Source organism: Diadema setosum, chromosome 3 (genome assembly GCF_964275005.1).
Source record: "Diadema setosum chromosome 3, eeDiaSeto1, whole genome shotgun sequence".
Lineage (NCBI taxonomy): Eukaryota > Metazoa > Echinodermata > Echinoidea > Diadematoida > Diadematidae > Diadema > Diadema setosum.
In genome coordinates this window covers 11,119,061-11,191,149 of record NC_092687.1, presented here as the reverse complement: position 1 = coordinate 11,191,149, position 72,089 = coordinate 11,119,061, and the positions used below count along the sequence as shown (strand labels likewise).

Genomic DNA, 72,089 nt, shown 5'->3' with positions numbered 1-72,089 from the left:
TCTGTGCGATCTTACAATTCCTTTACAACTTCGACGTAATGTCGGGAAGATAATGATTTAATCATTCACTATGTATCAAGTGAAATGAGATTTCTCACAGTGATACAAGACATATATTTAATTATTATAAAAAGTAATCACCAACCTAAATGAGTATCGTTATTTCTTACATAGAAAAAAAAAAACTAAGAATAAAACACCGGTCCTGTTTAAGCCAGTTGACAGAACATGTATGAGCTCTTCAGATGAAACAGGGCAGTCCATACGATGAGAAGAGAAAAAGGAGAGAAAAATAGGCTGGTCATCTAAATTTTGTTTGATTGACGGTAGATAATCTGAAAAGATTTTTCAAACGTAATGTAAAATTATACAAGATGAGGTTTGCCTACAACCTGTGTTTTGGTAATATCTTTCTACGTTTTATATAATACATATGTATGTATATATATCTGTATATATATATATATATATATCTGTATATATATATCTGTATATATATATCTGTATATATACATATGTATATATATATATATATATATATGTATATATATATATATATATATATATACATACATACATATATAAATTTTATGGGCAGAGTATCTTGGAGAAGCGATCATCACCATCAATGATAATATTCAATCTACACGTTTGTACATGGGAATGAAGAAGGGGATAGCTGGAAAGGAAAGTGATGAGATGTAATGAGACAAAATGAAGGAACACTAATTGAGACAAATGTATTACAAAGGAAGAGCAAAACGGCAAAAAAGGGCAAAAGGGTACAACATTATGCAAAGATTTTGCAGTCATTTTTTGTGTACGTTTGCCTTCCAATTTCGTAGTTACGTAATTCAAAATAGCCAACAAAAAAAAAAGAAAAAAAGACCGCGCCATGAAGATGTTCATTCAACCTCGTTTGCCTTTCACTATGTCCTATCACTTCAAAAAATGTAGCATTAGCACAATTCAAATTAGAATTCCCATCGAGAATTCAGATTCGCATCAATGTGAGAGAGTATCTTTTCAGACGGGGTCGCAGGTGAGCATTTCCGAGTTCGTCGGAGAAGTTCATTCATATTAGAAACAAAAAGGTTGACCACCCGCCAGCTGATAGAAGAAGACGACATGACCATGGGAGAACGGCGAGCACATGTCACACAAGCTTGAAGGTCTAAAATCATTACATCACTTCAGAAAATAACGAAAAGATGATATGTTTGTTGAAATAAACGACCTCCCGACATTCTTCGATCTCTCATAACAGACGGTTAATTTTGCTGAAATGATCTTCTCTTATGTCATGAGTGTAAATCAATATTGTTTTGTTTTATTGTGTATACGAGTCATCGCCCGGTAAAAGACAGAAAATGAAGTACTTTTCTCATTCAATAAGCATAATGTATAAAGGAAACGAGCATTTGCTGCAATCATTTATGAATATGAAAATGCTTCAATGCGATTTCACGAAGTCTAAAGGAATGAATGCAAGTAGGTCTACGTAAATACAGAGATGTATAATGCAATTATTATAAAAAAATACGCAGCCACGATAAGTGCATAAACCACTTCAATAGCAGCATGAAAACATTTGATCACATCAATATATGAGATGGACAAGAACATTCCATGCTTTTATTGCTCGAAATTCCTTGCTCCTAAACAAAGTAGAGTGTTCAATTGAAGCGACGGGTTATCACATCTCCGTCTCTCGCAAAACTGAATCATCACTTCGCAAATTTGGAGTGCTTTCTACAAATTTACATAAAAAAGTTTATTTTTCTTTTAGGCATGAGTTACCATATTCTACTGATTATAAATCGATTGAGCTACAAAACGGTAGTGTGTTGCTAAAACCATTATAACTCAATGATCGCGAAATCATTTGACTTGTGAACTTCCGAAAGAGATGGACTGAAAAACCCAGACTTCTAAACGTATAAGTAATTGACAAAGCGACTATAGCCGAAAATTAGCATATTATGAAGAATTCATACAAAACTAGAACCAAAAAAGACTAAACAGTCAACATCACCATTGTCGGTATCGTCGTAATATGGGATGTAATTTTATTTTGACTGCCTCTTTGAAATACTGCAAACATCAAATACTGAACATCATAATTTTTATTTGTGAATTCTAAGCGTATGAGAGAGAGAGAGAAAAAAAAAGACAACTTCTGCCGTATGTCTTGTTTCTCGCTTTATTGCAGCGTATGTCATTGTCGAGGTTTAAATTCTGTAATACATGTTCGTAACAATTAGTACATGAGAACTTGCACATTGGATTTTCAACAACCATAAAATCATTGGGGTCCGTAAAAGCGGTTACGTAATACATACGAAGCACATCATTATAATGCATTCTATGGACCGGTGCAGAAAAAAGAGACTGTCTGTAATCGGCCTTTGAACTTCTTTATTATGCTCATAATCCCCGACTTTTCGGATGGCGTCTACGAGTGCGTCTTAGGAATGTTTTTGTATCAACATCCTGTCTATTCAAGGAGGTACAATGTAACCTGATACTCTGGCCACCTGGTCTATTCAAAGTGTTCTTGCCTATAACACGCGCACATGTTACGCTGTGTTTCACCATGATGAATATAATTGTAAGACCCCATAGTGGCAATATCGGCTCTTGCATTGTATGAAAATGATGACTATTATACAGAATATCCTCTATTTGGTTCGTTGGCCGAGTAGATTTTTTGAACGATCTTATAACATAATCACGCTGTCATTCATAAGTATGAGAGAGAGAAAAAAAAAAGCTTCAAGCAACATCGAAGTTGAGTTTCTCAAACCAATCTTCCATTTGAGTTTGTTTCTTGGTTTTGTTTCAACAATTTTCATAATGTTGACAAGAGCCTGATGGGATGTTCAATATTCAGATAAATCGTTGCATCTGTCTTGCAATCTTTGACAGCTAATGGTGACTAAACCTGCGAACTCCATGCATTTTTGTATAAAGACGTTTGCTTTGTGAAATTATCCATTATGACTGCCTCCAGATTTCGACCATGATTATATGACTTAGGTTTCCATGAGATGAATAAAGGAGATCAACGAGCGCATTTGTAAGTTTACTGTCGGGTTGTATGTTGCAAATTTTATGTGCAATCATGATTCCCTTACAACTCTACCGTAATGGCGGGAAGGTATATTGTTCACTGCACATCACTTGAAATTAAATGTCACACAGTGATATGATAATCATCAGCAAACGGGATAAATTATTGTTATATATAATATATATATATATATATATATATATATATATATATATATATATATATATATATATATAAAACACCTATTCAAGTCAGTTGATGGAGCATTTATGAGCTCTTCCGGTCTGCAAACGAAACATCGGAGTCTATGCGATAAGAAGAAAGATTGAGAGATAAAGAGATAAAAAAATAGGCTGGTCTTCTAAATTTAGTTCCATGGACGGTAATCTGAACACACTTTTGCAAACGAAATGAAATATTACACACGGCTAGGTTTGCCTATAATCTGTGTTATGGTGATATCTTATGAGATTATATATAATAACACGGGCAAAGTATCTTGGAAAGGTGATCGCCACCATCAATGGGGATATTCAATCTAAACGATTAATTGTAGATGATGGGAATGAAGAAGTGGATAGCTGGAAAGGAAAGTAATGAGATGCAATGAGATAAATCGAAGCAGCACTAATCGAGGCAAATGTATTACAAAGGAAGAGCAAAACGACATATTCGAGTGTTCAAAATGGTTCAACATTATGCAAAGATTTTGCAGTCATTTGTGTGTGTGTGTGTGTGTGTGTACGTTTGTCTTCTAATTTCACAGTGAGGTAATTCAAAAGCGCCTAAAAAAAAAAAAAGATCGCGCAATGAAGATGTTCATTCAATCTCAGTTTCCTTTCACTATATCCTATCACTTCAAATTACGTAGCCTTAACACAATTCAAATTAGAATGTCCATTGAGAATTCAAATTCGTCTCAATATGAGAGAGCGTCTTTTCAAACAGGGTCGCAGGTGAGCATTCCCGAGTTCGACGGAGAAATTCATTCAATTTAGCAACAAAAAAAGGTTGGCCATCCGGCAGCTGTAGAAGAAGCCGACATGATCATGGGAGTATGGCAAGCACAAGCCACACAGGCTTGAAGACCTACAATTATTACATCACTTCAGAAAATAAGGAAAAGACGATATTTTTGTTGAAATAAACGACATTTCTCCCGGCATTCTTTGATATCTCATAACAGACGGCTAATTTTGCTGAAATGATCTTCTCTTATGTCATGAGTGTAAATCAATATTTTTTTATTGTGTATACCAGTCATCCCCCGATAAAAGACAAAAAACGAAAATGAAGTACTAACAATCTCATTCAATAAGCATAATGTAGGCCTATAAAGGAAACGAGCATTTGCTGCAATCATTTATGAATATGAAAATGCTTCAATGCGATTTCACGAAGTCTAATGGAATGAATGAATGTAGGCATACCTAAATGCAGAGATATACGTAGACATAAAAAAATACACAGGCACGATAAGTGCATAAATTACTTCAATAGCAACATGAAAAAAATTTGATTACATCGATAAACATGAGATAAGACAAGAACATTAATTTCATGTTTTTATTGCCCGAAATACCTTGCTCCTAAACAAAGTGTTCAATTGAAGCGATGTGGTTATCACATCTCCGTCTCTCGCAAAATTGAATCCACTTCGCAAATTTGGAGCGCTTTCTACAAAGAAAAAAAAAGAAAAATCGTTTTTTTTTTCGGTATAAGTTGTCATATTTGACTGATTATAAATGGATTGAACTCAGTGATCGAAAAAAAAATTGACTCGTGAACTTACGAAAGAAGTGGACTGAAAACACCTCAGACTTCTAAATGTATAAGTAATTGGCAGAGCGACTATAGCCGAATATTAGCATATTATGAGGAATTCATACAGAACTAGAACAAAAAAGACTAAACAGTCGACATCACCATCGTCGGTATCATCGAAATATGGGATATTATTTAATTTTGACTGCTTCTTTGAAATGCTGCAAACATCATACCGAACATCATAATTATATCTACATTTTTTTGGCGAATGCTAAGCGTATGAGAGGAAAAAAAAAGCCATATGTCTTGTTTACTTTATTGCAGCGTATTTCGTTGTCGAAGTTTAAATTCTATACATATATGTTGGTCACAACCACATGAGAACTTGCACATTCGCTTCCCAACAACCATAATATCATTGGGGTCCGTAAAAGTGGTTACGTAATACATACGAAGCACATCACTATAATGCATTCTATGGACCGATGCAGAAAAAAGAGACTGTCTGTAATCGGCCTTTGAACTTCTCTATTATGCTCATAATCCCCGACTTTTCAGATGGCGTCTACGCGTGCGTGTAAGGAATGTTTTTGTATCAACATCCTGTCTATTCAAGGAGGTACAATGTAACCTGATACTCTGGCCACCTGGTCTATTCAATTTATATGAATTTACGACTTCGATGAAGTAGCACAATCGACTGCGTTGTTTGTATGCAGTACATCCCCTACTCGGTTTGTTCTTGGCCAAGTGGTTTCTTTTTTTTTTTTTACAATTTTATAACATAATCAGAATATTATTCATGACGGTAAAACTCTTCAAACAACTACAAGTAACATCGCTGTCATGATAACAAACATACACAAAAACATTCACACATCACATGCATGCAGGGACACGCAAAAGATTTACTTTTGAGTTTATTCAATTCGCCGAGTTTTAGCAAATCCCAGGACTCGGCAGCGGAAGAAGAAGGCCAACATTTCATGCCAATATAAGCAGGTTGTCATGCCGAGATGGCTTTCATAGAAGATCCATAAGTACGACATTGCATTCCTGATATAACACGAAGTAGTATGCTACAATACTTTATCATGTAAATGTGTGCTAATAAGGTAGGTGCGTGCACGCAACGGTCTTGACCGCCGCACGCACGCTTTTCACTTGAGTGTGACAATTTGCATACCGATGCAAATGAGATCGCCAGAGCGTGCGGCTGGTCGCTCGTCATTGGTCAGTTTCCCGACCGTTGCGAAGGTCTGAATGTCGTGAAAATTGCAGTCATGTTTGTCAATATTTTGCTTGTTTATAGACATAAGATATGACCAATCATCACAAAATGTTCACAGATGGCAACTTTGATGTATGTAGTCCCACAAAATATAAATCATTTTCAACATAGGTATCGTATTGTTGGTGAAATTCTAAGTTTAAAAATGCGTGTTCATTTCACTCTCTCAGCCCGAGTATACTCGGGACCAGTCCACAGCCTGGAAAACGTCAGCCCGAGTATACTCGGGACACGTCCTAAACGGGTTAACAAAACTGCATATCTTTTAGACGTTGTAACTTTAACCCCAAACTGTTTTTGAAATTGAAAAAACACCCAATTTCTATGACCACGTAGCTCCATTCGCTACAAGAAACATCGGATTTGAGCGACGTCACTAAATGCGTGTGAGCTGATTTGCCGTACGGCTATATGAGACCCGCTATGGCAAAACCCGAAACTTCTCGGCAAATATGATTTCGCGCTCTGTATACAGCCCGAAAAAAAAAGGTCAAAAAAATGACCTACCTCAGGGACCAAATTGACATTTTGGTATCTCGTTGTAGGAAAACTTTTCTAGTTTCTGATTGATATCAACAACATTTCAAAATACAACCTACAAATTGAAGAGAAAAGTGGGATGACAATCTCAAAAGTTGGCCAAAATCTTACGTCTAAAGACCAAATCGCCTTCGCTTACGACGAAAATGACTGTTCTTTTGGCGATCGTGTCTTTGATATTCTGCGTTGATCCCTGACACATTTGGTACCAACGGAAAGCTCTACCTCTGCTTATTCCACATATGGTCATGGCGCGATGTCATGCTACTCACTTTCATTCATAAATTCGTCTGAAACATGCGTAAGTGTATGCAAATCGTCTCCCAGACGCGTAAACAGCCTTGTTGCTTACCAAGACACGTGATCGAAATACGTGTTCACGATTGGTCAACTGCCCCGAGGACCCCCTTGTTTACAAGCATCCTACGTGTTATACTATGGGGATCGCTGCAGTAGCGGCGCGTGCTTGCATGCAACGCGTGCATCGTGACTGCTGCTCAGCACGGAAATGTTGCCGTTTCCCGCTTTGTTAGACTGTTTTTTTTTAGCAAGTTGAGGTAGAAATTAGAATTTAAACCAACACACAAGAGAAAAAGGAGGTCACATTTATCTAACAAACCTTCATCATGCCATTTCGAAGAAGAATCAAGCTGAATCACGGCATGAAGGAATACTTCTTCACTGCCAATTCTGCCGGTACTGTTGTGCGTACACTTGATCAAGGCAATCGCGAATCTTGATCTGATTACGGTAGGTTTTGTGCTTTTCAAACGTCGTATTTCCGTAAATTTATGGGTGTAAAAATGATTTCCAATCAATTACAGCCTTTTGACTTAGTTATCATCCTTCATGAGTATGTAAGATTACCTCACCTGTACGCAATTCCCCCACAATGATCGATTTGTTGTGTCAATAATAACAGCAAATTGTGGATGTGCGAAGGAACAGCTGATCACGGCAATCGTGAATCTTGAGCTGACGATAGGTTTTGTGCTTTTAAAACTCGTCGTGCGCATGGCAGATTGTCGTTAGCGCGCTTCCGTGCGCATGGCAGATTGTTGTTAGAGCACTTCCGTGCGCATGGCAGAATGTTGTTAACCCTACGCGCACTCCCATACCCTAACGACAATCTGCCATGCGCACTCCCACGCTGTAACGACAATCTGCCAGGCGCAGGGAAGCGCGCTAACGACAATCTGCCATGCGCACGACGAACTTTGCTTTCCGTAAATTTATGGGTGTAAAAAATGATTCAAATGAACACAAACAAACAAACAAACAATTTCACGACGTTAATATATAGTTTTGGCGGACGATTTATTCTAGATTGACAACAAATTACACACCAATTTCCGGAAAAGTGCACACAGTTTGCCTATAGATACGTAAATCCCACTAGGTTGCATACACATGTAGTGACGTCGCAGATTTGGCACATTTCGTAGCCGCATCGAAATTTTTTCAGTGCCCAAATTTGGTAAAAATAAAGATTGTTATATTCAAATCAGAGACAACTTTATTGCATGATTCATGTCAGAAATTAATCAAAATAACATCAAATGATGGAAAACAGTCTATTTATATGATATTATTTCCTATAAATTTCTTCTTTAACTCTTTTTGTGCCATGTTGGAAACCCCTTGTGTGCCACGTTAATCTGAGACACCAAGGTAGTCTTGCTTTGAGACAGTATTCTGGTTTTCCAATTTGTATAACTTCTATAAATTTCTGTTAAGATGGGCATAATAGTAGGCAAAGTTAAAGAGGAATGCCAAGCTTTGTTTCGATATAAGTTGTATGACGAATCTACAGTACTTTCAATTTTTCTTTTGAATGACCACTTGCTACATTGCTGTAAAGGTATGACTTCTGCATATAAAACCGTAACAGGAACTCAGAATGTACGACCAACTCTAGTTGGGAGCATCGTTTGAGAGTCGATCACCACATAGAATGCAAGCCGTATATCAGAGGAACAAAAGCACGAGAAACGCTGTCATTGTGCCGCGGGATTAGTAGTAATCAACGGTTTATCGATCGGTCTTGGCGGCTTTGTTGAGCAGAATATGCGAAGTTGGCACGCCGTCGACTGAGTCGGACGTGCGAACGTGGCACATAAAGAGTTAATTAAAAATGTGACGGGTAGATGGCGACATAGATTTTGCTGATAACGGCACGAGGAGATCAAGATATGGTTCTTTTAAGCAGTGTTTAAAGACCTTTTTGACATTGTAATTGTAGGCCCTGTATTCGAAAGAAGTACACTAAACGGTGAGTAAACCGTATGCCGTACCTTAAGTACAGTCAATGTCACTATGATTATGGTGATGAAAATGAGTGAAGAGTCCTTTGAACACGTTTTTTTTTTTTTTTTTTTTTTTTCTGCACGCGTGCACTGTTAGTGGCGTTCTCCTTGACAGCCTTCTTCAGTGCCTGCCATTTGTCTTTTATACTTCGTAGTGTATGTTCGGTTACTCCTGCAGCATTAATATCGTGTATTATACTTTCATACATTTTGTCTTAACCCTCTGTGTAGCATCATTGCATTGTTTTGCTGGCAAAGTAGCAATGTGCTTTATGAAACTACTCGGTATAATATGTATTTCTTCGTCAGGGTAGTGTGGCGACGTCGTTGTCCACCACGGTACCGGGATCGAACCTCACAAATATCACAAGATACAGCATGCATCCATCTTGGCTTAACTCGCCATCTTGCCGCTCTCCTTGAACAGAGGAGGCGCCCTTTATTTAAGCTCTCTTAACATCTCCCCCGGGTCCCCAAAACGAGGTCCCCCGAGTAAAACAAATTCACAGACAAAAACATAACGAGAAACCACGTTATCAGAACTATCATAAGAACCATCATAACCAATGGACATATACATACAATACATTACAACATCAGACCTTGCAAGGGAATACGCTGTGAGGACACCAATTTGGATTATTAAAAACACCATGAAAATGAGTTTGAAAAGAAACGCGAGTGGTGGGTAGCCAGCGCTAGCAACCGGAACCCAGGACACCTACATGTAGGGAAGACCGGGTCTAGTTGTTACACGGGCAAGTTGTTACACTGTCATTTTCTCTATTACGATCAAAAGAGGGCGTCCACAAGTAATATCAAATCAAAACGTATAGCCAACGATCTCTGCATGCGAAATCTGGCGTTGCCTGGACGTCACATGTAGAAAGTAGGTCCAAAAAACACTTTTTTACCTCTCCGAGTAAAATTTTGAAAAATTCGATTTTTCTTTATTACACCAAATCCATTCTTCTCCAGTAAGTGATGAGTATGTGGTTGAAAGAAGCGTGTTTTGGCTGTCTTTTGGTGAAAGTAGCAACACGTGATGTTTGATTGTTTATTGGCCACACGTGTGAAAAGTTTTTGAAAACGCACTGGGTCAAGTTGTTACAACAACTTGACCCGTCTGGAGAATCGAGTGGTGTAACAACTTACCCCAATGCACTTTCAATTGAATTTATTGTTATACACACACACATACACACATACACACACACCCACAAACACACACACACACACACACACACACACACCCAACACACTCATACACCCCAGCAAAGGCTAACATGCACACCCAGACAGGTTAATATTAAGAATTACCTAACACGTCAGATCTGCATTACCCGATTTGAGTTGACTTTCTACGGTGTAACAAAGTACCCCATGTGCTGTAACAACTTACCCCAACATCGGGGAAAGTTGTTACAAAATTTTGTGTTTATTGATTACGTAATATCTTGTTTATACTATCTGGACTTCCGAAGTTTGTACTGTTTTTAATTAAAGGAGGAAATAAGGTATCCTCAAAGCAAAAATGAAGCCGATTCCTCTATTCGTTTTTTGTACAGACCTAAAAATGTGAAAATTGTAACAACTAGACCCGGTCTCCCCTACATCAGGTTCAACTCAGCAAGGGAAAAGTACATGGGGTGATCAGACCCACGTAGAATGCCCCACACGAGTGACACTGTACTGAACAAATATAGCGGTCTAAAATATGAACTAATCAGATAACCGAAGAATTAACTTCCATGATATAATGAAACATAAACTCTTGTAGCCCCCAATGTCTCCCAGCAAAACCCAATATGCACAGTAGAGAATCACATGTCCACTGGTAGAACACAACTAAGTACCATTGTATATATTTTTTTTTGTTTTCCACGAATACCCCAATGATACGCACAATATTACAATTATACATATGTCAGATAATACTGGGACAATCTTGAACCAACCATGGAAACCACATTAAACAATTCAGCATCTGCGTCCTACCTATTTAGAAAACGTAGAGTACAATTGTATGCCTACATGAGGTTACATTAGCCCAGGTGGTGAATTTTGAAACCAACATGTAGTAACTGCCACATTAAAACATTATTACCTCCGCCAAGGGAGGAGGTTATGTTTTCGTTACCGTTGGTTTTTTAGTTTGTCTGTGTGCAAGATAACTCAAAAAGTAGTGAACGGATTGTAATGAAACTTGCAGGAAAGGTTGAGAATGACACAAGTACCAAACGATTAACTTTTGGCAGTGATCCGAGAATTTTTTGGGAATTTATGAAGGATTTGTGATATTTTGGCAGGTAGGGTCAATGAACTTGGGAGTTCAGGCTGCGCGTATTTGAGGTTTGCCTGCGCGCACTAAAGTGCGTGCTCTAGTTTCTGCTGGGATGAGGCGCGCCGTGCAGCTGAGGGTTTATGACGTAACAAAGGCTTCTATATTGGGAAATCTGGCAACTTTCAGCACCCAATGCAGTACGTATGGGTGGAAATTTACTGATATCTCTATAATATGGAAGAACAAGATCAGTGGTGAAAATGATTTGCATGCTTGGCGGAGGTCTGCGCTCTCAGAGTGCTTCTCTAGTTATCATAGACTTCTTACCAAAAAAAAAAAAAAAAATATTAAAAAACCATGACATGTACACTGTACGTGTAGAAGTAGTACAGACATTGTGTACTGAATTATCTGAATACTTTATGACAAATGCCAGCACATACTGACATGCAAGAGGAAAATAAAAATACTGTAAGTAAAACTCAATACTTAAACCTGACTCAAAAGATTAAAAAACCCAGTTACACATTTCAAGAATACGACAGTATATGTACATGTATGTCCTACATGTGATTACTGTACACATGCATCAATGCAATTTTGTTTTCACTTTGTGTGTGCAATATCCCAAACATAGGAAATATCCTGAAAACTAACACACTGGTAACATATAAGAGAGGAAATCATAGTGTCCAGGAATTATACATGTATTTACTATGTATGATAAATGTGAGCCCACAAGTTACAACTCTGGTACAAAATAAACAATAGTCTCTTTCCCCCAAGATAAAAAACAAATAGATCCTGGCACCCGTTACCACAATAAGTGATCATTAATTGTCCACACCTGAACCCATGTAATTTGCTAGGGAGCTTGGAACATACTCCAAAAGGTTTGAAATGTGAAAGTACATAATAAAACGGAATAGAGTAACACATGAAATATCACCTGACTGGAGAATAACGGGCAAATGGTACATACAACCTATACCGTACACCAAATATGTACTGTAAGTACACCATATAACCCTACATAACAAAATACCCTTTATACATGTACACGTATAATCTGATAAACTCTTCTCAGTATAGATGTACCAATATACCACATGAGGCCCAGCAAATCATACACTATCTAAACATATAAACAACAATAATTACAATCTGTACGGTTGTGTACCACCATACATCGAAAACCCTACTTAATCTCAATAGTCTACCATTACCTACCAATCAGACAGGGCACCAACACACAAAACGTACCAAAATGTACACTGTGCCGACACTGTGTAATTCCTGTATAAATTGTACTTCACATGATAATGTGGACAAGTGCTTCACTTGGATCCTATACACACACTGTTACTTAGTAGGAGCAAGAAAGCACTGCGTTACATGAATTTGGTGGATAATAATATTACCTCATACCATCATGCAGAGTAGTACACTTCATCCTAAAACAGTGATCCACCCTTCACTGGTAATGTACATACAAACTCCATCAACAACCATGTGCTAGCAAGTACCGAACTAACGAAAGAGCAAGCAACAATGGTTACTTGTACCAGTCTTAGTCTTGTAGAGACCACAAAACAAGACCCATACCTACAAATATGACACATGTTACATAGTAACAATCAAAACATGAAATTACATACTGCCTACAGTACACATAGCAAAAGTGAACCATACACTTGTATCATTTGCAAAAACATTGGAGGACTTTATCAGTAGAAGCAAGGGTTTGCAAGCAATACAAAATATACCAAACCAGATAATCAGGTGTACACGTACATGTATTAAAAAAGTGTGCTGATATTTTAGTACACACACGACATGACCATTGTAACAAATACCATTGTAGGCCATAGAGGTTATATACCAATGACAACTGGAAATGATCGAAACCCAAATACCGACAGCGTACATGGAATGTAATCTCTAGAAATGAACTAATTTCAATAAATTACACCTACCCCCTTGAATAAAATGCATTGCGAAATGTCCCTATCCCTGAACTCCTCGACATGTCAATATCCATGAACCGAAATACATGTCTGTATGCTGGCATAGACATTGATACAACCAAAAATAAATATGGGCATGTACAAACCAACAAATAACTACTCCAAGTACAATTAGTACTCTTCACACCATATGAACCCCAGAAAACACATAAAATAACATCCCTACTCACTTCTAGGGTACATGTACACAAACTAACACAAACAATATCACTAGTCCGTGTTTGCGCTTATACACAGGTATTTTCTTATGTGTATGAGTTGCCAATTTTTGACACGCTGGACTCAAGTCAGAAAAGGGGAACCCACGAATTTGCAGACAAGGGGCAGGAGAGCCATTTTGACTGTATAATACCATTGTCCCTGCCTATACCGTCTGCACCAAATCCTTTCAACTTCATAAAACTTTGTTTGTTCTGACACCGAGGAGGTAGCTTCCTGCAAAACAGATACATCCTGTCGAGCCAAGGGTGGAGAGGAATCAACTGGTACATTTTGCTTCTGACTCCAATCAGTCGCACTATTGGCAGCAGCAGAGTTGGATCCATCCACCGGAGAAGCAGAGGGCAGAGTAGTGAGGGATGGATGGGATTGGGGTAGTGACAAAGTTGAGGAAGGGGATGGGACTGGGGGCGGGGAGATGGGAGGGGTGGAGGTTGGGGCCGGTGTAGAAGGGGGCGGGTTGGGGGTGGGGCATCTCCCATCTGCTGTCCATTCTGGTAGTGCTTCAATCTATTCACAATCGTCCCCATCCTCCTCTGGTGAACCCAAATCTTTGAGCCATTGAGCAGCCCTGCCTTGCAGGATAGCTTTTAATGCTGACAACTTCTTTGCAGGACCCCACTCTGTGAAGGCCGCGTATCTTTCAAATGCACACATCCATGCATCCGGGTCACCTGACCCCTCAAATACTGGGGGCCACAATGAATTATTGGGGTGTTGATGTTTCCAGATGCCATGGCACATCGTTAGTTCCCTAATTGATTCATACAATACACAACACGCGACAAATCAGTGTCAATCATTCATAAACATTTTCATGATCCTTCAAATTAAGGTCCCATACATACGATCATGGTTATAGTCCAGGCTAGAAGGCACCCAACCTTGTTTTTTGATATATACAATGTTTTTTTGATGGTTTCTTGTCAACTCGAGGGTGCTGATTCCAAATCCGACTGATGCCACTCGCGTAACCTTGAGCATTTTCGGCAAAATTCAAAAATCCCAAATGGCCGCCAGATATGCTAATTCGGCCGTGATAAACATAATAATGTGCATTATATGACAAATTATTCCACCAAACTTTGTACATTTCTGTTTCTAGAGTTACTCCATCTGCATTTGCAAGATAATTTTCCTTTCATATAGGTTCATTTAGTATTTAAAGCTCATTTTTTATTCAAAATGGCCGCCATTCCTATGCTTATGTACTATATGAATGGCAAAACATAATGCATGGGAATATAGAACAAATTTACTGTATTTCCAGTCCCGTATACCTACGCTGTCATAAAGTGTTGCATGTGTAATACAAATATGTTGGGTGTCACTTACAATATAGAGGGCCTACATGTATATTTGAAACCTTACTATGCTTAACACAATTTCTTATATATTTCATTTGGTCTAAACAACGAATATAAGTTCACTAAAAGTCTCGCAAGAAATCAATATACCATCATATTCCACACCAATATAAAAATATATTGAATATAAAAATGTAATACTAACACAATAGATTCAGAAGCCTAGATGCATGGTATTTATCAAATAATGTTGAAATGGAGGGGAAGCTAGAAAGCAAAGCTTCTAATATACATTCCCCTAAAACCATGTTAACAAAGTACAGAAAATCCTATACAGGAAGTGCAGAGATACATAATTGCAGAAAAAAACATACCGGACATTAATGACACAACGAAAACCCTTTACATTGTAGATTTTTTTTTTTCCAGCAAGGAGTTGGGGGGGGGGGGGGGAGGCGAGTTTGAAATGGATCATAACCTCCATCACTTTGATATGATATAATTTAGAAGTACCGCCTTGATATTATAGAGCAAACTTGATTTTCTTCTTGAATTAAAACAACGACAAAAACTGGTGAAGGCACAGACGAAACTGTCTAAACGCAATACTGTACAAACTATTCATTAAACATCAACCAAGGAGCAATGTGAGATACCTCTTTCAGTTCTCTCACAGTTCCCAGGTGTTCATGATATACACTTTGACATCATGATCTCATTCAATCTTGTCTTAAAACTAAGACTGTCATTTTTATTGTCTTTAAAGAACTCTTTAATTGGATGTTTGGCAGCAGGTGACATCAGCCCCAAATTTGCAGAATTCTCAGGCTAAAGATGCATATTTGTCCTGCAATAAATTGCAACCACATCTGGTGATATTCAGCACTTCCTCAGGGATCAGAGGGCGATTATTTGCCATAGTAACATAATGAAGACATGAAAACTTGCTTGATCACCACCCATTGAAGCCCTATGGCTTTGTTGCCAGGCCAGAGACAGTGTTGTATATAACTTAGTTGGTGTCAGAAATGAAACCAGACCAGCATCTTTACCAACCGGTTTTGGGGTCAAAGCGTTCAAGTTAAGGGAGGGAAATCTAGGCTTGTGGGATTTCAGACACATTGATGGCAGATTGTTCAAGGGGGCATTTCATGAAGCGTTTTGTCAGATCTTTTCTTTTTGACTAACTGTTATAAGCTACTAAAATCCTTGCATCTGATTGGCTGAGAGCAAATTTGTCAGACAAATTTGTCAGAAAAAACGCTTCATGAAATGCCCCCATGCTATCGCGTTGGGAAGGTCAGGGTATGACAGCACTGGTGACACTTGCCATCCTTTCCTTCCAGCGTGAGGGAGAGTGATCGAGTGCCATAGTAAAGAAGGGTAGACTTCCTTAGCCTATGCTTGGAAGGCTTGCCACAGAGGGCTACCTTGAACATAGCATTGGCAAGATGGTTACTAAGATGGAAGGCATGGGTCGGATGATAATCTTATAGAGGTTGGGGCAAAGTCTCCAGAACGTGAAGAACTCCTCTATTGTCTTGAGGTGGGTCAGAACTCGGCTCATGTCATCCAAGGATTTTCTGTGAGACGCAAAGGCAAGATCATCTGCAAACTTCCTAACTTCCTATACGTGAAGGGAATGTTATGTCACCATGTATATGGTAAAAAGAGCTCTAGTAGAGTTAGTTTACAGCCACCATTAAGGAGGCCATCATTCAGAGTCCTAACACTGCTGGTCTGGTTACCTAGAGCAATCCTGAATCTGCAAGTGCTCAGAGACTCCAACCCCAAGTAACTTCTGATCTAGAGATTCCCCCGCCTGAAACCCCTAGCAAACGGGAGACTCCAACTTGATGTGCGCGAAGTTCCCTGCGGCCGGGGTCCAGGGCCCGCTTGAGCTCTGGACGCTCCAATAGGGTTCTTAATGTTCTCTTGTGCTATCTAGGGCTTATTTTTCAACATACGAACACACAAAGTAAGAAATCATTTCAAGTGGGAGACACAGAGCCAGGGCAGGAGAAATTAAATCTCAAGCGGGAGAACGGGAGATTTTGCAAAACGGGCTTTGGGCGGGAGATCTCCCGTCGAAAGCTGGAAAGTTGGAGTCTCCTGAGTGCTGAAGATTAAAGACAAGCATGCAGTGTGAAGTTGTTTTAACACTGCTTTCAGAATGAGGCAGCACTGTACAGATCTCAGAGTCTCTCTTGACATCATATGTGACCGTTCACCTCAAAACGAACATAAAGTCGCACACACTGTTTTTGCGTAAGGACTGAAAATAAGTGAAATGGGTCAACCTAGCCGAACTTGACTTTTTCATATTTTCTGAAAGAGCAGGTCTACTTTTACATTATGCTAAAATTTGGTATCATAACACGGGCAGGAAAGTGTGTTTTTTAAGCAGTTTATCTCGAACATTTTTGGTAGAATAGTGTGATTAGGTGTGTATTTAGAATCCCTTTATCATTTCTGAAAAACCTTGTCCACACTCTTCACTTTCAACTCTAATAGCTTTTGACAGGATAGTGCTACTGCTTTGAAAGTTGGCATTAATTATGGACAGAATGTCTTAATGAGGCATGCTTAATTTCAGTTTAGTCTGATAATCCCTTCATTGTTGTTACTCTGGTGGTTTACTTCCTTTTTTTTTGTCCCAGTCATCGCACAGCCAGCACGGTTTGGTAAAGATTAAGCGCTTGAATAGACACTGTACTTCAGAGCCTCTTTTCTCAGTTCCCACTTTTCCTGAGTTTGTGCTTTCTTTCCAATATTTAGATAGGTTAGGAGAGTCCATTTGATTTGAGTTATACATCATTTTAAAGCTTAAAGTCTGCTCTTTCAAAATATGGTCTTTAATAACTAAAAATTGATGTCTGGCGACTTCTTGTTTGTTTTGAGGTGCAGGGTCACATATACGCAAACACATTCATTCAGAAAAAAAAATGGTGGTAAAATTCATCTACCATATAGTTCATCTGGGTTAACATGAAAAACTTTTGGGCATTGTTTTCATTTCAGAGATTTGACAACAGGAAGTGAGGTTGTCCCTTTTTTCCACTTTCCCTACCTCATGTTCTTTCTCGGGTGATCTTGAGACTGAAAAGTTTGAATAATATCGCCTTTAGCTAATGTAGAGCAGGACAGGTAATTGGAAATTTCATTTGTGTCATCATCTAGGATTCAGCCTTTCAATACAGTAAATCAGTGTGAATATTATGATGCTGAACATCTCAAGGCAAGTAAGTATCAAATTGTTCATGTCTAATAATTCCTGATAAACGATCTTGATGTTGGCGTCAATTCAAGCTTTGATGGGTTTTTCCAAATTTCTTGAGAAAAATTCAGATTGATGTAGCAAATTTGGATGTTTGCATCAAATAATAAAACAGGTTTTGTTAGTGAATCCTCTGATTTATAATCAGTACACAAATTGATAAACAGTGTACTTGGGTGACAGAAAAAAAAAAAAAAAGACATTTTGTTTTTTTCCATGTACACTTTGCCGTTCATATTGTGCAGGGGTATATGAGTGGCATCTATTTTGAAGTTTTAATAAGCCTAAAAACAATACATTTTCTGTTTGTTTTGCTAGTGGCACTCATCAGATTTATATGGCACATGTAAAATTTGATAAAAGCGTAGGTATGTGACTGGAAATTCGTCTTCTATTTCTATGCATATTTTTTGCCATTCATGTAGTACATGAGTACAGGAGTGGCGGCCATTTTGAATTGAAAATAAGCTTAAAATACTAAATGTACCTCTTCAAATGAAAAATTTCTTGCATGTGCAAGTAGAATTACTCAAGGAACAAACATTTTAAAAACTTTGATGGAATAAGTGGTCATAAAATTGACATAACTGGGATTATCATGGCCAAATTAGCATATCTGGCGGCCATTTTGGATTTTTGCATTTTGCCGAAAATGCTCAAGGTTACGCGAGTGTATCAATTGGATTTGAAATCAGCACCCTCGAATTGACAAGAAACCATCAAAAAACATTGTATATGTACATAAAAAACAAGGTTAGGTGCACTTTCTATGGAGCCTAGCCTGGACTATTATGGCTAATTGCGACAGCCGCCGCGACGCGGTCCCCGGGGCCTGGCTAGGTTATGGCATGCATATTATGGCAGAAGTTCCACTGGCACTGGCACTGCCACTTCCACATTCATGAATGAGTCTAAGGCAACCGGCACCTCGTCACCACTCTTACAAGTCGACCAAGTCCTCGCCACGTTCAAAGTTCATTTCCAAGCTCAAGTTCAAGTCATGAAGATGCCCGGGTTCTCCACCACATGTGGCGACGTCGTTGTCCACCACCGTACCGGGATCGAACCTCACAAATATCACACGATACAGCATACGTCCATCTTGGCTCAACTCGCCATCTTGCCGCCCTCCTTGAACAGAGGAGGCGCCCTTTATTTAAGCTCTCTTAACAGTAGTCTGAAGCTCGAACTCTCTTTGGCTTATTCTGCGCCATTATGATCATTATGATCATTATGGTCATTATGATTTCGATCTGTAGTAGGCGGTCGATGCATTTTATAGTACAAATGTCCTGTCTGGCACACATGTTCCTCGGCACAGTTGGAATTTTGGAAAAAAACAAAACAAAATCAGCATAGGAACAACACAGCCTGCTGGACTATCTCTACTTTCAAATTAGATGAAAATAGAATATGACTGAAATTAAAATTTCAAATAGAATTGGAATTTCCAGAGCAAATGGTAAATAAATTTTCCACCGCTTACTCCATGTGAGCTAACACAAGATGCCTATTATGATTTTTTTTTTTTTTCAGCTGAGCTTATCTCTGGTTTCGTTCATGTTGGAAACATTTTGTCAAGTACACACACCAACAAGCGCGCGCACACACACACACACAAGATTATTCATCGCCATCTTAGTTATGCAAATAAGGGTCCAAGTTTGTTTTTAGAAAGGCAAATTTTAACGTAAAAATGACCCTTAAAACATTTGAAATAAATGAAATAGTATACATTTACATACCTTGTAAAATAACTTTGTTAGGTACCTTGTAAAATCGATTAACTCCCACACACGCACGGACACGTACGTGATTTCCTTCGTTTTGCATTACAGAAAAAAAAAACAAAAAACGTCGAAATGTATCTGAATTGTGTAGGTACATATAACTTGAATACAAGAACGTGTCTCCATGTAACTTCCAGTCCGTATATTATTGCCTTGTTTGTGGAAATAAGAGTGGTCATGAGGGTGTGATTACCTTTGATTTAATAACACCATATTTTTCAAAAAGTACTGCCTTGATTACAAGGGCAGCTTTAAAGTTGAGCCAAATTTTCCTTATAATGTTTTGAGTTAATAATCAGGTGACAGATCCTTCCAAATTGCCTTTGTTAAGAAATTCAAAACAAATCTAGAAATTAACAAAGGCAATGATTTTTTGTGTGTCTTTTTTTGTGCTGTGAAATAATCGTGTGTCATCATTCGTGACTTTTATGTTTCTTCTTTGTCCTTGAACAAATAGTTCGTCTCGTCGATGGCGAAACACCAAGGGAAGGTCGAGTAGAAGTTTACGTGAACGGTGCCTGGGGAACGGTGTGCGATGACTCTTGGGATATGGATGATGCTGAAATTGTCTGCACAAGTCTTGGTTATGAAGGCGCTAAAGACGCATTGGCCAATGCCGCCTTCGGACAAGGCACTGGTAATATTTGGCTTGACAACGTGTTATGCACTGGAAAACAAACGAACATCTTTGATTGTGACAACAATGGAATCGGAGTCCACAACTGCGCACATTCAGAAGATGCTGGAGTGAGATGCAGCATGGATGGTAATGGCCAGACACTTTATTCTCACACTTTGTTCTCTTTTTTGTGTGTTTGTTTGTTTGTTTGTTCGGTTGTTGTTGTTGTTGTTGTTGTTTTTTGCGGTTGCTGTCATTCCCAGTTTTACTAAACCCAAGCGCAGTGTGACCGCTTATCTCTTCTTACAAACTGGATGAAAATAAAGTATGATTAAAATATAATTCAAGTTTTTCAATTCAAATCAACAGATGCAAATAAAAGAATATCAAAAGAAATACACAAAAAACACAACAAAACCGGTGCGTAAATTCATATGAAAGGGGGTTAGCAGAGAAGAGCAATAAGCCTTGTTAATCGCTGACCCCCAGAAAAAAGAAAAAGAAAAAAAAAACTGTGTACAATATATCCGGAGTATAGAAAAGAACTAAAAGATGACAGGAAAAGGACAAAACAATAGAACAAATCAAAAGACATATCTAGGTGCAATTAACGTAGTCATTTTAAATGAGAATGTGAATTCAGGAGTGAATAATTATAATTCTTTGTAAAACTATTCAGTGACGGTTTCATTTCCAAATCAAATGGTATTTTGGTTCATGCTAGACCTTTAATAAAACTGTATTCTTAGAAATATTTGTTCTCACATAGCATAAATGAAAATCATTAACATCACGGGTGTTATATAACTCATATTTATTGAAAATAATGGTACGATATAATTTGATACCAATGGCATATATTTTCAACCTTTCATAATCTACAGGTATGTATCCACAATCATTTAAAGTAGCTAAAATGGTAACCAGTCCATAAAAAAGACGATCCTTCAAATATATATTAATTACCGCCCAATTTCTATTTTGCCTGCCTCTTTAAAGATTCTTAAGAAAATGTGTATAGCAGAGTTAATAATTTCATCAACGCAATAACTTGCTTAATCTCCCCTTAGAACTCGCAGGTTGTTTGTCTTTGTCGACCTTCAAATACAAATTAAGACAGAATTTATTGAGTAATTACATTGCGTAAGTCCATTGAAATTTCCTTCTTTCTTGTTTATGTGCCTTTTCCTGCTGTGTTGGTTGTTGTCATTCATATCAGTTAAGCCTCTCTGTTTGCGCTCTTAAATTCCTTCACACAAGTACCCCTTTTAGACTTCGGAACGCGTGAACAGCTGGCTTGTTGTACTCCTCTCCGTGCTACACTAGCTGGTAATTCTAATACCCCAGTCACACAGTGCGTTACGATGGGTTACGTCCGCCGCGGATAGATACGGATGAGTGAACGCAGGGGGACGCAGCGTGGGCGCAGGGGGACGCAGCGTGGACGCAGGCATCCGCAGGGACGTATGTAGACGTAACTGTCCGTAACTCATCCGTAAAGAAACGCAAAATGACGGCGCCAAGCCTGCTAAATTTTGAAATGTTCAAAATTTTGCAGAGGGATTCTACGGATGCAGACTTACGCAAGTAACCATAACCAAACGTAATTATCCGTAACTGAACGTAAGTATCCGTAGCCTGGACGCAGACTATCCGCAAAATATTTTACCTCCCGTCCGTTTGCGTTCGTTTACGTCCACCGTAAGTATCCGAAAGTAACCGCAAGTTAACGTATCTCAACACTTTCGTCCGCTTACGGATATTTGCGGACAGTTACGGATGCTGCGGACGATTAAGTCCTTCGAAGTTTTCCATTTTCAACTCGCATAGGAACACAGAGACTCGTGGAAAGCCACACAACTCGTGTTGCCAAGCTGCAGTGCATTTACCTGAAGGAATGCAACAACACAGTCGGAGCAGTGGAGAGGCAGAACCGCGTGGTCAAATTATGAAATTTCTTCCACAAATGGTAATTTTAGGTAGCAACAAATTACTCATGACATTAGTTGACCCTTGGTACTGAAATTTTTTTCTTGCACTCAATGAATGTATATTTTTCGAAAAGGCAATATTTTGGGTAGGGGATGAGGGGACAGTATTTAAACCTACATTCATTTTTCTGGCCGGGTAAAAATTTTGGGACAGCGATAACTATTATAAAGTGAGAACGAATCTAGTATTTCTCCATTGTCTTACCCACTTTACGCTCAATGGAATGTGTATTACATTATATATATATATATATATATATATATATATATATATATGAAGAGTTTGTTTGCAAAAACCGATAAGTCCATATTTGCCAAATGGAAATATTTGTGATTAAAGGTCGAGAAAAATAAAGAGAATAATAAGAAAATTTTAGCTTCTTTTGACCATAACTTCAAAAATATACCTTTATATGTAGTGGTCAATATATCATTTCAAATGTATTATTTTGTACTTTATGACAAAGACAGTACTTCAAAATCTTCAAAAATGGACTTATCGGTTTTTGTGAACAAACTCTTCATATATTGTACTTGGGTGTGGGAGGGGGTGTTTCATTTCATTTCATTTCATTTATTTTATTCTTTCTTTTCGGCAAACATAACACGAAATGAATCAGAAGATATAACAAAGGCATGTATTGGACTTTACATGGTAGATGATACTTAAAAAATAAAAAATTATACATGCATACCGGCAAGATACAAAGTTATGTCTGGAGAAGAAAAAAGAAAGAATTGAGAGGTTCACTGAAAAGCATGCTTGTAAATTGTGGACCACTCAAAGGATTCTTCATGTGAACATATTTGTGTATAAAGACAGGATAGAACAAAACAGAACAGAACGAGACAGGAGAAACACACGACATTACATGACTTGACAGAAGGGTATGGCATTGAAAGTAATAAAGGAAAGAAAGGAAAGAAAGAAGAGGAAACATGAAAGGAGAAGCCAACACGCTGAACATCGGGATCGAAAGAGGGAAATGAGGTGCTTCAGAGCTCGAGCAGCTCAGCAAAGTTTGTACAAATAAGATAATGTAAAAAAAAAAAACAAGGATGAATGAAATGATTGACGAATTAAATGATTGACGATGAACCCTTAGGTTGAAGAGACCAGCTAAGTAATGAATAATATATTATCTTCGTATGAATTCAACAAAAAAAGTTTCAACTTACGCTTAAACGAATTCAAAGATAAAGAGTTTTTTATATCACAGCTTAAAGAATTCCAGAATCTAGGGCCAGTGTAAATAAATGTATTTTGCGGCAATAAGGTTCTCAAAAGGGGTAAATGAAACTCATTAGATCGCCTGGTGGGATAATCATTAAAAAAAAAATGATTTCTAGGAAACATTCAATTAAAAATACTGGAAAGTGCATTTGTGTTATAATGAAACATAAACTGACCCAGCTGAAAGAAAAACAAGTCTTTAATCTTTAAAATATTATTTTCACGAATAATGGATCTGCATGGGAACGTGGTGAAACACCAAAAATATTACGAAGTGCCTTTTTTGTAATAACAATAGTTTATCTAATAAAGTTTTATGGGCACTACCCCATGGTAAAATTCCATAATTAAGATAAGGTAATATTGATGAAAAATACAACGTCAACAAAGAAGACAACGGGATATGAGATTTAAGTCTTTTAATGATACCAATATTACGCGAAATTATTTTACTGATATTAATAATATGAGGCTTCCACGAAACTTTATCTTCCACTGTAATACTGAGAAACTTATGTGAGATACACGTTCTAAATGAACGTCATCAAAAATAATATCTGTGCCTAAAACTTCTATAGACCTACTAAATAACATATATACTTTGTTTTCTGAAGATTTAGTGATAATTTATTGGCTCTTATCCATTGAATAATTCAGAATTGACAGTATGGACAATGGATTTCGGTGGGAGAAAAAAAAATATTTGAATCATCGGCAAGAAGTATAAAAGAAAGCAATATATGTCGGATGATCTGCAAAGATCATTAATGTAAATGATGAAAAGTAAAGGTCCTAATATAAGTTTTTGAAGTGTATTATTCATAGATGATATTCCCCTTGAGCAAAAATCAGTTATTAGATTTTTGGGTGTTTTATAAATGAATATTTAAATTGATCTGATCACGTCAGACATATATCTAATCCAATGCACGCAACTTTGGTGTTCTACGTAAATTACGGTTCTATCTTCCGTTGGAAACTCTTTTTGTATTGTGTAATTCACTCGTTTTGCCATATCTAACTTATTGCAACATTGTGTGGGCAACTTCATACAGCAGTGCAAATTCAATATTTTTACTCCAAAAGAAAGCCATGCGTATCTGTGCTGGGAATTATTATAGAGCTCACACAGACCCAATATTTAAAAAAGCATAACATTTTGAAAGTTGACGATATTAATTTCTTACAGACTGCTACCTTCATGTTTCGCTACAATACCAAGTGTTTACCTTCTTATTTTATGAATATTTTCAAACTCAATAAACAAATCCACTCCTACCCTACAAGAAATGCCTCCAATATTCATATAATAAATCCCAGAACTTGTTTAGTTAAAAAAATAAATTCGGCACACCGTCCCAGACGTATGGAATTCGTTATCATCTCAGTCCCGTGCAATTCGCTCAACCGGTTTCTTTAAAAAAATCGTACAATATATGCTTGTTGACAAATAACGGTGACCTAATTTACATATCCAGAACATGGATTCTTTTGGCACTTGAAGTACCATCATTCTATGTTACACTCTGCCTTCTGTCGTAGGCATGCCATGGAATGTTTTCTTTATTTTCATACAGATGTAAGTAACTGGTCTGTACGTTGATTCACCCAGCCGTTACCTGGCAACAGGGTGAAAGCACCTGCAACATTGTTGTATTTGTACAATATATTATTGTACAGTGAACGAGGAGTCTTTCTATTTTTTTTTCTTTCCTGTTTTTTCTAACCATCTTTATTGCTATCCCCTTCTTCTTTGTGTTTCTTTCTTAGCATCGCCTGTGTACATGACCGTGTGTGTTTTGTTGTGTGAAATAGTTTGTTCTTGTTATAGTTATCAAAGTAACTCGATAGTTGGTTAAAACTGTTTATATATTTCTTTGTGCATGAGGCCTCAATGTTAAGCTCGGCTTACTGGAGATCCTCCTATATAATACCTTGACATTTTTTTCTTTTATTACATCTCCGTTCTCTGTCACAATGATTTGCTTACCTATCATGGGCAAAATCAGCCATGAATTATTATGAACCATGTGTTTATTTCTGGAAGTGATTATAGTTTATTTTTGTACCTTACAGAAGCAATAAAACGAAATGAAATAGACATGAACATTACTATCAAATAAGAATTTAGAAGAAATATTGGAGGGCAATAAACACATATACACACAGTTTGCAAAATTGTATCTATTAATATCATATTCATTTAAAAGCTACAAATGAAAAAAGAGGTGGAATGTGGGTATTGAAAAATACATTGGAAATCATTCGAATATTTTTTTTTCTGTAATAGAAACAATTTGTTCAACAACAACAACATCAACAAATCATTTCCATTGGACCAGGCCACATTTCAATCATTGATATGGGAAATAAATAAAGTATGGTATAACATAATCAGAATTAATGTAGGAAAATGCCTCAGATAATAACACAATACCAATACCTTTGGCAAAACGATTGCACATCACACCAATGTGTTCATGCTCTGAAAGCTTGTCATTCATATACACTCCTAAAAATTTTACACAAGACAAACGAGAAATTCTGACCATAAAATACAAAACAGCATTCTCATCAAATTTCCTCTTACTAAATACAATAAACTGAGTTTTACTTACATTTATCACTAGTCTATCATAAATCAACCAATTACTCGAACAAATAAAATCATGATTAAATAAAACCACTGAATAAATAAAAGTGTTATATGACATGAACACACTGGTGTCATTTGCAAATAAAATAAACTGTAAAATTTTACTTTAACAAATAATATCATTAAAGGGAGGCAGTCCTGAGAATTTTCAGTGTACTGATAACAAAAACAGTAAAAGATATAATCTTTTACCAGTTTATACACGTGGAAATCAAACACTGTCTCTGTACGTGATTTTTGAAAATAATTCCTGCAAGCGATCGTGTAAGAGCCTGCAAAAAGGTGCAACGTCAGTGATGCCCAACTCACCAAGTTGACAGCCGTTCCTCAGAAAACCAATTTAAGTGTTCAAAATGATCATATCTGATTTTGTCATAAAATGTGACAATATGTGGTTTATTATTTGAAACAAAATATTCCAAGCTTATTTACATAGATGATTAATATAAAGTGAAATTGTAAACATGAATTTATAAATATTTTAAAGATCAAATATGCCATCAAATAGGCACTGTCCTTTGCGAGCTTCCGTCAGTGTTGCATACTACTTTGCGTACAAACCACTCTCGCGGGCATTCTTATCATTCTTCGTCGCAACTGAGTTTGACGTTCAAACCGAAGATTACCTGGACATAAGAGACTCGAATACTTCACAGAAAATATTGTTTCTATCTCGATATTTCTGTAAGTACTCAGATATCAAACGAACATGACTTCTACCGGACAGGGTAAAAACAGGGTCCGCGGGAATATGATTTCGCTCCACTTTGCCATACGGTGCCTCAGGTCCAGTCGGCACTGGCGATGGCACTGTACCGCAGTCCAACCCCGGCTGCTGCCCCACCGTAAATGAACCATAGCTAGCCACTTTCCTTACCTCTCTACGCTCCCTTATTTCCTCGGTTCTCTTCGAAGTCAATGCTCGAGGTGTTTGTTTTATAACTCATGTGAGCAAATATGGTCGGTATTGCATCTGGCTTCAGGAGTTTTCGTGGTTTATAAGTAAGGGTTACAGCCTGCCTGTCCACGTCAAAACATGCTTCTCCAAATGCTCCTCGCATAGGCCTACAACACGGTATCGAAAATGCTTTAAGTTTTTATGTTCGGCTTCGTTGTACCGAGATTGTCAGCCACACAGCGCACCTTTCACGCTCCTGCTGTTGGTCTGGGATGGGAAAAAAAAAAACACGATTTTCCTGGGCAATTTTCTCAACGATTCGAGCAAAATACTGTCTTACACATCGGCATGATGAAAGATAGCCCGACCACATGCCGCCGAATGCGGTTGCCCCTCTAACGTTAGTGTAAATAAATGTGTAGAACCGTTTCTACGTGCGTACGTAATACTGTAGAACATAAACAGCTAACTAGATGCGTGGCGACAGGGCTGCAGCTGCGCTGTGATAGACTGGAAACGCGCGAAGGGCAAACCGGGGTATTATATCTACCGTAGATCTAGTAGTACCGTCCAAGTGTGTATGTCTACTGTGCGAATAAACAATACACAATGCATACACACACACGCGCACGTGCGCGCGCGTGCGCACACAATACTTAAAAACAATGTCAAATGCTAGTAGCTATCGCCTTCTTCATACATCCGGGTAACTAGGGAGCGTACGCATAACGAGCAGAACACGGTTGGGAAGAGTTGTGCCTCGGTGACGTCTGACTCTTCACCAAGACTTGTTCACTAGCATATTCACCATGCAGATTCACACTTTTTCAACCAAAATTTACGAGCTTATTTGATGATTTGAAAGTTTGTGGTGAAAGTAGTTCACTGGAGGTATCAACAACACTTTTTTTTTTTCAAATTCGTGAGGACTGCTTCACTTTTATATTAAAAAATAACAATGGACCAAGAAGGAATTTACCTTGTGGCACTCCACATCGAATAGGTTTATACGAAGACATAATACCAATTGTCAATCGTTACAAACTGAAAACGTGTAGACAAATAATCGGTAAATAACTTCAGGAAAAGTCGAGAATGTCATAATTTTCTAATTTATTCAGCAAAATGGAATGATCTAGAATGTCAACAGCTTTGTTTAAATCAAGAAGCAAACCAATAGTAAACTGTTTTAAATCAATTGCTGTTGTAACTTTATGTATTACATCAAGATAAGCTGTGGAAGTGGATTGTCCCGGATGGAATCCATACTGACTGTTTGGTAATAGATTACTCGAAATAAAAAAAAGAATGTAAAGTCGTTTATACAGACATTTTTCAAATACTTTGGAAAAAATACAGCAGAACAGATATTTGACGACAATTCATCAAACAAGCAATATCACCACTTTTAAAAACAGGAATCCCTTTTGCAATCTTTAGTTGATCCCGAAATACGCCATTTAAAATGCAGAAATTTAATATATAACATAAAGGTGAACAGATTACAGGAATCACTCTTTTCAAAACATCAACAGCTATATCATCATATCCTACACTGGTTCCACTCTTTGAATCATTCACAATACCAACAATTTCTTTACATGTTATTGGAGAAAAATTGCCGTTTTATCAAATATCAATTATGAAATATAATCATGATTTGGATATTGCGCATTTTCCTTATCATTTTCATCAAATGCTTACTAATCCATGGTTTATTTTTTCTATGTTTTACTTTAATTTCGCACAAAGGAAAACATCTGTGATACAAACATTAAAAATAATGTCATTATAAACTCATCATAACAAAAATTAGGATCAAATGACTTAAAATTCCCATCAACACTTTCCAAATTACGAAGAACTGTACAGTTTTCATTTCATTTATTTGTCTTTTCCAGGAAACACAACTTTTTTCTTTAATTTCATCTCAAGAAACACGAAATACAGGAAGATGATCAATGATATCAACCAAAATAAGTCCACAAAATATATTATCTAATAGAAATGTTAATATATTTGCTAATAGATTTACAAATTTGGCAGTCACATGGGTTAAATAATGAATAAGAAAATACAAAGAATATGTAGCACATAAATTCGCAAAATCATTAGCATATTGACAAAAAGAACAATTCCTTAAATTGATATTAAAATCACCAACTAAATACATTATTTATCTTCCCTATTTACAATATTCAAAACAGAAGAAACTGCATCTATGAAAAAATGCACAGATTGATTAGGTGGCCTGTAAACAACACCTAACACTACATTCTTATTAGCAGTATTTTCTATCTCAATAAATAAACTTTCGCAGTGTTCATTACCCACAATCGAATCTTCTCTGTGTTTATATATTAATCCATCCCCTACAAAAACACCCACGCCACCACCTCTTTTACCAACTCTATTATTGTACACAATATCATAACCTTAAATATTATACATATGAGCGTCATTTTTCAACCAAGTTTCAGTGACTCCTAAGAGAGAAAAAGACAAATTCAAACTCTGCAATAAAGCACTCAAAGCCTCAAGATTTCTCGTTATACTTGGGCAACTAATATGCAAAACAGAAACAATTATTACATTTCGTAGAGCGTTTAGAACCCTTGTCATTGAATTCATCAGGTAATTGAAAAGACTGATCAATCTCCATAAATTCTTCATTACCATTATTGGACTACAGAACTTTTGATATTGTACTGAGATTGTATATATTGCACTTTCATATACATTGCGTAAAGACATGGCAAAGAAGGGAGAAAGAGAGAGATAAAACAACAAAAAAGAAACGAAAAAATAAACTACATTTGGCACATACCCACAGAGATACCCAACACATAAAATCTCACTTTATGCCTAAGTTAACCAAAACACTTGACAAATTGTATCACCTGGATGCCATGAATTACACGTACAAGCAAAAACAAAAGTTACCATTGGAATTATGTTACATGTTTAAATCAGACAGAGATGATGATTATGAATTTCTTCTTCCCCTTTGGAGTTCATGAGGGCTATGAGACGCCTATCATTCAACCACACTGCACTAACTGTGTCTTTCATTTTGGAGGTTACCGTCAAAAGTTTTGCGTTCTGCTTGGTGAGGTCCTCAGCTATCACCCTCCCTGTGCCCTTCAGCTTGCGTTTGTTTTTCATCATTGCTTGCTTGCATTTATTCGAAGAGAACTTCACGACGATTTCATGGGAGCGGGCGGTAGTTGAGCGCATTGCGTCCGCGTACGATTGACCACTATGTGCGTACGCCTCCTGATCACCTTTGCGAGAGAGTGACGCGATGAGACCTGTAGATGTCGGCTGGTGTGATATCGATGCCAATGCTTTTCGCGACTTCACAGGCAATGGCATCCGTATTCTCGTTCGGAGACTCTTTGATGCCTAGCAAACGAATGTTATTCCTGCGTGAGTGTTGTTCCATATTGTGGACATCGCGGCATACACGCTTGAGATCCTCTTTCGTCCGCTCGACCGAATCGGCTACCATGTGAACTTCATGAAGCTTGGGTTCCATTGAGACTTCCAAGTCGTACATGCGAGCTAGCTGCTCTTTGATCAAGCTGGATACATGTGAAAGATTGATTTCATGCTTTTGCATGATATTTTTAGAAGATCGGCATTTTTTAGCAGGTGGTCGATTTGAGACATTTTAGGAGTTTTCAGGGGGGGGGGGCACAGGGGTAGGCGCATTGTTTGGTGTTTCCATGGAAACGTTGCTTGCAGAATCTGCTGAAAGGGGAATGTCAGATGGTGTGGATTGTGATGGCCTCTATCTAAGGTTTGGCATTCTGAACCGTTAAGAACGTTACGTAATAAACAGAGGCTGTACCTGAGCGCTGCAGAGCAGTATATGACGAGTCAGAAAAATGGAGGTCAGTACACCGTATAAACGTTTACAGTAGGCATATGGCGAGAATGGCCTGAAAAAATACGCAGTGAGCAGAAAAATGACGGAAATTCAAAGGTTTGTGAGTGTGTCGAAATATATGAAACATATCTAAAGGCGGGTGATAAAAAGTGGCGTCCAGTGACGATAAAAAGTGATGAACAATTTATTACATGACGTATGTAGGAGGTGTATATGCAAACTCCAACCTAAATTTGTGAGCATATGACTACCCTTACCGGTCAAGTCTTTACCCGAGGACCAACAGACTTGAAGAACGGGCAGCCGATCCTCACATATACATGCCCAAAACAGTCCAGAAATGTTTCCAGTCGACGCAGGATATCCTTGCAAAAACTTGGATCACCAAAAGCAATTTTCTTCTGCGTAGGAGAAGGGCAGACACCTCTTCTCTCGCAAACACACACTCACTTCGCCACCACCTCAAGTACGCCATCCACAAGTTAGATTCGTGGATGCAAATTTTTGAAAGGAATTTGCAAATTAAAATTGAAAATAGAATTGAAATCTTCATAGTAATTGGTAGCTAAGTTTTTCCATCGCTTCATATAAGGAAGACCACGCAAGATGCTTTCTATATGTGACCCTGCATCACAAAACCAACAAAAAGTCGCCAAACATGCAATTTTAATCAAGGGCTCACTCTAACAGAGCAAACTACATGCTTTACAATAATGTGTAACTCAATTCAAATGGACTCTCCTTACCTATCTAAACATTGGAAAGAAATCACCCACTCTAGAAAAGTGTGAACTGAGAAAGAGGCTTTGGAGTAAAAGATCTATTTTAGCGTTTAATCTTTACAAAGCCGCGCTAGCTGTGTAATGAATGGGACAAAAATAGGGAGCTCACCACCGGAGCAATTAACAATGAAGCGATTATCGGATTAAAGTGAAAATATTAACCATGCTATATTACCACACTCTGTCCATGATCGGTACTTTCAAAGCAGTAGCATCATCGTTTCTAAACTTATTAGAGGTGAAAGTGAAGAGTGTGTACATGTTTGTTTGTTTTTTTCTAGCTGTTTGTTCTATGATCCCAAAATGTAGCTTAATGTCGAAGAAGAATTGCTCTTTCAGGAGATATGAAAAAATAAACATCAAGATTGACCCATGTCATCTATTCTCAGTCCTCACACAAAGTCACTGTGTGCGACTTTTTGTTCGTTTTGTGATGCAAGGTCAAATATGTACATATTGCTTGTCAAGAAAACACAACCACACGGACACACACGCGCACGATTAATCAATGCAATCTTGATTATGCAAAGAAGGGTCAAATTTCATATTTGAACAGGTCAATTTTAACATCAAATGATATAAGCGATTTCATTTGTCTTGCATTACAGAAACATTTTTTTTTTTCGAAATATATTTAAATTATGTAGGAATATAGAACTTGACAACACGAACGTATCTCAATAAAACTTCCATTCCTTATATTACTTCCTTGTTCGCAGAAATGAGTCGAAATTGAGGCATGCCGATGTAAGTTTGTAATTACTGTTAAGTTAATAACACCATATTTTTCAAAAGTACTGGGTTGATTTCCAGTGCAGCTTTCAAGTAACACCAAATTTTCCTTATAGTGTCTTGAGATTTGTCCGTCAGAGTTACTAATCAGATGACAGATCCATCCAAATTACATTTGTTAAGAAATTCAGAGCAAATCTAGGAATTGAAAAAGGAAACAGAAACGTGTGTGTATTTTATTATGTGAAAAAAAAAGTCGTATGTGATCATTCGGACTTTTATGTTTCATCTTTGTCCTTGAAAAACAGTTCGTCTCGTCGATGGCGAAACACCAAGGGAAGGCCGAGTAGAAGTTTACGCGAACGGTGCCTGGGGAACGGTGTGCGATGACTTTTGGGATCTCGACGATGCTGAAATTGTCTGCACAAGTCTTGGTTATGGAGGCGCTGAAGACGCATTGACCAATGCCACTTTTGGACAAGGCACTGGTAATATTTGGCTTGACGACGTGTCATGCACTGGAACAGAAAAGATCATCTTTGATTGTGGCAACAATGGAATCGGAGTCAATGACTGCGGACATTCACAAGATGCTGGAGTCAGATGCATCGGTGGTAATGGGCAGACACTTTATTCTCATGCATTGGCCTGTTGTTGATAATGTTGGTGTTGTTGATGTTGCTGTTGTTTTTATTTTTTTTTTGAAGACGGTTGCTGTCGTTCCCAGTTTGTTTGTTTGTCGTTGTTTTTTTAAAGCCAAGCGCAATGGCTTCGCCTATCTCTTCCTACAAATTGGATGGAAATAAAATACGATTAAAATTGAAATTGCAAGAAGAATTGAAATTTCCGCAGTAATTGGTAGCTAAATTTTCCATCGCTTAATATAAGAAAGCCCAGCAAGATGCCTCCCCCTCTTTCTCTCTCTCTCTCTCTCTCTATATATATACATATATATATATGTATACATATATGTTTGAATTGAGCCTGACTCAAGCTGCTTCGGTCATATCAAAAACAGTTTATCAAGTAAACATCACGCTCACACACACGCGCACGATTATTCAAAGCCATCTTGATTAGCAAGGGTCAAATTCATATTTGAACAGGCCAATTTTAACATCATTGCCCTTAAAACACTTCAAATGACTAAAATGAATAAATCTAAATACCTTATAAAATAATCTTGTAACGTAACTTGTAAAATCGACTTACTCTCACACACGCACAGACACGTACGCGATTTCGTTTGTTTTGCATTACAGAAACAATATTTGTCGATAATATCTAAATTGTGTAGGATCATAGAACTTTGCTACACGAACGTATTTGAATGCAACTTCTAGTCCGTATATTACTTCCGAAATTGAGGTATGCCGAGGTAAGGGCCTGTGTAATTACTTTTGTGTTAATAACTCCGTTTTTTTTTTTTTTTTAAAGGACTGCCTTGATTTCTAGAGCTACTTTAGAGTTACACCAAATTTTCCGTAAAGTGTCTTAAAATTTGTCCGTCAGAGTTACTAACCAGGGGCCCGTTTCATAAAACTTGTCGTCAGTGACAACTGCTACATTTCTATGACAAATTTGCTCTCAGCCAATCAGATGCGAGAGTTTCAGTAACTTGTCACATCTATGACAATTTGTCACCGATGACAAGTTTTTATGAAACGGGCCCCAGGTCACAGATCTTCTAAATTACATCTGAAAGGAAATGCCAAGCAAATGTAGGAATTGACAAAGGAAACATAAATATTTGTGTATTTTTCATGTGAAAAAGTCGTATGTGATTATTTGCGACTTTTATGTTTCGTCTTTGTCCTTGAACAAATAGTTCGTCTCGTCGATGGCGAAACACCAAGGGAAGGCCGAGTAGAAGTTTACGCGAACGATGCTTGGGGAACGGTGTGCGATGACTCTTGGGATCTCGAAGATGCTGAAGTTGTCTGCAAACGTCTTGGTTATGGAGGCGCTAAAGACGCAGTGAGCAATGCCGCCTTTGGACAAGGCACCGGTGATATTTGGCTTGACGACGTGTCATGCACTGGAACAGAAACGAGCATCTTTGATTGTAGCAACAATGGAATCGGAGTCAACGACTGCTCACATGATCAAGATGCTGGAGTCAGATGCATCAGTGGTAATGGCCAGACAGTCTAATTTCACACATTGTCCTGTTGTGCTGTTCTTGTCGTGCTGTTGGGAATTTTCTTTGGATTTATGGATTTTATTGATAGGAACAAAATATTATCTTTTTCACAAATTGCATGGCATATCTCGACATCAAACAAACAAACACACAAACAACCAAACATCCTTGGCAATAGTCAATTGCTGTAGAAATACAAGACGTCAGAATAATTTTTTCGACTATACAATAATACATTAACATTGATACAATTTAGAACCATACTTATATAACAAAAAGAAAGAAAAAAAAAGATGGACATATTTAAAAAAAGGGGAAAAAACCTTTAGTGGAAAAAACAAAAAATCACCACAAAACAAAACAAAAGCAAACCAAACACACGCTACAATTTGATAAGAAAACAAAATGAGGAAAGGCACTACAAAGTACCTCGTTGATGCACTCTCCGTTGCTTTCCCTGTACAATAGGGGGTGGCGTGCTCGGCGCTACAATCTTTGTAGTCCGGCTTCCAGACCCTCTGGTCGTAATTAAAGTTTGCTATACAGGATACTGACGCCCTCAACGTCGAAAACTGGATTAGTTTTAGATGGTTTGCCTGCGGTAAAGGCAGTGACTTCTTCGCAGGGCGGCGACTTCGTCGCCGCGGAGTCCAGTTGGCACAGGGTCTGGAAACCAGACTACAATCTCGAGGATAATAAAGCAGAAAGGTCGGTCCATTAGTTTAGAGGAGGATGATAAGCGCCATGTCAAGAGAAAGAGAGAGAATTAAACAGAGGTATAAGACAGCGATGAGGAAGAAAACACCAATGGAGTAGGGAAACGGAAAGAGGAATGTGAGGGAAGGAGGCGGGGAAAAGGGGAGCAGACCCTTCCCTATCCCACACCCCCTTCCATTACAATTACAATCAGCAAACGACTCCAATTAATTTTCTATGAAAATAATGCTTTGGGGAATTTTATCCCCCCTCTGCCTCATGCATATCAAATATGTTTTTACTTTTGGCTATTTCCTCTTCAATCAATCTGTATTTTCTCACATATTGCACATAATGTCGATTTTGGGGAAATAACTTTTTGTACTTACAGCTTAAAATGACCTCTGTACCTAAAAATATTACTAAATTTTATCTTTAAAAAAATCCTTTCTTGGATATATATAACATCATATAACACTTTTGTCATGAAAACAGTTGCAAAAAATAAAGCCATTTTTTCCTTATTAAAAAATCATTCCCAGAACACTGACAGTCTCAGGCCAAAAAAAAAAAAAAAAAAAAAAAATGCCCTATTTTTCCGGTTCACTTTTATAAAAAAGGACACCTTGAGCCATATTTTTTCCCTATTCAAACAAGCCAGAAGTTAACGGGAATCAAGTCATTCAATATCGTGTATTGCGTTATTCTTTATCATGTATCAATTGCCAAACTAGCGGGTAATTTGGAAAAAAAAAGTACATCTTCAAATCCAATATCATACATACCATTAAAACGATCAAAAACACTAAAAATGCACATAATTATCATATGACTGCTTTATCGTTATGTAATTCTATCCACCTAACTATCCATCGAGCCTTAACCCAAATTAAGCGGACGTACCAAGGGGTTTAGTAGAACGGTGATAATCTTGACGAAGACAAAGAGCTTTCACTCACTTGCAATCTTCTAGAAACAATCAAGAAGAGTGAAATTCGGACAAATAGATTTCCACCCTTTTAAACATGACCAAATAACCTCTGCACCAATTTTACTTTTTGAGCTTGTATCATTGACTACACAGCACATTTTTAAACCTCCCTCCTCATAATCTTTTTCTAAAACGTTGCGCCTTATTCTAGCTGGGCCTGCCCAAATAAATTCATGAATAATTTCATTCACTTCGTGAATAAATACATCTGGCACTGAGACTATGCTCGCGATATTTAACAACAGACTGAGATGATGCGTAAGTTTTAACAATCTGAATTTTCCCATAAAGGGATCGGTCTCTAGACCTCCACATAATTATGCAGTTGGGATTTGATATTCATCAAAATTCTCTGTAGTTGCGCCTTCCTGTCGTAAAAAAGAGTACGAAATATCAATTCCTAAAACAATGAGAATAGTTACAAATTCTACATTTCTATTGTTGCACGTCCGTTTTTTTTTGTTTGTTTTTTGTGCAGTAGTGAACACATTTGGGCCAATTCGCATATTAATCACCTAAAACCTTTGCAAGATGAGAGAGAAAAAAAAAAACATTGATCATGTGATAAAAAGACTGTTATATCATCAGCATACATGTTAAGTTCTATTTCCTCGTGTGCACTCAATTTGGTTTCCCCTATTTCAGGGTTAGATCTGATATTATGGAGTGCAAGTGTCTCTTTTGCTAAAATGAACATATAAGGTGACAATGGATCGCCCATGCCAATCCTAAAATACCCGGTTGACCTATCATTGTTCATAACACAACTTTCTATGTCATTTAAAACACAGCCACAAAGCTCCAAAAGTGTTCTTCAAAATAATACAAAAAAAAAAAAATCAACACTTCAAATAAATATTGGCGATTGAGATTATCAATTTTTTTTTTCTAAATGGCTGTTGTTAATCGAAACGTGACAATTATGGTAATTTTTGTAACAGGATGGCATGGTGCGAAGTTTTATTATCATTGTGGAAACACCACTGGCATACGTAATTTCAGGTTATAGCGTACACAGAAAGCACTCTCTGTGTTTCAAGTGTTTTGAAGTGATACAAACACTTGATTTATGAGTGTGGAGGACAAGCATGCTCCCCTTGGTCAAATCTTCATGAATTGCTTCCATTTGCAAATCCCCAAGAAATGACGGTTTGGTCGTTAAATTCCATATATCATGTTCTGCTGATGACAATGTTGGACTATTATCGGATTTTTAAAAAGAAACAGTCTACATTTTGTCCATGATTCAAATGCGCGTCATAATCACATTTAACCTTTTCACATTCTTGAAGGAACACATCTCCTTGCTCTTCTATCAATTTCATGCTCACTTTCAGTGCAAACACATTTCCTTCTTCCAAGGGCGTACCGAGGGGGGGTGTTTTGGGTGTTCAAACACCCCCCTTTGCCAAAAGGGGGGTGTTTAAGGTGTTCAAACACCCCCCTTGGGCAAAAGGGAGGTGTTTGAGCTATTCAACACCCCTCTTCAGCAATGCTTAGATGTTGACAAATAAAACAAAAGCTGTCTTTACCACTTTTATTTCCGTTTTGAATTCCGCCTTTCCTTTCTTTTGCGTTCATTTTCTCTCTCTCTCTCTCTCTCTCTCTTCCTTGTTTTAATGTTTGTGTGGATTATATGGAGTTACATAATATCATACGCACTAAAGAACTCGTGTACAGTACGTGTTAATACTACGTTACTGCACCGCGCGCGAAGCTGACGCGCAAACAGTAGACATTCCCGATCCCTGCTTTGCTTTCTGACCGAATCGCGAAGATACATTGCGCATAATGTTCACCGTTTACCGGTATTATACCGTACGTGGTACCGTAAATTGTGTATGATGCGTAATATTATGTGTGTACAATGCATGCTGCGCTGCAGCAGCCTATTATTATGCACATTGCATGCTAAGTCAGTAGTATCAACTACCAACAGTGGCGTATCGGGGGGGGGGGCAAGGGGGCACGTGAAAAAAAAAAAAAAAAAAAAAACGAGAAAAAAAAAAAAAGAAGAAGAAAATAAAAAAATCTCGCCCGGACGGGGGGAAGGAGAATGGGGGGGGGGGGGGGGGGGGGGGGGCAGAAAACCAAATCAAACAAGATAAAAACAAAACATGAATTCCATGAATTCCATGTTTTGTAACGCTGAAATATAAAAATTTTCGGCTCGCTCGCTGCGCCCGCTCGCCAAAATTTATCAAAAAACAAAACAAAACAAAACAAAACAAGAAGAACAAAACGTAATGATGACGTGGAAATATAAAGATTTCGGCTCACTCACTCGTAGTAATTCAGAGTATTTTTCCAAGTCCTTAGTTTATTGGCATAAATGGTTATCTATGAAGCCGTCACTACATCTTGATTAGAATATTGTAAGATTTAATAACCAAAAAATGACAAGAATTCCATGTTTTGTAAGGTGAAATACAAAAATTGTCGGCTCGCTCGCTGCGCTCGCTCGCCAAAATTTATCAAAATTTATCAGATTTTATATCACCCTAAAAAAAGAAAAACCTTTTAAGTGCTCGAAAAAGCATATCAAGTGGCTTTTTTAAAGTCCCTACCGGGATGGGATTGGGGTTGAACACTGTTGGTATAAATCGTTATCTATAAGACCGTCACTATATCTTGATTAGAATTGTCATTCGAAGATTTAATAACCAAAAATGACAAGAATTCCATGTTTTGTAAGCTGAAATACAAAAATTTTCGGCTCGCTCGCTGCACTCGCTCGCCAAAATTCTTCAATATCTATAACGTTTAAAACACCCTCAAAAGACCCCTTCTATATAAGTGCTTGAAAAAGCATATCATGTGGACTTTTTTTAAGTCCCTACCGGGATGGTTTTGGACACTGTTGGTATAAATCGTTATCTATAAGGCCGTCACTATGATTAGAATTGTAATTCGAAGATTTAATAACCAAAAATGACAAGAATTCCATGTTATGTATAAAGCTGAAATATAAAAATTTTCGGCTCGCTTGCTGCGCTCGCTCGCCAAAATATATCAAAATTTAGGGTAGCCTATACATTTAAATCACCCTCAAAAGACCCCTCTTAAGTGCTTCAAAAAGCATTTTTCATGAGGACTTTTTTAAAGTCCCTACCGGGATGGGGTTGGGGTTGAATACTTTTTCAGAAATTAGGGGCGCAATTTTCGCGCTTGCCACGGGCGCCGTTTTCCCTAGATACGCCACTGACTACCAAGTACAGTCATTATAGTAGCCTACTGGAAGCAGCAAGCTCTGGAAGCTCTGGGAGTAGCAAGTTACTTGCTACTCAGTGTAATTAGTAATAGCACATGGGCTTGGTTAACCTTTAGTAATAGTAGATATGAATCTTTTCAATGACTGAAAGTTAAAACTGAAAGATAACTGAGTGTGAGTCTACAAATTGTGGTTGGATGACTTTATTGCGCCTAAAATTCATTAGATATCTAGGTCTAGGAACAGTGGCGTAACTACGGGGGCATGGGGGGCACGTGCCCCCCCCCCCCCCCCCATCCGCTGATTAAGAAAAAAGAAAAAAAAAGAAAAAAAGAAAGAAAAAAACCTACGAAAATGGTAATTCAAGGGTTAGTAAACTGCTTTGAAATCGATATGAAAGGATGATCAAGAAAAAAAAAAGATATTTTTCTAAGATTTCTTTTAACTAAACTATAATTAAAGAGGTATAACATTGTTCAAAAAGCCCGGAAACGACAAAAGATTGTGATTCAGCGTGATTCCTGGTTTTGAATACAAGCAGGATGTGCGCAGTGTACTCAGAATATCGGAATGGCAAAAAGAGTCGCTGCAATGTTGCGCAATGTTTGATAGGTTGTACACATATGCTATCAAAGCTTGATCATTGATTTTGCAGTGTTGCTTTACATACTAGTCTATATTAAAATGCCTTGCATTGCCAATAATAAGATTTGACCTTGGCTATTTCCTAACTTTTCCATCTATATGAAACACACACACTCACAAACACAAACAAATTAGGGGATGCTCTATAAAGTGCAGATTTTGGACATCCTTCTCCCGCTTGGTCACTTCGACGCCCCCTCGCTGGTCATACCTCCCCCAATCATGAACATAAACCGACACCCTTGACTACCAGTGCGGATCCAGGGGGCGCACCGGGCGTCCCCTCCCTCCAATGCGAAAAAAATATACATGTAGCTACAAACGACAGTTTTTGGACGGTAAAATGTCAAAATTTTCAAGCTCGCTCGCTTCGCTCGCTCGCATTTTAACCGTTATGCCATTCTCCTGATGTTACTGCCAGTAATTGCCAGCAGTTGCGCCCTGTGCGCCCCCCCCCCCCGAATTTCCCAAGCGAAAAAATATAGCTACAAACGGCAGTTTGGGGTAATGTCAAAATTTTCAAGCTCGCTCGCTTCGCTCGCTCGCATTTTATCGTTATGCAATTCTCCTGATGTTGCTGTCAGTAATTGCCAGCAGTTGCGCCCGGTGCGCCCCCTCCCCTTAATTTTTAAGGCGAAAAAATATAGCTACAAACGGCAGTTTTGGGACTGTAAAATGTCAAAATTTTCAAGCTCGCTCGCTTCGCTCGCTCGCATTTAATCGTTATGCCATTCTCCTGATGTTACTGCCAGCAAATGCCAGCAGTTGCACCCGGTGCAACTCCCTCCCCTTAATTTCTAAAGCGAAAAAATATAGCTACAAACGGCAGTTTGGGGTAATGTCAAAATTTTCAAGCTCGCTCGCATTTTATCGTTATGCAATCCTCCTGATGTTGCTGTCAGTAATTGCCAGCAGTTGCGCCCGGTGCGCCCCCTCCCCTTAATTTCTAAGGCGAAAAAATATAGCTACAAACGGCAGTTTTGGGACTGTAAAATGTCAAAATTTTCAAGCTCGCTCGCTTCGCTCGCTCGCATTTAATCGTTGTGCAATTCTCCTGATGTTGCTGTCAGTAATTGCTAGCAGTTGCGCCCGGTGCACCCCCTCCCCTTAATTTCTAAAGCGAAAAGTATAGCTGCCAACGGCAGTTTGGGGACTTAAAATGTCAAAATTTTCAAGCTCGCTCGCTTCGCTCGCTCGCATTTAATCGTTATGCCATTCTCCTGATGTTACTGCAGCAACTGCCAGCAGTTGCACCCGGTGCAACCCCCTCCCCTTAATTTCTAAAGCGAAAAAATATAGCTATAAACGGCAGTTTGGGGTAATGTCAAAATTTTCAAGCTCGCTCGCATTTTATCGTTATGCAATTCTCCTGATGTTGCTGTCAGTAATTGCCAGCAGTTACGCCCGGTGCGCCCCTCCCCTTAATTTCGACGGCGAAAAAATATAGCTACAACGGCAGTTTTGGGACTGTAAAATGTCAAAATTTTCAAGCTCGGTCGCTTCGCTCGCTCGCATTTAATCGTTGTGCAATTCTCCTGATGTTGCTGTCAGTAAATGCCAGCAGTTGCGCCCGCTGCACCCCCTCCCCTTAATTTCTAAAGCGAAAAAATATAGCTGCCAACGGCAGTTTGGGGACTTAAAATGTCAAAATTTTCAAGCTCGCTCGCTTCGCTCGCTCGCATTTAATCGTTATGCCATTCTCCTGATGTTACTGCCAGCAACTGCCAGCAGTTACACCCGCTGCAACCCCCTTAATTTCCAAAGCAAATGTATATATATATATATATATATATATATATATATATATATATATATAATTATTAGAAGAAAGAGTCTCAAGTACGCCATGGATCCAACGATTACAACGATTATTCCATGGCGTACTTGAGACTCTTTCTTCTAATAATTACAACATTCGAAGTCCAACACGTGGAAAATTCCAAGATATATATATATATATATATATATATATATATATATATATATATATAGCTACAAACGGCAGTTCGGGGACTGTAAAATGTCAAAATTTTCAAGCTCGCTCGCTTCGCTCGCTCGCATTTACTCGTTATGCAATTCTCCTGATGTTGCTGTCAGTAATTGCCAGCAGTTGCGCTCGGTGCACCCCCTCCCCTTAATTTCTAAAGCTAAAAAATATGGCTGCCAACGGCAGTTTGGGGACTTAAAATGTCAAAATTTTCAAGCTCGCTCGCTTCTCTCGCTCGCATTTAATCGTTATGCCATTCTCTTGATGTTACTGCCAGCAACTGCCAGCAGTTGCACCCGGTGCAACCCCCCTTAATTTCCAAAGCAAATACATATACATGTATATATATATATATATATGTACATATAAAAACAGCAGTTTGGGGACTGTAAAATGTCAAAATTTTCAAGCTCGCTCGCTCCGCTCGCTCGCATTTAATTGTACAGTATGCAATTCTGATGTTGCTTCCATGAGGTGCGCCCCCCCCCCCCATAATAGCATGCATGTCTTGACCCACGGTACGCCACTGAACACCCCCCTCTAAAAAATCCTGGGTACGCCTATGCCTTCTTCTAAGCTGCTTGGAAAGCGGATCCCTCGAATCATTTACATCGATCAAGCTATCCCCGACTTTTCTCGAGAGCCATTCAATAATGCTAATTAAAGGGCTTCGCCCTCTTTTACAATCAGGGAGTTTTCGCAAGCACGACGCAGCCGGTAGTTGAGAGTGCCGTCTGCAAAATTTGCTTTTGCGCATGATCAATCCGAGGAACGGCCCGTCCTGGGGAAAACAAGTACGGTACTCGGCCAAAATAGCGTTCGGTCCCGATGCTTGGTAGGAGTGAGCCAGCCAGCCAGCCAGCCAATCAGCGATCTTTTCCCCACGCCTCCGTCCTAACAGGAAAGCGAAACTGCTAAGACCCCATTTACAGTGCGGGACTGGGCCGAGCCGCGGCCGAGCCGCGGCCAAGCCCAGCCTCAATTGCGAGGCCGGGCCCCGCAATTTTGTCCGTTTACCCTGCCGGGCCTCGGCCGCGCTTTTGATTCAAACCTTTTTTTTTTTTTTTGTCGAAGTGGCGCTCTGCTTGTAAACAAACGCAATTTTGTAATGTCTGGTTTTCAGACCCTTTGCGAAATGAATTCCGTGGCAACGAAGTCGCCGTTCGGGCAAAGGCCTTTGCCGAAGGAAAAAAGAAAATCCTTTGCAGGACAAAACCACCTTCAACTATACTATTTTTCGACGTTGAGGGGGTTAATATCCTGAAAAGCGAAAATGTACAGGCAGAGGGTTTGGAAGCCAGAATAAAATTGGCCGCGCATTTGGTCCAGTTTGCGTTTACACTGAGAAAAGGCCGGGCGCGGCCGAGACCACCTCCAGAGCGTGGCCAAATGCGAGGCCAATTTTGGCCTCGCATTTGGCCTTTTGCGCGTTTACACTGAAATGAAGGTGGGCTAGAGCCTCGCACTGTAAACGGGGTCTTAGATATGGCATGGACCTACTAACGAATGGAATTTCAACGAAACCTGCCTCTTTGAAGTACGAGATCCGCCGCCACCTGACTATGCGCATCTCAGGCGTTTTCACATCAGCTCGATAAAAATCCAAGCTCGAGATATTTTTTGTTTTTTGCGTGGCGAATTAGCGCGCTATTTTCATTTCCTATTCACATCAGCCCGAAGAGAATTAGCCAGAAATATTTTCGAGCTTATTCGACAGCTGAGCATGTGCAAACAGTATCAGTAATGTGTGCAATTTCAAAAATTCCTTATGATATGTGTGTAGTTTGCCTCGATCAATAGGGTCACACACGTTAGGCATGATGCATCGCGCTAATTTCTTGACGCGTATTCACATTATCAAATAGAGCCCTAGTTCGCGAATTATTCCGCTATTTCAGAAATTTCCAGAGTTGTACTTGAGAAATTTTCTCGATCAGAGCGATACAATTAGCGCGCTAATTTGTGTTCACATTGTCAAATAGCGGGCTATTTTCGTGATCGGGTTAATTTCCCAAGTCAGAAAATAGCGCGATACTTCGAAAAACATCGGGCTGATGTGAAAACGCCTAATGAGTACATACAGGTGTCTCAAAAATGATGATTGCATAATCATGCATCGTCACTGACAAAAGAATTGTTTCCCTAATTCTGGTCTTATTTGGCTGATGCGCCTTTTCAGACTGAACCGTCTTTGAATAAACGCCAATGATGAGAAGCAGCAAACATCAGAACATGACTGATCTCGTTTCATTGGATTGAAAATTACCGATTCGCTCGCTAGCGCTCACACATATGACTTTGTCTAACAGTAAGACAGACATATCCTCTTCCCTTGCTATCTGTTTTTACTCTGGAAAAATGTACGGAAAAGGTGGAAAATGATATAACAAATCATGATCAATTAGCTAAAAACTTAGCTATCTCCTCAAAAGTACCTGCATTTCGCTAATGAAAATGTCTAAGCGGTCATATACCAATACATACTACAACTGCACATGCATTTTCCTTGATTTAAGACAGTTGTTATCTTCTGCGCATTTAGTTAATCGATTTTTCAAAGCTGCGTTGTGTTTTACCCCGGCTTGCCGGCGGCGGAGTTTATAAGACCAAAGCAGGGAAGAATGTTCAAAATGCTTTTGTGACACTTTTGACATAGATAGAGGCATGCATTAATTAAGGAAATGATGAATGTCCATGGTTATGGGGACGGAAGTCCGAGTGCGGGGACTGTCACAGCTGATTGCTTTCGCGTACTCTTGGTCTTCCTGTCGTGGAGCGAAAACTCCCTGATATCAAAGGAAAAGGAACTTTGTCCTTCTCTGTCTTAACAGGATGTTTTCGGATACACGGCATTCTCAACACTACCTCAGATTCAAACTCCAACAGTAAACACGTTTCTTCACGTACTATCCGACAAAAACACAATCCTGTACCCTTTTGTCAATGTGAATTCACTGCGAATTAAACACTTCAAAAAAGAAATTGCTTTCTATTTGCCTCTCAATCTAAAATGTGGCACCTGATATGAAAATGGTTCCCCGAAATCATTAATTTCAGTCGAAACTCTCCCCGACATTTCCTCACAAACCTTTCAATAACATTCCTCTATTAACGTCTTCTTGAATATATATATATATACATATATATATATATATATATATATATATATATATATATATATATATATTATATATATATATATATATATATATATACGCACGAAATTGTCTTATCCTCCGCTGACTCTGCTGGATAATTTCAAATACACGGTATTATTAAACATAACCCTAATTTGTGTATCAGAAACGTTTAATTACTAGAAAAAGAAATAACAAAATTGATTTTTCAGTTATTCTTCCAAAGCAAAAGCGTTTGATGCAGCAAAATAAAAACTATAACAAAATAAAAAATTAAGAAATAAATGAAAATTAAAAAAATAAATTCGTAAATACATCCTAGACACTCATAAATTTTAATCATTTAACTGTCACTTCAAAGCACTGCAAAATAAAACAATTTCTGTATTATCCTCCCCCGTCTGTAAACGGGGTGATTTATTATTCTCAGCTGCTTTAACAGATAGGTAATAAGAGATTGTTTTCTATAATATGCCCCCCCCCCCCATGTATGATGTCAAGTGGCACATGTCATGTAGGTTTCCACATTCAAGACGTAGTGTTGCTAGTATGCAATGCTTGCAACCGGAGGAAGGTGAGTATTCACTTGCTTCAATCTATTAAGGAGTGTGGAGTTCCAACTGGTTGTAATTATTCAATCAGTTGTCAGTTTTGTATTGATGTACAAAAGAATTCCACACTTGCATTTGTGCCTTTGACGATATATGTTCGATGCCGCCGTCTTGCTGAGCAATCTGAAGATTTATTTTGAACGTTAACATAATGTTGGCTATATCTATGAAATGAAATGAAACCTAATCATTGATAAAGCATATAAAACAAAAGTCAATCCCGTCCAGAAATTGGCGCAAGAGATGTATCATGTGAAAGTGTTTATAACTGTACCATCCTGGAAAGCTGGTTTTATCCCTTTTACACTTAAAGGGGATGGCTAGTAACAGATCAGTGGGAATCAGTGGAAATGCTGAGGGATGATTGTTTCAATCCTTGTGGGATTCATTTAAGAGTATATTATATGTCTACTGTTGTGTGAAAATTATTTGCTTCAGAACTATCTCATATTCAAGTAATGTGCAGATTATTGCCCTGTCACTGACCAGGCACGCTAACCTGGAAACATTAAACTGCACATAACTTGAATATGAGACCATTCTGAAGCAAATAATTTTCACACAACAATAGATATATAATGTACTCTTAAATGAATCCACAAGGATTGGAACAATCATCCTCCAGCATTCCCACTGATTCCAACTGATCAGTTACTAGCCATCCCCTTTAATTCCTACAAATGAATCTGATATGGAATAACATTCGAGTATAATTCTTTATTGATAGATATATCAGACTAGTGCACAGGCATGCCCAGTCGAGTAATTTTCATTTTATTTCATCATTTTTGCGCAATTTCTATTCGCGCATCCCCGTGTCTTTACTATTATTATACCACCTATATCTTTTATAAGGAGGGATGTCTTGCCACGTCCTGCCACGTCTATAAATCGACCGTAGCTCGTCTTAAACTCGACATCAACGCGAACAACATCATCTGCTTCACGGGAGACCACTTTTTCACGTGTTTTGGCCGTGATTAAACCGTAAAGCGCTGTGTGACAGGGCTTTAATATTATAAATCATATATTGAGTCGCAGATAGGGCGTTGCGTTTATACATACATGTACAAATTTATCACCAACGTGTGATGTTATGCGTTTACACGCCCATTTTGGACCCTGTGCATAATCTATTCCTTGCACTCGCTTGTCTACACCACAGCCCCTGACAGAAACATGATCAATATTTGTAGAATTAAAAGAAAATAAAATCACTTGTTGCCGTTACTGTTATTGAGGTGGTTGCTGTCGTTCCCAGCTTTATAAAAGCCAGGTGCAATGTGATCGCCTATCTCTTCTTTCAAATTGGATTAAAATTAAGTATGATTGAAAATAAACTTGCAAAATAATAGAATTGAAATTTCAGTAGTAATTGGTAGCTAGATTTCCAACCGCTTCATATTAAGTAGGCCTATGCAGCATACCATTCATGATTCCCCCCCCCCCTTTTCTTTTATTCTGAAGTTGAGCTAAACTCCGATTTCGTTCATGTTAAAAACATTTTGTCAAGTAAACACACCAACACTCACACTCACGCACAAGATTATTCATAGCCTTCTTGGTTATTAAAATAAGGGTCAAAGTTCATAATTATTTGAACAGGCCAATTTTCAAGTCAAATAACCCTTAAAACATTTCAAATGAATAAGATAAATAAATCTCAATACCTTGTAAGATAACCTTAATAAGTAATTTACGCGATTCCCTTTGTTTTGCATTACACAATTTGTCGAAATATGTCTAAATTGTGTTGGTACATAAAACTTGACTACTCGAACGTATCTCAATATCACTTCCAGTCCGTATATCACTTCCTTGTTCGTTGATATGAGAATCGAAATTGGGGCATCCCTATTTGAAGATGTGATTACTTTTGATTTAATAACACCACATTTTTCAAAAAGTATCTCAATATAATTTCCAGTCTGTATATAACTTCCTTGTTCGTGGTTATGAAAATCGAAATTGAGATATGCTAATGTAAGGGTGTGATTACTTTGAATTTAAAGCACCATGTCTTTTCATAAAGAACTACCTTGATTTCTAGCGCAGCTTTAAAGTCACACCAAATTTTCCTTACAGTGTCTTGAGATATGTCCGTCAGAGTTACCACTCAGGTGACAGATCCTTCCAAAATACCTTTGTGAAGAAATTCCAAATAAATCTAGGAATTGAAAAAAGAAACAGAAACCTTTGTGTCCTTTTTTTGTGCTGTGAAATAATAGTATGTAATCATTCGTGAATTTTATGTTTCATCTTTGTCCTTGAACAAATAGTTCGTCTCGTCAATGGCGCAACACTAAAGGAAGGCCGAGTAGAAGTTTACGCGAACGGTGCCTGGGGAACGGTCTGCGATGACTCTTGGGATCTCGATGATGCTAAAGTTGTCTGCACAAGTCTTGGATATGGAGGCGCAGAAGACGCATTGAGCAATGCCGCCTTTGGACAAGGCACCGGTGATATTTGGCTTGACGACGTGTCATGCACTGGAACAGAAAGGAGCATCTTTGATTGTGGCAACAATGGAATCGGAGTCAACGACTGCTCACATTATCAAGATGCTGGAGTCAGATGCATCGGTGGTAATGACCATACACTCTGATCTCACACACTATCCTGATGATGTTGATGTCAATGTGGTTTTTGAGGAGGTTGCTGTTGTTAAGTGCTTTATAAAAGCCAAGTGGAATGTGGTCGCCTATCACTTTTTTATTTCAAATTGGATGAAAATAAAGTGTAATTGAAAAGAAATTTGCAATGAGAATTAAAATTTCCATAGAGATTAGTAACTCAATTTCCAAAGCTTCATATACGTAAGCCCATGCAAGATGCCCTTTGTGTTTTCTCTTTTTTTTTTTGCAATATAGCTAAACTCTGGTTTTCTTCATTTTGAAAGCATTTTGCCAAGGACACACAGACACACACACGAAAACACACGCACAAGATATTTCATAGCCTTCTTGGTTATTGAAATAAGGGTCGAAGTTCCTAATTATTTAACAGGACAATTTTAAAGTCAAATGTCCCTTAAAACGCTTTCAATGAATAAGATAAATAAGTTACAATACCGTGTAAAATTACCTTGTCAAGTTACTTGTAAAATCGACTTACAACCACACACGCACACACACTTACTCGATTTCCCTTGTTTTGCACTACATAAACAATTTCGTCGAAATTTGTCCAAATTGTGTGGGTACATAAGATTTGACTACACAAACGTATCCCAATAAAACTTCCAGTCCGTATATAAAACTTCCTTGTTCGTTGATATGAAAAAAAATCGAAATTGAGGAATCCCTATACGAAGGTGTCTTTACTTTGAGTTAATAGCACCATATCTTGTCATAAAGAACTGCCTTGATTTCTAGCGCAGCTTTAAAGTTAAACCAAATTTTCCTTACAATATCTTGAAATTTGCCCGTCAGAGTTAATAATCAGGATACAGATCCTTCCAAATTACATTAAGAAATTCAAAACAAATAAAGGTATTGAAAAAGAAAGCATACATTTCTTTTTTTTTTTGGGTGTCTTTCCTTTTTTTTTGTGGAAAATTTCAATGCCATCATTCGTGAATTTAATGTCGAAATTGAGGCATCTATATATGAAGGTGTGATTACTTTGAGTTAATAGCACCATACATTTCAAAATGTACTGCTTTGAATTTTAGCGCAGATTGAAAGATTTTCCTTACAGTGTCTTGAGAAAGGCCGTCAGAGTTACCAAGCAAATGACAGATCCTTCCAAATTACCTTTATTAATAAATTCAGAACAAATCTAGGAATTGGCAAGGAAACAAAAACAATTGTGTATTTTTTATGTGAAAAAAAAGTGTGAGATAATTCGTTAATTTTATGTTTCGTCTTTGTCCTTGAACAAATAGTTCGTCTCGTCGATGGCGAAACACTAAGGGAAGGCCGAGTAGAAGTTTACGCGAACGGTGCTTGGGGAACGGTGTGCGATGACGATTGGGATCTCAACGATGCTGAAGTTGTCTGCACAAATCTTGGTTATGAAGGCGCTGAAGAAGCATTGAGCCGTGCCACCTTTGGACAAGGCACCGGTAATATTTGGCTTGACGACGTGACATGTACAGGAACAGAAACGAGCATCTTTGAATGTGGCAACAGGGGAATCGGAAGCCACAACTGCGGACATTTAGAAGATGCTGGAGTCAGATGCAGCATGGACGGTAATGGCCAAACAGTCTAATCTCACACATTATCTTGTTGTTATTGATGCTGTTGTTGTTGTTGTTGAGGTAGCTGTTGTCGTTCTCAGCTTTATAAAACCCAACTGCAATGTCCTTGCCTATCTCTTTCTTCAAGTGAATAAAATAAAGTACGATTGAAAATAAAATTGCCAAAAGAATTGAAATTTCCGTAGAAATTGGTAACTAAATTTTCGAACGCTTCATATATGTAAGCCTATGCAAGATGACTTCTGTATTTTTTTTTTGGTAGTTGAGCTAAACTCCGGTTTTCTTCACGTTGAAAGCATTTTATCAAGTACACACACACGCACATACACGCACATACACGCACACACATGCACAAGATTTTTCATAGCCTTCTTTGTTATTGAAATAAGGGTTAAAGTTCATAATTATTTGGACAGAACAACTTTTAGGTCAAATGATCCTTAAAACACTTCAAATGAATAAGATACATACATGTCAATACCTTGCAAAATAACCTTGTTAAGTAACTTGTAAAATCAACTTACATTCACACACGCACACACACTTACGCATTCCCTTTGTCTTGCACTACATACACAATTTATCGAAATTTGTCTATTGTGTGGGTACATAAAATTTGACTACACGAGCGTATCTCAACATAACTTCCAGTCCTTATATAACTTCCTTGTTCGTGGATATGAAAATCGAAATTGAGATATGCGAATGTAAGGGTGTGATTACTTTGAATTGATAGCACCGCATCTTTTCATAAAGAACTGCGTTGATTTCTAGCGCAGCTTTAAATTGTAAACCAAATTTTCCTTACAGTGTCTTGAAATGTGTCTGTCAGAGTTACTTATCAGGTTACAGATTCTTCCAAATTACATAAAGAAGTTCAAAACAAATATAGGAATTAAAAAGGAAACCAAAATTTTTGTTTTTGGTGTCTTTTCTTTTTTTGCAGTGAAAAAAAATCGTACGTGATCATTCGTGCATTTTTGTGTTTGGTCTTAGTCCGTGAACAAATAGTTCGTATCGTCGATGGCGAAACACCAAGGGAAGGCCGAGTAGAAGTTTACGCGAACGGTGCCTGGGGAACGGTGTGCGATAATTCTTGGGATCTCGACGATGCTGAAGTTGTTTGCACAAGTCTTGGTTATAGAGGCGCTGAAGACGCATTGACCAATGCCGCCTTTGGACAAGGCACCGGTGATATTTGGCTTGACGGCGTGTTATGCACTGGAACAGAAAGGAACATATTTGATTGTGGCAACAATGGAATCGGAGTCCACAACTGCGAACATTCAGAAGATGCTGGAGTCAGATGCAGCATCGATGGTAATGGCCAGACACTCTAATCTAACACATTGCTTTGCTGTTGTTATTGTGGTTTCTGAAGGGGTTACTGTCTTTAACAGCATTATAGAAGCCAATCGCACGGTGATCGTCCATATCTTTCGTTTAAATTGGATGAAAATAAAGTATGAATAAAATGAAAATTGCTATAAAACTGAAATTTCAATAGTAACTGGTTACTAAATTTTCCACTGCTTCATGGAAATAAGTCCATGCAAGATGCCTTTTCTCATTTGTATGCCTCCGCCACGAAGTGGTACCGGAGGCAATATGTTTTCGGGTTGTCCGTCCGTCCGTCCGTCCGTCCGTCCGTCCGTTATGAATTTTGTAGACAACGTAACTATCAAAACCTTTTGAGGTATCCTATTGAAACTTGGCATGTATGTGTATTAGGGGGTGAATTGTGCCTATCAACCTTTTGGGTGCACATGCTCAAGGTGAAAGGTCAAAAGGTCAGGGTCAAATACATACAATTTCACTATTTCCACCATATCCATGCAATGCCTGAAGATACTTTCTTGAAACTTAGTGTATACATGTATTACCCAATTAGGATTCTCTGGTGAAAGTTTGGGTCATGAGTTTAAGGTCAAAGGTCAAAACGTCAAGCAAAAATATTAAAACTTCACTTTTTTTCTTTGTACCTTGGGAATTGTTCAAGGTATCTTCATGGAACATAGTATATTTACATGTACTGACTGGCAGTGATTATCTAGATAATATAGGGTTCATTGGGTCAAAGGTCAGGGGTCAAAGGTCAAGGGCAATACTTCAAAATCTTACTATTTCCCTCATGTTTATGCAATGCCAACAAGATTATTTTTTGTTTTACACGTGGTGTATGCATGTATAACCTAATAGAGATTTTCTGGAAAGATTTTTTTTTCTTCTTTTTGTTTGCCTCAAAGGACAAAAGGTCAAGTGAAAGTGCTGAACTAACTTTTTCCTCCATATCTCGGAAGTGGCTCAAGTTATCTTGAAACTTACTACATATTTATGCATGTTCTGCCTGACAGTGATTATCTCATGAATTTTAGGGTCAAAGGCCAGATGAAAATGGTAACAATTTACTATTCAATACAGAAATTGCACTATTTCTCCATACCTTGAATATTACTCAATGCATAAAGGTATGAATGGGTCAAAGTCAAGTTAAAGTCCATTAATACCCAAATGCATGCTCTCCTATTCATCCAATTAAACCTAGGTCAAGGGAGGTGAACATTCAACACATTTGTGTCAAACTTGTCATTTTAATATTTTGCCAATTTTGTGAAAATGTAATAACACATTGTCCACATGTACTATAGACCTATTAGGGGAATCATGCATTATGGCGGAGGCATACCAGTCGCCATAGCGACATTTCTAGTTTTTTTTTCTTCTTTTTTTTTTGTTTTACAGTTGAGCTAAACTCTGGTTCCATTCATGTTGAAAACATTTTGTGAAGTAAACACACCAACACGCACACACATCCTCAAGATTATTCAAATACGGGTCCCAGTTCACATTTGAAAAGGTCAACTTTACCATCAAGTGCTCTTTAAAGCATCTTGAATAAATAGAACCGATAAATTTAAGTTACTTGAAAAAATAACCTTGATTGGACTTACTCCCACAAAACGCACGTACAAGTACGTGATTCCCTTTTCTTTCACAATTTGTCTAAATACATCTAAATTGTGTAGATACATAGTACTCGACCGCACGAACTTATATCAATATAACTTCCATTCCGTATATCACTTCCTTTTTCATGGAAAAGAGAATCGAAATTGAGGTATGCCTCTCTGAAATTGTGATTATTTTTGAGTTTGTAACACCATATTTGTATAGCTTTAAAAAACACACCAAATTTTCCTCACAGTGTCTTGAGATTTTCCCGTGAGCGTGACAGATCGTTCAAAATTACATTTGTTAGGAAATTTAGAACAAATCTAGGGATTGACAAAGGAAAGAGAAGGTTGTATGGCGGCCATTTTGAATTTATGCAAATTAGACACCGATCCACCACTCGAATTTTAGGGAACTTTTAATATGTTATTTTAATAGCTCTTCTGGGTCAAATGCAAGTGGAATCGTTTCTGTTGCAATTAGTTGTGGGTCATTTCATATTTTGACTGGACTATAAGATAAATAAATGTCAATACCTTGTAAAACAACCTTGTTAAGTAACTTGTAAAACCGACTTACACTTATACACGTACACGCAATTACACGATTCCCTTTGTTTTGCACTACATAAACAATTTATCGAAATTTGTCTAAATTGTGTGGGTACATAAAATTTGACTCCACGAGCCCATCTCAATATAACTTGCAGTCCTTATATAGCTTCCTTGTTGGTGGATATGAAGAGTTTGTGTGCAAAAACCGATAAGTCCATTTTTGAAGATTTTGAAGTGAGATCTCTGTCATAAAGTAGAAAATAATACCTTTAAAATGATATATTGGTAACGACATGTAAAGGTAAATTTTTGAATTTATGGTCAAAAGGGCCAACAATTTTCCTATAATTCTCTTTATTTTTCTTGACCTTTAATCGCAAATATCTCCATTTGGCAAATATGGACTTATCGGTTTTTGCGAACAAACTCTTCATATGAAAATCGAAATTGAGATATGCCAATGAAAAGGTGTGATTACTTTGAATTGATAGCACCACATATTTTCATAAAGAACTCCCTTGATTTCTAGCGCAGCTTTAAAGTTTAAACAAAATTTTCCTTACGGTGTCTTGAAATTTGTCGGTCAGAGTTACTTATCAGGTTACAGATTCTTCCAAATTATATTAAGAAATTCAAAACAAATATAGGAATTAAGAAGGAAACAAGAATTGTTGTTTTTGGTGTCTTTTCTTTTTTGCAGTGAAAAAAAAAATCGTATGTGATCATTCGTGCATTTTTATGTTTGGTCTTAGTCCGTGAACAAATAGTTCGTATCGTCGATGGCGAAACACCAAGGGAAGGCCGGGTAGAAGTTTCCGTGAACGATGCCTGGGGAACGGTGTGCGATGACTCTTGGGATCTCGACGATGCTGAAGTTGTTTGCACAAGTCTTGGTTATAGAGGCGCTGAAGACGTATTGACCAATGCCGCCTTTGGACAAGGAACCGGTGATATTTGGCTTGACGACGTGTCATGCACTGGAGCAGAAAGGAACATATTTGATTGTGGCAACAATGGAATCGGAGTCCACAACTGCGAACATTCAGAAGATGCTGGAGTCAGATGCAGCATCGATGGTAATGGCCAGACACTCTAATCTAACACATTGCTTTGCTGTTGTTATTGTGGTTTCTGAAGGGGTTACTGTCGTTTACAGCATTATAGAAGCCAATCGCACGGTGATCGTCCATATCTTTCTTTTAAATTGGATGAAAATAAAGTATGAACAAAATTAAAATTGCTATAAAACTGAAATTTCAGTAGTAACTTGTTACTAAATTTTCCACTGCTTCATGGAAATAAGTCCATGCAAGATGCCTTTTCTCATTTGTATGCCTCCGCCACGAAGTGGTACCGGAGGCAATATGTTTTCGGGTTGTCCGTCCGTCCGTCCGTCCGTCCGTTATGAATTTTGTTGACAACGTAACTATCAAAACCTTTTGAGGTATCCTATTGAAACTTGGCATGTATGTGTATTAGGGGGTGAAATTGTGCCTATCAACCTTTTGGGTGCACATGCTCAAGGTGAAAGGTCAAAAGGTCAGGGTCAAATACATACAATTTCACTATTTCCACCATATGTATGCAATGCCTGAAGATACTTTCTTGAAACTTAGTGTATACATGTATTACCCAATTAGGATTCTCTGGTGAAAGTTTGGGTCATGAGGTCAAAGGTCAAAGGTCAAAAGGTCAAGTAGAAATATTAAAACTTCACTTTTTTCTCTGTACCTTGGAAATTGTTCAAGGTATCTTCATGGAACATAGTATATTTACATGTACTAGATAATTTAGGGTTTATTGGGTCAAAGGTCAGGGGTCAAAGGTCAAGGGCAATACTTCAAAATTTTACTATTTCCCTCATGTTTATGCAATGCCAACAGAATTATTTTTTGTTCTACACGTGGTGTATGCATGTATAACATAATAGAGATTTTCTGGAATGATTTTTTTTCTTTTTTTTTCTGCCTCAAAGGACAAAAGGTCAAAGATCAAGTGAAAGTGCTGAACTAACTTTTTCCTCCATATCTCGGAAGTGGCTCAAGTTATCTTGAAACTTACTACCTATTTATGCATGTTCTGCCTGACAGTGATTATCTTATGAATTTTAGGGTCAAATGCCAGATAAAAATGGTAACAATTTACTATTCAATACAGAAATTGCACTTTTTCTCCATACCTTGAATATTACTCAATGCATAAAGATATGAATGGGTCAAAGTCAAGTTAAAGTCCTTTAATACCCAAATACATGCTCTCCTATTCATCCAATTAAACCTATATCAAGGAAGGTGAACATTCAACACATTTGTGACAAACTTGTCATTTTAATATTTTGCCAATTTTGTGAAAATGTAATAACACATTGTCCACATGTACTATAGACCTATTAGGGGAATCATGCATTATGGCGGAGGCATACCAGTCGCATATCGACATTTCTAGTTTTCTTTTATTTTGTTTTACAGTTTTAGCGACATTTCTAGTTTTTTTTTCTTCTTTTTTTTTGTTTTACAGTTGAGCTAAACTCTGGTTCCGTTCATGTTGAAAACAGTTTGTGAAGTAAACACACCAACACGCACACACATCCTCAAGATTATTCAAATAAGGGTCCCAGTTCACATTTGAAAAGGGCGACTTTACCATCAAGTGCTCTTTAAAGCATCTTGAATAAAGCATCTTGAATAAATAGAACCGATAAATTCAAATCACTTGAAAAATAACCTTGATTGGACTTACTCCCACAAAACGCACGCACAAGTACGTGATTCCTTTTCTTTAACAATTTGTCTAAATACATCTAAATTGTGTAGATACATAGTACTCGACCGCACGAACTTATATCAATATAACTTCCATTCCGTATATCACTTCCTTTTTCATGGAAAAGAGAATCGAAATTGAGGTATGCCTCTCTGAAAGTGTGATTATTTTTGAGTTTGTAACACCATATTTTTACAGCTTTAAAAAAACACACCAAATTTTCCTCACAGTGTCTTGAGATTTTCCCGTGAGCGTGACAGATCGTTCAAAATTACATTTGTTAGGAAATTTAAAACAAACCTAGGGATTGAAAAAGGAAAGAGAAATTGTTCTGTCTTTTTTTGTCGTGTGAAATAATCATATAAGCTCAATCGTTACTTTTATGTTTCGTATTTGTTCTTGAATAAATAGTTCGTCTCGTCGATGGCGAAACACCAAGGGAAGGTCGAGTAGAAGTTTACGCGAACGATGCCTGGGGAACAGTGTGCGATGACGATTGGGATCTCGATGATGCTGAAGTTGTCTGCACAAGTCTTGGTTATAGAGGCGCTGAAGAGGCATTGGGCGAAGCCGCCTTCGGACAAGGCACCGGTAATATTTGGCTTGACGACGTGTCATGTACTGGAACAGAAACGAGCATCGTTGATTGTGGCATCAGTGGAATCGGAGTCCACAACTGCAGACATTCAGAAGATGCTGGAGTCAGATGCAGCGTTGAGGGTAATGGCCAGATAGTCTAATTTCACACATTGTCCTGTTGTTGTTGATGTTGTTATCGTAATTTCTGAGGCGGTTGCTCTCATTCCCAGCTTTATAAAAGCCATGTGCAATTTTTCCGAAATCTTCTTTAATTGGGAAAAAAGAGTGTGATTGCACCCTAACAAAATCTGTAGTACTTGTCGGTACCATACAATGTACCACACAAACATATGTCAGCACATAGAACTTGACTACGAGAACGTATCTCAATATAACTTCCATTGCGTATATCACTTCCTTGTTCGTGGAAACGAAAGTAGAAATTGAGATATACTCGACTATATGAGGGTGTGATTACATTTGAGTTGATAAAAACACATTTGTGTAAGAGAACTGCCTTGATTTCTAGCGCAGCTTTAACGTTACACCAAATTTTCCCTACAGTGCGGCCGCCAGAGTAACTCATCAGGTGACAGATTCTTTCAATTACGTTTGTTAAACAAATTCAAAACAAATTGAAGAATTGACAATGGAAACAGAATCTCGTTTTTGTTTGTTTGTTTGTTTTTTGTTTTTGTTTTTGTTTTTGTTCTGCGAAATAATCGTATGAGCTCATTCGTGACGTTTATGTCTTGTCTTTGTCCTTGAAAGAGAAATAATATGTCTCGTCGATCGGGAAACACCAAGGGAAGGTGGAGTAGAAGTTTACGCGAACGGTTCAGTGCGCGATGACTTGTTTAGGATTAATGTTCATTCGTGTTATGCTGACAAGAAAAAATGAAGAGTTTGTTTGCAAAAACCGATAAGTCCATATTTGTCAAATGGAGATATTTGCGATTAAAGGTCAAGAAAAATAAAGAGAATAAAAAGAAAATTGTTGCTTCTTTTGACCATAACTTCAAAAATATACCTTTATATATAGTGACCAATATATCATTTAAAAGGTATTATTTTGTATTTTATGACAGAGACCGTACTTCAAAATCTTCAAAAATGGACTTATCGGTTTTTGCAAACAAACTCTTCAAATGATTTTGATGGAAAGATTACAGTTTCCTTTATCGATATCTGTTCTCTCTCTGTTCCCCCCCCCCCCCAAAAAAAAAATACTTGGATTTTTTTCTTCTAACTTACTTTTTTTTTTTCAACGTAGTAGTACAGTACTCTCCGCATAATCCGGTAGGCTCGAGCAGAGCGTTTCTTGCCCGTCTCATTCACAATTGACACACACAATGTGTATGTACATGCATTGTACACTGCACCAAACACCTACACTGTATACTGTAATACTTAAAAGAAGAATGAAAATAAATTAATTGAATTGAATTGAATTGAACACGCGTGCTTTCACGGCACATTATACATACCTTACACTTGCTCAGTCAGGAGCAATAATTACACTCTTTTTATGGATAAATATGTCTTCAGAAAACTTTGTTGTTCGACTATAGACTCCTCGCTATTAAACACGTAGGCCTTTTCCGAAATGAACACGTCTCTTTCTTTACTTTTCGAGGAAGTGACTGGGGAAAAGCAAAATCATGGAGCTGGTTAATTGCCCGATTTGCAAACTTCTCGTATTGTGAATGTTGTTGCGGAGCAAGGGAGGAGCGCAAGTGTGTTCAACTGCTGTCTGTCTATGCAATTGTGAGTGCCAGCTACATGTGACATGTTCGTTTACTTGCGGCAAGTCAGTAGTAATACATGTGTTTTCATTTTTAATCACTCCCCAAATGATTAGTCTTCTGTGCAAATTTAACAGAGAATGCGATTAGCAGTGGAAAATTTGACATTCATGATTTCTTAAAGTGCGATGAAATGTGGCTAGAAATTGAGTATATGGATATACGAACGACCCAAGTCCAATTTTTGGCCAAATTCAGTTTGACATGGGAAATTGTAGCTTATGCATGGACTCATCTTGTATATAAATAATAAATCCCAATTACCCCCGGAAGTGCCTGAAATAAATGAGTTAAATCTTATATGAATGTAAGAATGAAGGACTTGGGTCATTCTTACATTCATATTATAGCGCCCTCTCTTGTCCTTCTCTCATCTCTATAGCGGAATATCATGTATATGAATCAAAGAACGACCCAAGTCCATATGAATCAAGGAACGACCCAAGTCCATCACACAAAAAGGCCTCTCCACAATTAATGTTAATGTTAATTGTCATAATAATATATGAAGAGTTTGTTTGCAAAAACCGATAATTGCATATTTGTCAAATGGAGATATTTGCGATTAAAGGTCAAGAAAAATAAAGAGAATAGTAAGAAAATGTTTGCTTCTTTTGACCATAACTTCAAAAATGTTCCTTTATATGTAGTGACCAATATATCATTTAAAAGGTATTATCTTGTACTTTATGACAGAGACCGTACTTCAAAATCTTCAAAAATGGACTTATCGGTTTTTGCAAACAAACTCTTCATATGTTCTAATTTGTATATATTAATGTTGCCTTCCCATCACAGTTAAATAGAATATTATTGGACAAACAAAAAAGATATGAAGTTTTGTTTTAGTTTACTCGAAATGGTCTTCCATGGACTTGGGTCGTTCTTATATTCATATACTCAATTAGATTAGGAGCAAATTATTTATCCATTTATGCGGAGGGGCTACCCGATTATTAGGTAATTTTAATGTGCATTGGAACTGATTTTGACATTACTTCCCAATTAAACGGAGTACCCGCGATACCCAATTACGCGGACATACTGTATAATTGCTTTGCCATAAAACTCGCATGAAGACGTAGATGTAGTTGACCGTGGAAAGTGGATACGTGCACCACTTCACTGCTTGCACATAGGTGGATTACCAACCTGTCCGTTCTCCGTCGAGTGTGGGTGGGGGGGGGGGGGGGGAGGGGAGGTTGGGGCATCGAAGGCTCTCAGAGAATTTCGGAAGGAACGGGTTAATGTGTCTATGCACACTGAACGAAAGAAAATAAAGAAATAGAGGAAAACAACCATGACAGAGAGAGAGAGAGAGAGAGAAAGAGAGAAATTAAAGATTAAGAGTGTTTTTTTTTTTTTAATGCACACACAAGGAATCAGTGCTGTGCCAATTTAAGTTATCAGTTGAGCCAATTGACTAGAATATATACACAGCAATACATTGGCTAACTGATATTTTCTTAAGATTCTTAGCCATGAAACATCGTAGGCGTAAATTCAAAGACTAAAATATTTGCATTTGTGTTCATGAGGTTATCTGAGCATTTAAATGTTCAAGCAAAATACAGGTGCATATCACAGATTGCAAGTTGCGATTTTTGAGGTTGATATGTGTAGCAGCAAGAACGCGTGTTGTGACACAAATTGTCACCCCGCACAAATTGTCGCCCCTGAAACAGGCGACAATTTGTGACGGATTTGGCTGCACAAATTGTCGCCCCCGTCACAAATTTTCGTCTGGCGACAATTTGTAATGAGGGGTGACGGCAAAAATTGTCGCCCGCCCTCGAAGCACACTGGGGGGGGGGGGGGGGGCAATATCATTCTTCACACAGTCGTTGAAATACCAACACAATTAAACTTACCGTCATGGCTATATCCATGCAAACAAGCCATGTAAAAAAGTCACGGTGAGGTTTCAAGGAAGTGTGTAAGTGCGCGCGCACATGATAATTGAGTGTCCGTTCGTGCGCGCGCGCGTGCGTTTGTGTGCGTGTGTGTGTTTTTAATATATGTTATGGAAGAATGTGTGTTGAGGTGGTTTATATGCATTATGAGGATTTGCTTGAGTGTTTGTTGGTGTTTGTTTATAAATACGTATGCATTTGCGGTGTGCATATGGCAGTTCGTTTGTACTAAAATCAACTAACGATTGAGAAATTATTCATGGCGGGTCGAAGTTATTCGCTCATACATAAAGCATGTCAAACTTATTCTGGTACGAGGAAAAGTGATATGGAAGTTGAAGTTAAAGGCACTCAATCGTGGCGAGTGGTTTGTGCGGCACTGAGACGAACGCAACACGCTGCCTCCCCCATTCTGTATCAAATGTAGTGACCCCGAATGAGAATAGCGCTGGCTCAATGGGTCAGCGAACAAAATGCTAGGCTACAAGGCCTCACGCTCCTAATTCAACTCGCGCATTGCCTACAGAGAAGGCAGTACAAAGATGAGGTAATGTTACTTTTTTACCAAAAATATCATTAAAAATCAGTCAAGTGGAAAATTGCCACCTTTGGTGGTGTTTGACATTGCTTGAGGACAGGAGCGTCTGCAGGCTATGAAGAAGTTGAATGAATCGGGGTTTTTGTATTTTTAATGAATTTTTATTGATATATGAGGTAATTTGCTATTTTTATCATTTTTGAGAGTGACTGGATGACTAGTCTCGTATGGAGGCTCTTAACTTTTTTTAGAGCCAGATAACATCCCAAAATGTGTTGTTTGCTTGAAAGCATAGAAAATTTCCCTTCATCTGCTTCAATTTAAAAAAAAAAAAAAAAAATCTACGATTCGATTGATTTTTTATGATTTATGGAATATGCTGCATTTAACACAGGTTTCTATGGGAGCCCGGAAAAGGAGCGTGAGGCCACAAGAGAGCTCTCTGTACTAATCTCCTAACCCGAAATGGCTGTCCGAGCGAACAATGAGAGCTTCCGAATGGACGCACACTCTCAGTGCGCATGCGCATGAAGAGAGGCCAAAAGAGCCACGCGTCTTCTGGCCTCTCTCCTCCAATCACCGCAGTTCGCGGTGACAATATTTGTGTATGATACGTACACACACACGCACACACACACACACACACACACGCGTCTTCTGGCCTCTCTCCTCCAATCACCGCAGCTCGTGATGACAATGTTTGTGGATGATGTGTACACACACATGCACACACACACACGTGTCTCAGTGGCAACATTGAGCGTGTTTCTACTGAGAGCACCTCACATCCCTGGCATCGCCACGAATTTTGTCCAACGCAGCACCTCGTATTTCATGACCACTCGAGCTGTTTCTACTGAGCGATAAAATACGAGGTGATGCAAAGGTGACGTGCAAATGCGGCGATTCCGGAAGTCAGGTATTTTTCACCGAACTAAAACATAGTTCGGTGGTATTTTTAAGTCACAGATTTGGGTCACGCGCGCACTGCCTGTTAATACGATCCGAACCCTGCCTGCTTTGCTACAACTGCGTCGGCTATTTTTTGATTAGCCATTTCTCTTCGTCTTCCCATCCAATATACCCCGAACTAACATACTGGTATCCTACCACTGACTGATGAGAAATCTTTGGAGATCGAGGGTCCAGTTGAGATTTTCTCAAGGCTGCGACATACTAATGTGGTACTCTCGCGATTCGAGACAATATGTGACCCTGCACCTCAAAACAAACAAAAAGTCACCAGACATGAATTTTTAGTTAAGAGCATATTCTGAAAGAGCAGACTTCAAGCTTTCGATTGATGTATAACTCAAATCAAATGAACTCTCCTAACCTGTCTAAATGTTGGAAAGAAAGCACGCACTCCAGAAAAGTTTGAAATGGGAAAAGAGGCTCTGAAGTACAATGTCTATTCAAGCGCTTAATCTTTACCAAACCCTGCTGGCTGTGCGATGAATGGGACAAAAAACAGGAAGTAAACCACCAGTGTAACAACAATGAAGGGATTATCAGATTAAACTGATATTATACATGCCTCATTAACACATTCTGTCCATAATTAATGCCAACTTTCAAAGCAGTAGCACTATCCTTTCAAAAGTTATTACAGTTGAAAGTGAAGAGTGTGGACAAGGTTTTTCAGAAATGAAAAAGGGATTCTAAAGACACACATAATCACACTATTCTACCAAAAATTTTCGAGATAAACTGCTAAAAAAACACACTTTCCTGCCCGTTTTATGATACCAAATTTTAGCATAATGTAAAAGAAGACCCGCTCTTTCAGAAAATATGAAAAAGTCAAGTTCGGCTAGGTTGACCCATTTCACTTATTTTCAGTCCTCACGCAAAATCAGTGTGTGCGACTTTATGTTCGTTTTGAGGTGCACGGTCACATATAAAATGAAATAACGCGGTGTAAAATCATGTAAGTGATGAGGGCTTAGTAATGCAATAAGTTAGGCTGTTAATCACGCGAACAATAGGCGATGAATGCCACAATTCACATGTAACGTAACGTATAGGGCCTATAACACATACACAAGCGAGTTGGTACCAACAAAGCATGATGCGAACACGGTCGCTGTGTGTACACACGTATTTTGTACACATGTGTGCGATGAACCGACTGAAAAGCGCGGGGAGAAATTCTAGACGTCCGATACACCACGAATTTCGCTACCCGGTGTGTTTCTACTGAGAATCGTCCTTCCCGTCACCACGCATCGACCACCTCAATAGATGGACGACGGAGCACCTCGCATCAGCCGGCATCGGCCACTACCAGATCTGTTTCTACTGAGTAAACATTCGAGGTGTCACCACGCATCGGCCGGTATCGGCCGGCATCGGCCGGTATCACCACACATCGGCTGGCATCACCTCGAATTTTCGTCGCTCAGTAGAAACACGCTCATTGTCCCACACGTTTATGGATATAGCACCGAGTCTGGCATTGCGCAATTGCATGCACAACTTCGGTCGTTCGGAGTTTACGTACCATAAGGGATGGCGATCCATGGAAGAATATGACTGCAGTGAAAAATTGAACAAAGACAGATGATATTTAGGGAGGGTATACCTCCCTCGTATGCCTTTTTTTCTCGGTCTCTCTCTCCTAGTCCGCCTCACCGATGAAATTGACAACCCATGCAATTTTGAAATCAACGCCGCAGTGAACTCTATAAACACGTGCTCATACACGTAGAAGGCATTACCTGCATTGCCACAGTAGTGCCTGCTGCTTAGCTGCCCGAAAAGTTCGTTCGCACAAACATCAAAACACAAACACAAACAGACACACACACGCACACAGGCACAAGTATACACGTAAACAAACCACTTCTACTATACAACCACCACACATGCACAGTTTCCACATATTGCATTATTAAACTCCAAACACACACACACACACACACACACACACACAGCTATGCGCAAACGTATACACAAGTCACCAGTCCTACAAATCATACACAGCACATAATGTATTATACCATGCAGCGCTCCCCCCCCCCCCCACACACACACAATATTACGCAAAACTGACCAGTCATACCCACCCCACCAAAGCACAACACCGGAGCAACCACCCCAACCACACAATTCACAGTGCATGGCCTACGACAATTTGTGCAACTACGTTTCATTTTGCCAGCACAAATTGTCGCCAGACGACAATTTGTGACGGGGCGACAAAAGTGGAAAGACATTCTTTTCACCTCCCTCGAAGCAGCGTATGAGTGGATTAAAAAAAAAATAGATTGATTGTACAAACTGAATCTCGGCCATTTATTTAGACACCGATACGAAAAGAAAACGCACGACAGAACTTTAACTATTGTGTACATTCATGGCAACATTATTGAATGCATTATGTATCTCTGTCACTTAATACAGGGGCAGCGGAACGTTTGTCAATGGGGGGTGGGGGGGTGGGAGCGCCCCCTCCTGCCCCCCACCCCACCCCCCCCCCTGTTCCTCGGCCCCTATAATACAGGTAGGCCTACTTATAATGTGCCATGAAATCCCCATGAGTAATGTGCTCAAGGCGCAAGGGGGAAAGAATGAATTATGAAATGATAAAAAAAGCACATTATAAGCACATGTACACGAAAGTAAGTGTAGTTGAAAAGAATTAAACAATAATAATCACAAATAAGATATGAAACTGGAAAACCAGTTTCAAACAAAGGAGTCTTCAGGGTAAATCTAAAACAGTCAACAATCGAAATATTTCGAATATCGGATAACTTGAGACAACTGACCCCACTGGTGCAAAGGTCCAACCTGTGCAACGACCGATCCCGCATGATTTCTCATTTTTTTGGAACAACCAATCTGATGCAAATTGAACTATTTAATCCCCGTGTTGTAATGTCGAACTCGTGGGCTGTTTTTACATACTGTCGAACTCATGGGCCTTATTTGTCTAGTGTCGAACTCATGGGCTGTATGTGTCGTGAGCTGTATGACACATGAACCTTTTTTCAATGTCGAACTCGTGGGCTTTATGACTCGTGGGTGTCGGTCTCGTGGGATGACCCCATTGTATGTATGACTAATACCCTGTTTCAATACAGTAGCATGACCGTGTTTTCATTTACTGAGAGTTGAATGAAAAAAAAAAAGTGTGTATACGGGTAAGGTTGAGGAATAAACACAGACTTTCAGCCTTCAAAATTATCAGAAGAAGGACGCTATCCGGTCTTTTGTTGAGCCCAGTGGAGGTGTGGGGAGACTAAGGGATCGCCTGCGGCGTCTGTCCGTAACGCTACAAAAACCTGAATAACTCTCTACTGAGGACTTCAATCTCAATCAAACTTGGAGGGAAGAGTGGTTAAACAAAGTTACACATTTCACAAATCATGAAGGTCACCTAGAGGTCAAAAGTCACACGCTGAGGTCAATAAACTTTATAGGACCCAATGTTAAGTTTTCACAGCGCGTTTCGATTATGGCTCATAACTTTTGATGTATATCCATTTGTGACGAAACTTGGATGGAAGATGTTCCTTGGGGAGTTTAGGGTCACATCAAAGTCAAAGGTCACAGACAGGGGTAAGCAAACTTTTAGGGCCCGATGTTAAGTTTTTTTTTTTTTTTTTTTTTTTCTCCGTTTGTGACCAAACTTGGATGGTAAATGTCCCTTGGGGAGTTGAAGGTCACCAAGATGTCAAAGGTCAAAGGCGGGTCAATGAACTTCTGGGAGTAAGAAAAACATGAATTTCGTTTACGTGAATGGGCGAGATACAATTGAATATCTGAATATAAGAACGACCCAAGTCCATGGAAGACCATTTCGAGTAAACTTAAAAAAAACTTCATATCTTTTATATTTGTCCAATAATATTCTATTTAACTGTGATGGGAAAGCAACATTGTATATATAAATTAGAATATATATTATTATGAAAATTAACATTACATTAATTGTGGAGAGGCCATTTTGTGTGATGAAATTGGGTCGTTCTTTGAATCATATACATGATATTCTGCTATAGAGATGAGAGAAGGATGAGAGAGGGCGCTATAATATGAATGTAAGAATGACCCAAGTCCTTCATTCTTACATTCATATAAGATTTAACTCATTCATTTCAGGCACTTCCGGGGGTAATGAAGATTTATCATTTATACACAAGATAAGTATATAAGTAGCATTTTGTTTTCGGTCAAAATGGGCAAGTAAGCTGCTCCTCGTTTATATAATAAACATTCATACAAGTTCTAATAGTACATTATAACAATAATAAATGGTATCAAGTATCAGAGGTCCACAGATAATCCAAGTACATGTTACTTTTTTAGATAATGAAATATAAATCGTATCTCAGAATTCAATAAGAGCGTTCATCTGTAGAGTTGTGTTTTAATCGATAGGAGGTAAGTTATTTTGTATCGAACAGCGGTGTACAATCTGCTATATACAGTTGAGTATCTGAATATAAGAACGACCCAAGTCCATGGAACACCATTTCGAGTAAACTTTAAAAAACTTCATATACATGATATTCTGCTATAGAGATAAGAGAAGGATGAGAGAGGGCGCTATAATATGAATGTAAGAATGACCCAAATCCTTCATTCCTACATTCATATAAGATTTAACTCATTCATTTCAGGCACTTCCGGAGGTAATTAGGATTTATCATTTATACACAAGATGAGTCCATGCATAAGCTACAATTTCCCATGTCAAACTGAATTTGGCCAAAAATTGGACTTGGGTCGTTCTTATATTCAGGTCTTCAATTAGGCACTTGCCTTGTTCCAGAAATGAAATTTCTTTTCTGTTGTTGCTCCGTTTCAAAAATAAACCAGTGAACAAACAACAACGCATGGGGATTTCAGAAGCGTACACACACGAATTAAAAAGAAGCAACGGAGACAAGATTGATGGCTGTAATTCATCAATATATAGTGTTCATGGCCATTCACAGGAATATTCTCTTTTGTTAAGGAGGGATTTGTTCAATATTTGGGGGGTTGCCACTCAAACGAAGGAGCGCAGCAACCGAACGGGGGGAGGTGTGGGAGGACGGTGCCAGGTAAAAATGGCAGAGGTAAAAATGGCAGGGGTAAAAATGGCAGAGGTAAAAATGGCAGGGGTAAAAATGGCAGAGGTAAAAATGGCAGGGGTAAAAAAGGCAGCGGTAAAAATGGCAGAGGTAAAAATGGCAGAGGTAAAAATGGCAGGGGTAAAAATGGCAGGGGTAAAAATGGCAGGGGTAAAAATGCCAGAGGTAAAAATGTCAGAGGTAAAAATGGCAGAGGTAAAAATGGCAGAGGTAAAATGTTAGAAGTAATGAGAGTGATTTCGTCAGAGATAAACGTATGAAGAGGTTTTGAATGATAACCTAGCCAGAGCAAACTGTATTTATCGAATTATCGTATCCAAACTGCAGATTTGAAAAATGTTTATTGAATTATGTTTTACTGCACTCTCATTATTCTGAGTTTGATTCAAGTGCAGTGGCCTAATCTGTCTGTTCAGAGGTATGATAAACCAGCTAAGAGCCTAGTAGGTCTATGGGAAATTATTTTTGTTATTCATTATTATAATCATTATCATTATTATTATTATTATTATTATTATTATTATTATTATTATCATCATTATTATCATTATCATTATTATCATCATTATTATTACTATTACTATTATCTATCATTATAAGGGGGTTCCAACAACGCTGTCGCAAAGCCCTTAAACAGTATAATCCTACTTTGTTTCGCCCAATGAAGTTATCATACACACACACTTTTTTTTTTGTTTTCAATGATCTTTTTATTAATTCCATTTCCTTTGAGAATATAACAATTCAAAAAAGAAATACACACATTCTACATAACATCTGTCATAAATCATGTAAATATTCCTACAGTTATGAGACATAATCCATAATCCATAAAACAAGAATAATCATTCAATTCATTTTAAGGCAGATATCAAACAGAAGAGAGGAAATAGAATGAATTATCCGATCATTCCTTTTTAACTACAAAACAAGCAGAATTCATATATGCATTTGTGAGCAATTTAGCCAAACACTAAAACAAACAGGAAATGAAATTTATATTATATCAAAAGAACGATGACAACAACAACAACATAAACCACCCTCATTCCCACCTTTCCACCATACCCAACCCTCAACTACTCATAACTTTAAACTTTAACCCCCCCCCCAAAAAAAAAAAGACCTTCTCATCTCTAAACCACCTCCCCACCCTCTACACTACATCCACCTCCTTACCCGAGACAGACACACTCCCTCTCATCCACCTCTCATCTCATCCACCTTTCATCCACCCACCCATTTACACACCCACCCTGCACACACATCCGCTTAACACACACACACACACACACATCCACTTAAACACACTTCCACACCCCCTGCACACACATTCACTCACCACAACACACAGTTATTTCTGCTCGCATTCAGAACATAATAATTATGCTAATTATGCTTAGGATATATGCTGCATACACACAATACATGCATGCTCATACACACATCATACACACAATATACATATCCACATACCTGCATATATATTTTATATACACAATACTTATCTCTGAACTCAAAAATATCTAAAGAAAAGAAGTCAGTAATCAAACACACAAAAGGGGAGAAGTACGGGTGCATAAATAAACTAATCCTTTACAAATTTTTTTAAACCTTCCCATTTCAGCAAATGCAAACCCGGTTTATTTCTTCTAATGGCAATATCATTCTCTTCCTTTCGACATGTCATTAATGCCTTTTTTAATACTACCAATGTCGGTGTTATTAACTGTGACCTCGCTTTATATAACATATGTTTAATTATAAGAATAAGAGTGTTGTACAGTTTGATTCTGTGAGAAGTTCCTTGTAAACCAATATGTATATCCCGCCAAGCTAAATTACGTAACTCTTCTAACTGAAAGTACTCAATGAAATCATGCCATAAAGATTTAACTTTTTCACAGTTCCAAAATAAATGCGAGTAAGTTTCAGAGCTTTTTCCACAAAAGGAACATAAATTATCAGCCACAAAACCAAATTTTAGGAGCTGTTCCTTAGTATAAATCGCCCCGTGTAATAACTTATATTGAAATACTCTTAAGTCTCCAATTAGAGTTGAACTTCTGGGCCTTATAAAAATATCTCTCATACTTTTATCAGCGAAAACAAATTTTTGGTGCCCATCTCTAATTTCTAAACAGTAAGACTGCTTTAAAAGAGACACGAAATGTGAATAAATCTTCCTGGATTGTATCTTTTTTGAATCTGTAATTTGGCCAAAAAACTTTAAAGGTATATTAAAATCACTGACATCTACTTCATACCAATTGCATAAAATTCCATCATATTTCCCACTTTTCAAAATGGACTCACAAAAACTCCATACATAAGCAATATTTTCACTTTGTAAACCTAAACTTTGAAAATAACTAAGTGGTCTTATGGATTATTTATCAAATAATTGTTCTAAGTGATAAACCTTCCGCTCATATAAATCTGCATTAAATATCATTTTCCCTCTCAATAAAAAATCTTTATTATTAAATATAATTGGATTAATTTTCCCTTCTTCAAAACTTCTGCAGTTATATAAGTCTTCCCAGGCAGCTAACATTTCTAAATAAAACAATGGTGCCTTAAAAGAAAGTTTTTTAGTCTCATAATTGCAAAGAAATAAAATTCTACCTCCTACAGCTTTAAAACTGTGATCAAAGTATACTTTCCAACTCATATTTCGTTCTCCATACAAAAGTCTTTTTACCCACATCACTCTCTGAGTTTTCAGAAACAATTCAAAATTCATCATTCTCAATCCACCATCCTTGTAATCCTGATACACAATGGCTCGTTTGACGCGATCCTTGCCCTTCCACACAAAATCAAAGCAACTTTTTTGAATTTCATCAAATAACCATTTTGGAACAACAGAGGATGACGCCACATAAATCAATTTAGATAAAGCATACGTTTTAAGTAAGTTAATTTTCCCCATGATGGTGAGATCTCTTTGCTTCCACCAACCTTAAAGTCTTTTAATTTTACTTAATATTTCTTTATAATTAACTTCCTCCATTCTCTTCCTTTCTAAAGCAAATGTAATCCCTAAAATCTTAATTTCTGTAACTATACTTCCAAACTGAAATTGTGCTACATTCTCTTCATCCTTACCAATAATCAAAACCTTCGTTTTATCCATATTAACCCTTAAACCACTGACTTCCGAAAAAATCTGAAATAAGTTTTGTAGTAACCTAACTGACTCTTTATCTCTTATAAAAATTGTCATATCATCGGCATACAGTATCTGCTTTACTTCAAAATCACCAAGATCAATCCCTCTCAAAGTAGTCTCATTTCTCAAAGCATGTGCCAAAATTTCAATAACTACTAAAAATAAATAAGGTGATAATGGGTCACCCTGACGCACACCCCGTTCTATTCTAAAATAACCGGTTGAAAACCCCTCATTCATTACACAGCTGCTAATATCAGTATAACATGTCTTTATCCAAGAACAAAAAGAAGGGCCAAATCCAAAATTTTTCAAAACGGTTAATAAAAACGAATGAGATACCGAGTCAAAGGCCTTCTCAAAATCAACAGCTATTAAATAACAACCTATATTATATGACAGACAGTGAAAACTCATATCATCTATTAATCGAATTGCTTCCCCAATATTTCTGTTTTCCATGTATCCCACTTGATCCATGTGTATTATCTCACTCAAAACTTGTTTCATTCTCTTCGCCAAAACCTTTGAAAGAATTTTATAACCACATTCAAAAGTGTAATCGGTCTATAATTCTTAATATAAAGAGGATCTTTACCATCTTTTTCTATTAATGTAATGGTCCCTTGCTTCTGTGATACTGATAAATTACCCCTATCATACGCTTCATTCAATACTTCAACTAAATGCCTGCCTAAATATGGCCAAAAAATGATATAGAATTCCACCGAAAGCCCATCATTACCTGGAGCTTTATTATTTTTCATTTCTTTTAAAATTTCATAACATTCATCTATAGTAATCTTTCCTTCACAAAATTGTTGACTTTCCTCACTTAACTTTGGAATACTTTTGAAAAAAAAAAACTTTCATTTAAAACCTTTTTTACTGCACCCCTCTTCTTTGAATATAATATTTTATAAAAATTTCGAATTAACTTCAAAATTTCATTTCTATCTTTTATAACAGAATTATCTTCACTATATAATTCATATATTATAGTTTTCTTTTTATTTGATTTTAATAATTGTTCAAAATATTCTTTCAAAATTGTTCAAAATACACACACACACATGCACACACACACACACGCACGAACCCACTTTTGGTATAAACATAATTATACGCAGATCTCTTACATACACACTCTTACACAAACGAATTCCGCTCACGTCCAGGCTAGTATATTGTCATTATTTTTCATTTTTTGAACTGTTTAGTGTAAAGAAGTGAAGAAGACATAGTCGAAGCAAACCGCTAATTTTTCACCTGTTCTATGTTATTTGCTCACATTTAGGTTTCGTAGAAGCCTATTTATCTCACAAGGCCTGATCAGGACATAATGTAGAAGTAAAAATACAAAACGAAAAAACAAAAACAAAAAAAACAAACTACAGCAGATGTATCGGCAGAC

General features: G+C 37.9%; 1 protein-coding gene across 1 annotated transcript; it reads left to right on the top strand.

Annotated features, from left to right (window-relative positions):
- Nucleotides 1-18,992: 18,992 nt before the first annotated feature.
- LOC140246541 (scavenger receptor cysteine-rich domain-containing protein DMBT1-like) lies at nucleotides 18,993-57,319 on the top strand. Its single transcript, XM_072325884.1, has 9 exons — nucleotides 18,993-19,236; nucleotides 20,339-20,647; nucleotides 32,994-33,299; nucleotides 34,514-34,819; nucleotides 48,386-48,691; nucleotides 49,993-50,301; nucleotides 51,322-51,630; nucleotides 54,584-54,892; nucleotides 56,991-57,319. Exons 1-9 carry the CDS (start codon nucleotides 18,993-18,995, stop codon nucleotides 57,317-57,319), a joined length of 2,727 nt encoding a protein of 908 aa, XP_072181985.1.
- The last annotated feature ends 14,770 nt before the right edge of the window (nucleotides 57,320-72,089 follow it).

Excerpts from the sequence above, each read along its gene's own strand:
- LOC140246541 (XM_072325884.1), top strand. The coding sequence starts at position 18,993 with ATGAATGAGTCTAAGGCAACCGGCACCTCGTCACCACTCTTACAAGTC. Across the intron at positions 20,648-32,993 it reads AGTGAGATGCAGCATGGATG|TTCGTCTCGTCGATGGCGAA; the intron begins GTAATGGCCAGA and ends CTTGAAAAACAG. Across the intron at positions 51,631-54,583 it reads AGTCAGATGCAGCATCGATG|TTCGTATCGTCGATGGCGAA; the intron begins GTAATGGCCAGA and ends GTGAACAAATAG.